Source organism: Thalia democratica, chromosome 2 (genome assembly GCF_965202585.1).
Source record: "Thalia democratica chromosome 2, ktThaDemo2.hap1.1, whole genome shotgun sequence".
Lineage (NCBI taxonomy): Eukaryota > Metazoa > Chordata > Thaliacea > Salpida > Salpidae > Thalia > Thalia democratica.
In genome coordinates this window covers 42,381,065-42,434,674 of record NC_139166.1, presented here as the reverse complement: position 1 = coordinate 42,434,674, position 53,610 = coordinate 42,381,065, and the positions used below count along the sequence as shown (strand labels likewise).

At 25.0% G+C, this 53,610-nt stretch overlaps 2 protein-coding genes across 4 annotated transcripts; one reads left to right on the top strand and one right to left on the bottom strand.

Moving 5' to 3' along the window:
* Window positions 1–14,297: 14,297 nt before the first annotated feature.
* On the bottom strand, window positions 14,298–36,075 carry LOC145829352 (uncharacterized). 3 transcript variants are annotated; one of them, XM_082937118.1, is made up of 18 exons: window positions 36,016–36,075; window positions 34,945–35,041; window positions 31,047–31,228; window positions 29,593–29,781; window positions 28,167–28,260; window positions 25,948–26,136; window positions 24,944–25,069; window positions 24,707–24,808; window positions 22,994–23,115; window positions 22,736–22,814; window positions 21,130–21,228; window positions 20,356–20,524; window positions 19,395–19,530; window positions 18,464–18,644; window positions 18,249–18,404; window positions 15,478–15,546; window positions 15,322–15,419; window positions 14,298–14,720 (listed from the first exon to the last, which is right to left on the bottom strand). In XM_082937118.1, the coding sequence occupies exons 2-18, from the start codon at window positions 35,035–35,037 to the stop codon at window positions 14,516–14,518; spliced, it is 2,289 nt and encodes a 762-aa protein (XP_082793244.1). In that variant the 5' UTR covers window positions 35,038–35,041; window positions 36,016–36,075; the 3' UTR covers window positions 14,298–14,515. The 3 variants fall into 3 exon arrangements, with proteins under 3 accessions (XP_082793244.1, XP_082793246.1, XP_082793245.1); XM_082937120.1 differs by having other exon boundaries at window positions 21,130–21,225; XM_082937119.1 differs by lacking the exon at window positions 36,016–36,075 and having other exon boundaries at window positions 34,945–35,058.
* Window positions 36,076–50,446: 14,371 nt separating this feature from the next.
* On the top strand, window positions 50,447–52,266 carry LOC145829380 (uncharacterized). Its single transcript, XM_082937151.1, has one exon. It carries the CDS (start codon window positions 50,493–50,495, stop codon window positions 51,903–51,905), a length of 1,413 nt encoding a protein of 470 aa, XP_082793277.1. The 5' UTR covers window positions 50,447–50,492; the 3' UTR covers window positions 51,906–52,266.
* Window positions 52,267–53,610: the final 1,344 nt, after the last annotated feature.

Here is a 53,610-nt window from a genome sequence, read left to right as displayed (position 1 = left end):
AAAAACACTGTATTTAATTATAAAATTATGTCTTTTAAACTACATAAGGATTTTTTTATGAAAACTTGAGGTTTCTAACTCAAAATTAGGGAGAAAATAGATTTTAGTAATCTTTTTAATTTCCTAAAAAATTGACAATAAGAAAAATATATGTCTGTTGTTTGTATTACAAAGTTTTAATAATTATAACATCTCAAAGTTTTAATATATATGTTTTAATTAAAAAATAACTGGCTTGTTATTTATACTTTCATAATAAATAGAAGATTCTATTCTATTTGAATAAGATTTTTTAAATAAACACTGAAGAGGTCTTTGACCAAAACTGAGTCAGCTTTAAAATATCTTGAAAGAATTTAATATATATATACTTCTCCTCTAGAAGTTGAGATCTTTTTATTAGTTTTCAAAAAATCAAAACATATAATAGATATTTTGTATGTAATCAAAACTTTGTTATTTTACATGTTAAGAAAGTTTAAAATTCAAGGCTTTTAGTGAATTTTGTTCAGTTTATTTTTCAATTTCAAAATTTCTCAAATTAGGACTTTTCCAGGTTTTTTTCAATGAGTAACTGTCAAATTCGAGCTTTTTTCAGGATTCCAAGTTTTTTTTGACCTTAAATATAAAAACAAAGTTGTTGTAGAAAATAATAAAATTGTGTAAAAAGTGTGAATGAAACTTGCTTAAAAGAAATCAAAATATAACACTTTAAAACTTATTACCATTACAAACTTTTATGCAACAATTTGCATTGAATTTTTGATGTTTAAACATTAGTAGGTCACTATTACCTCAACATCATCAAATTAAATTTCAGAAGTTGATCTTCAACCTGAACTTTAGCTGGGTATTTTGGAAGTATCTGTAATCTAGTAAGAATCTTAAAATAGAGACAGTATGTAGATTGGTGCACTACTGCTTTTTCCATTTCAAAATCAATGTAAATGAACACAATGACCAGTGTTGAAGACTACTTTTGTTTTAAATTAAAACTTAAATTTGATAAAATAAAAAAGTCAGCAAAACTTTTCTGTTTAAATTGCAAATAATAAAAATTTTAATTAATAAACTGTGGTATTTGATTAATTTCAAGCTAATATAAGTAAAGGTATATGCAAAGAATTTTCCTTTAATACAAAAGGTCTTGACAAAAATTATTTTGGAGACAATACTAATCTATTTACACAAAGGTAATGTCTTTGCGTTTGTGTAAGTATATTTTTATAATAACAGTTTTAACATAACAAAACATATTATATTTTGATTACTTATGCAAAGCATCTGTGTAGAATTTATAGATATTCTAGGAAATTAATGCTTAGTTTTCTATCAACTGTTCAGTTAACTGTGACAGTAAACACTTTAATGAAAATTATTTGTACTTTTTAGTAAATGACTTAATAGTGAACTAAATTTGAAAACAAATTTGAAAGTCTAATTGAAAATAAAGTATTGGTTCAGTGATAACCTGTTTTAAATTATAAAAAATTTTTACTTAAATAAACTTGTTAAGGTTTTTCTGAATACACTAGTAAAACTGTTTATAAACAAATCTAAATTGATAACAATTAAAAAAGACTAGTTTTATTTATAACTCCTTAGTTTATGAGTGGGCAACGTTTTTAGTCGGTGGGTCAGTGAGGAAAAACTTAGTCCTTAGCGGGCATGGTGTCAGAGTATTTCAATTTAATTTAGTTTAAGAAAATAACTAAAATATTCGATTCAATTTGACAAAGTAAAAAACTTTTTGTGACTTTTCTTTTTCATATCTAAAGTAAATTCAAGCACAGTACTCTGCCGCTAGGTACGCACTTTGAACACAGAGCAAAAGTGCGTACCTAATAAGTTTTGGTCTTTATTACCTAAATTAAGCCTAATAAGTTTTTTTTTTTCTATAACGTTTAAAATTAATTTTGTTTGACCTTCCTATTCTTTAATATTGCGGTATGTAAATTTTAATTGCACTGTCTTTTATTTTCAATAAAAAATAAATGCAGTTTGTTTATTTTAGATATTTATAGTTATAGTTTATAAAAAAAAGACGCTGAAAAAATTTAGTCTTTGCACCTGGTGCACGAAGAAACCTTTCGTTTATCGAGTCGCGCAACACAGATATTTATAAACATCTTGTCCAGGAAACGACAAATATTTTTTTATAGACAACTCGTAGATTTGTATTTTTTTTTTTTAGTTTCTTTAGTTTTAGATGTTTAGATTAAATATATTAAAAATATTTTAATACATAGTACTTTTGATTTACTCCTTTTAGGTTTGTTTTTTTTTAATTTCTAAATAGATAAAAAAGCAATTTAAACACAGCGTGTTTTGGCTAAAAAATTCATATCCAATCTACATCGCGAATAAATGCGTACTGAAGTTGCAGGTTGCTGTATCTCGTAAACTGTACCTTAGTTTTTCTGTTCCTTCTTATTTCAAAATCGGAATATCTAGTCCTAGTGTAAGTTTCAAAATTTGATCTATAGGGCCAGATTCACATGTTCGCGGGCCACTGTTTTATCTTTTGCTGGCTAATATCCGTTCAAGTCTTGTTATCATTGGCGGGTTAATTATTTTTACTCTGAGAGTAAAATCTAGATTTTCACATAGCCTACCTCTACCTCAGTTTTTTTTTGAAAAAATAATGAAAATGATTTACTTTAAAACCTGTTTTTAAAAACTCAGGTTTAAATAGTTTTTATATTAAAAGTTTTAAATACTAAGAAGTTCGGCATTTATCGAAAGATTAACACATGTACTTTAAGCTTGATGGGTAGGAAAAAGAAGTACTAAAATGCTTGGTTTAAAGACCGGATGTATAGACTTGTTGATTTGATTTAATCCCGTCTACATTGAAGAAATTTAAACTAACATTTTGTTTTGCTTTTGAACATAAATGGATCATTTATATTTTTTCGATAAGATTTTTAATAATGTAAATAAATTTACCAAGTTGTTGATTTAATTGTTATTAAGAAAAAAGTAATTGTTAAATCATTAGGTAAAACTGCTGCACATTATTAAATTAAAATATTTTAGACAATTTAATTCTTTATTGAAAAATCAATATACTATAAATTATTTTTGTAATAAAGTTCAAGAATTTATTGTTGGTTTTAACATTGTTTACTTAGTTATGATTATATCTTAAACTTATTATTAACAAACTGTTTTGTAAACATGATCCTTCGAAAAAAAAACTAAATAATTTTATTTTTTGATTTTCAAAAGAAAATTAGCAAAAATTTTTGTCTAGTTTTATATATCTTTATATTTCTAACATATTTTTTTAAGCACAATGTTGTTCTCTATCTAACTTAATAAAGTTTTTGATGTATTTTATCGTCTTGTTAGTTAAAAATAATATGTTTATTTTTCAAACTTTTGCAATTTTATTAAGATTTTTTCATTTATACCCTTATTCATAACCAACCTTACCCACACATATTAATAATTAAAATTAAAAATGATAAAACAAGAAGCTTTTTATGCTGACTCAGCAAATATGCAATCAGACCTTTAATTTTACTTGCCCTTTTTAATTAATTATAAACGGGAGGTGTCAAATATGCACGAAGGGACGCTTTTGCATAAAGGCTTTTCAGCACCAAGATTTTTTCCAAGGATTAAAACTTTATTTGTTATTTATCTTTATAGTCACTGTTTCCCCTAACTCTTACCCTTGGTCGGTAGCTTTTTTATCTTCTTATAGTTTAATTATTTTTCTCTATTTTTTTTACTTTGACTGTTACCCCTAACCTAGCCATTACCCTTGGTCGGTTGTTTTTTTTTTGAACTAAAAAAAAAATTAATTATCACTATTTTTTTTTTTTACGTGGGAATTTTTTTTTTATAACTTTTTTTATTTTATTTACTCTTTTATAAAATTGACCCTCCGTGCAAAAGTAACACTTCGTGAAAAAGTTTTTTGTGCATTTTTGACCCGTTCCCAATAAAAAAAAACCCTTTAAACTTCAAAATAGTCAAAGTAAAAAAGCAGTGTGTAGCTTTATCACCAAAAGGAGTATTTTTACACCAGGTCTATTGAGTATTGAGCCTATTTTGATACTTTTTTGTATTAATATAAAAGAGTTTAATTATAACACTTGACTAAATAGTTTTAAGTCTTTTAATCAATGTAAACTTAATTGAGCATGAATTAAATTCTAAAACCATTTGCAACTTAAAACCTATACACTTTTATTAGTTTAATTATTAACTAAAGCTTTTTGGCTGTACATACTTAAACTTTTTTCAAAAGTTAAACTATTGTTTAAAAAAGAGTAATAAAAATCTACACTATTACATTAACCAATTAGCTACTTTAATTATAAAGCTTTTTCTTTTAACCTAAAATTTTATTCTTGAGTATTTGCATGGCAGTTTTCTCGATGATTTATGCTTCAAATCAAGATATAATATATTTTATGTATAACACATTTTTGTATATATGTGTATTTTCAAACTATGTCTACAAAAAAAAGCAAGTAGAAACTGAATACATTAACATGTTTTATTTTTGCAATAATAGCCTTTGTTAAGAACTTTTTATAAACTTTTTATTAATACGTGTTTATATTACTAAATAAAAAAAAGTGTGTTATCTAAACTTAGTGGATTAGTTCTTCTAATTTATCAATGTACCAAAAAAACTAAATCTTATACATAACCACTTTATAAATTTTCCACTCTTTTATTTAAAAGTTATTTACTTTTTAAAATACGTATTCCGTGTAATTGCGTAATTAGATTAATGCAGTCAAACACCGTAAGTTTAATAAACTGAGTTATTTAAAATTTCTCTTACGTAACAAATACTCAAAACAAGTTAGTTTATTGTCATTTACAAATATGTAGATCAGAGTTTCCCAAACTCATTTACTAAATCGCCCCCTTTTCGGAAGTTTGGAAAAAAATCGCCCCTCATGATTTTATACAGTAATTTTCCTCTTGAGTGTGTACTTTTGAGCCAAAAAAGTTGTGTTCAAAATGTAATTTAAACTACTACTTCTTGGGCACGCACTTTTGGACTGTGTTCAAAATAATTTACAGGACTTCAGAAAATAATTTTCAATTATTTTATTATAAGCTTGGTAAAGTGTTTTAAAATACTTAATTGTTAAAAAGCCTTATGTATTCTGTAATCAATTCTGTCCAAATATGAATTGTTTTGGAACTAATGAACCCTTTAGGTTAGTGGTGGACAACGTTTTTAGTCAGCAAGTCATATTTACTAAAAAATCTATTATCGTGTCGACTTGTTAAAAAATGTACTTGCAGGCTGCGTTATTTAAAAAACTAACATATAAGAAATTTAAAAAACTCAAGCAAAATTGTAATAAAATTATCTAGTATTATGGTGAACTGTAAATCAAATTATAAGCGTATTTCAAAATACTCAGTATCAAAAAACTAAATTTTATGTGTATTGCACAAGTAGTTTTCAAGTTACTTAACGGGCCGAAATTTGACTGGATATGGACCGTACGTTACCCATCTGAAATTTTAACTGAAATCTGACATTATAATAATCTCTGATATAATTAATTTTGGACATTTTATAGTTAATGCTAAATAAATTATTTACGCCGCACAATATACTTAAATTATTGTGATTATCAAATACTTATAATAATAACAAATTTGCATATACACTACCTGAGAACGGTTCAAAATTATACGAAAACTAATTATCTTCGTGCAATTCTACCCCCTCGTGCAAAAGTATCTTCGTGCAGTTTTGTGCACTCGTGCAATTTGGTACGCTCGTGCAAATTTTATAGCTACCCAGACTACCTATATTTAAAATATTTGATCACCATGTGACTACATGATAATCAAAAGTTACTTTTTAGTTTAGTAGTGCAAGCTAAAAAATAAAATATTGATTTCAAAACATAACTTACAAAAAATCTTTTAAATAATTACAACAGCTTTTTTATTCTTTTAAAAAATTGACTCTAATAAAAATTTATTTTTTTGTCCAACTAAGTGACTTTTCAAAAAACAATTATTGGATGTATCATGAGTAATAGTTTATACTTAAATAAATATATTTTCGTGGTTGAGTTTATTCACAAACTAATTAAAAGAATGATAAAGTCTGTAATACAAAACATAATGAAAACTAGGTAAATACTTATACATCTCCCCCAGATTTTACCTACGAAGGAGATAAAGCGATACATTAAACAAGCGAAATAAAATGTTTTCAAAACAATTTGTAACAATTTAAACACAGACTTTAACTCTAAAAATCAACGAAATTGTACTCAAAATGACAAATACATTTAAAAGTTACGATTAAGTTAGTTCACTGTTAAATAAAAATGTTAAAAAAAGACTACAACTTAAACGAACAAACTGTAACAAAAAATTTGAAACTTAATCTTTACTTTTTTTCACTCAATTGCTGAATACAGGCATTCAAAAACTTAATTTCTTCACCGATTTGAATTTTTCGAACGAAACTACACGCCATTCATCTAATCTTGAAACCTCACTCAATTCGCTGATAAACATTCCTATCATTATTTTAGCTTCAAACTGAGTAGAAGGTGCATTACTGATTTCGGTAAACACTGAAGAAATACTGCTACACACGTTTTCCAAATACTCGATACTAACCAACAGCTTGACATTTTGAAAGTCAATCTCTGCGTCCTCATCCAAGATCACTTTAACAGATGGCTGTTAGACAAGCCTCCTGCAAAGTCAACTACAAACTTTATGACGTCACGATAGAACTGAAATTCATCAACATAAAACATTATTTTATACGGGTTTTTTGAAAAGCATCTTAAAGTTCTACACAGAAAAAATGCGAATAATCCGATAATTTCACACACCAACCCGGACACGTTATTGTTCGCAAGTAAACTTTGGCGGTCTGTTTGTTTTTCTGTAGAAAATATAAATCAAGAAAATATAGATCAAAGCAAATCCGAGCCATTCCAGTTCAACATCAATTTTAAAGTAAGCCATCAGTACACAGGGAAATTACACAATGTTTATTCAAAAAGAATCTTCCTTCTATAAAAACACAGATCATTTAAACTTTTCTTGACATCTTTTTTCTCAACTTTACCAGAAAAAACAAACTTTTACAGTGGTATGTTTGCTTTTCTTAAATAAGAAATAATACTTAGAGATTTGCAAACAGGAGGGGTAAATCTTCTTAGAAACTTGCGATTTTGAACAGTTAAGCGACCTGATTTACCAACCTTGACAACACATTGATGGCAGTCTTTCACTTCTACCACCACTCCTTTTTTCCCCCACTTGCTAGGAAAGTTACCTGTTTGATTTAGTATCACGACATGATCACCCCAATTCAGTGGTGGCAACGATTTTGTGTTCTCACTTATATTTTCCAGAGACTTAACAAAATGAATACTGAGAGATTCTTCCTTTTTATTCCAAACGTCACGCCACATTTTTGAGATCTGCGGGTTATTGTAAGTCATAACACTCTTTCTAACGTAAGGTAATGACTTCTTATCATTTGGAGGTAGGTGAGCATTGCTTTGGGATTTGTGTGGGTTTTGTCGCCATTCAGTGTGTAGAAATACATTTTTCTGTCCCTGTACCTCCTTTTTCTTCTTTACGTTTTTACGCTCGAACATATTTTTCCTACGACCTCGGATGCAAAAGCTATCAGAATTTTGTGTAGACAATACACCAACCAGAAGTGCATTTGACTCATCAGCTTTATTTTTAGGACTTTGATAAACTTTTTTACGGGACTTTATCCAGCATTGTTTACAGGCAGAACACTCAATATACCTCATATTTTTACTGCTCCAAACAAATTTATCAGTTGATTTATTACATATTCTACAAGTTATTTTACCACTTGGTTTTTGTGTGGGTTTCTTTAAGGATTTGTATACATTTGGTGTATATAATCCACTAACTAGAAGTTCATTTGACTCATCAGCATAATTTTGGTGACTTTGATAATCTTTTTTACAGGACTTTATCCAGCATTGTTTACAGGCAGAACACTCAATATACCTTATATTTTCACTGCTCCAAACAAATTTATCAGTTGATTTATAACATATGCCACAAGTTATTTTACCACTTGGTTTTTGTGTGGTTTTCTTTGAGGATTTGTAAAAGAAAACTGAAGCTGTACCAGCGGGTTTTGACATTGCATCACGTGCCATCTCTTTTCCTTCAATAAAACCGATTGTCTCATTGACATTTTTCTCATCTAGATTTTCCCATCCTAGCACCTCTTTACGGATATCCTCATCAGCTAAACCTGTTACCATGACGTCTTTTAGGATTATGTCTGTAAAATCTATCATTTGATTACAGCCATCCTTTGGGCATTTACATGTATACGAGCATGTACTGGCTTTTCCCTTTAAACGTGCGGCAAATGATCTAGTGTTTTCAGTCAAATCCTGTCTTGCACTAAGAAAGTCTGATTGTCGTACAACAACTGAAACAGGAATAACTGCAAGCTGCTTGATCATCCTTAAAAGCTCTTGCTCACTTAAATTTACTACATCTTTATGTCCCTTCAAACGAGCATGCCTAGATCTTCCTCACAACTCTGGTACACTTGACGGCCTTTTTCTACCTTTGTCATCTCCATGCTATCTTTAAAAATAGTTCACTCTTCTACAAATATAATCCACCCCTCTTCATTGCAGTCTGTCCCTATTCGAGGACGGTCCATCTTTGGAGGCTTTGGTTTTGAAGAATTTGCATAAATGTGAACGTTGTTGTGAATGATAAGCATAGAGGCAACTACAGGAGCATCGACGTCTGGTGTTTCATATGTGCAACTCTCAAAAGGACATTTAATCACAGGCATTGTTGATTCAATTTAGCTAGAATTTATCATAAATAAATATATTTTTCCTGGTTGAGTTTATTCACAAACTAATTACAAGAATGATAAAGTCTGTAATACAAAACATAATGAAAGCTAGGTAAATACTTATACAATACTCATGTTTTATACTCACTAAAACTGTACTATATAGTATAGTTTTAGAAGGCATAGATTTCAACAAACAATTTATGTTCCCAAATAGCATATATGTCAAGTTATGAAATGGTGAGATGGACTCTATTCATCTATGACCATGTAGTTATTAAATGAGAAAAAAATATGAATAAAAGTATGTAATTTACTTGAAAATAATAGTCCTAAGCACTTAACTTTTTGTTTTTCGTTAACAAAATGGACATTTTTTGTTTAAGTTTTACCTCAGGTTCAAATATTCAATAGCAAGCTAAAAAGTAAAAAACTTTATGACTGCCAGAAATTTTAAAATGCCCCCCCCATCATCTTTCGCCCTTTACTAGTTATTATCCACCGACTTACTAAAATCTCCCCAAGGGAGACGGTACCGCCCACTTTTGGAAACCCTGATGTAGATAATTTCTTTATTTTTTCAGTTCAGTGTTTTAATGTTGACTCATTTAGAAATCTAAAAAGTCTATCGATTTACGAAAATATTTATGAAGTACTCAATTCACCCAACTAAAAAGTTTAACGAGATCCTTAGTTAGAATAAGTTTCTTTAAATAACAAGTTTGCTAGACATTCTGGCTTAGTTTACAAACTATATTAAAAAAAATAACAAAAAATAATGAAACTATTAATAGTTAAAGACTAATATTAAAAAAGAGTTTAAGTAACTAACAAAAATCTAATGATAAATGGTAAAAAGCTTAAGGCTGCTTTAAAAAAAACTATATAAGAATTTTGTTAACAAAATATACAAAAGGTAATTAAAGCTTGTTTATAATACTAACGCAACATTTTTTTACTGAACATAACTGTGAATGCTAATTTTGTATTTAAAGAAGTCTTATTTTACAAAAATATATGTAAAATTCAGACAAAATATGATAAACACTAGTTAGAATTTATGAAACAATAGTTTGTAATTTTCTCCTTGGCGGCAAGCTGAGAACACCTTGATTGTTACTTATAGAACAAGCTAAAAGTTTACAAAGTTCGTGAAAACATAAATTGTTTACAGTGTTTTATAGTTAAAGATATCGAATTATATGTCTTAATTTTTTTTGTCAACTTAAATTTTTCAACGCTTAGAAAAACACTGAAGTGCTTTTAACATCAGAAGAAACTATGCTTTTGGATTTTATCTTGCTAGCTACAGAAATTTATGTAAATTACTCTTTATGATCCCGTCTTAGATAAGACTAAAAATTTCCCACTATTGTTGATAAACTAATTTTTAGTTCATTGATTAGTTTTCACCAGGGACGTAGCTAGCTCTAAAAAATTACGAATCTGCAAAAAAAAAAACAATAATAATGTGTGATGACGTCATAACGGGAATAGAGTAGTTTTAACTACCTTTAATTTTATATGAAAGTGTGCAGTTTTGTTAAAAGTTTAAAAGTAAAATTATGTTGAAGTATAATGAATAACTGAATACAAGGCAAGTTGTACTGCTCTTAACCCCTATAATTCTTTATGTGTTGAAACTTTTATGAGCCTATAAAACATTTCATTTTAAATAAAAATATTAATTAAGAACTTAACTTTAATAGTATTACTGATAGGCCTAAAATAAATAACTTTGAAAACAGTTTCCCCACTTCAGAAAATATTTGCAAAAATTGTTGCTTTTATTGAAATAAAAATCATAAATTTTAGGAGTTGAATAAAAAAAAAGGTTATAAGTTAAAAAAGTTCACAACATTAGATAAAATTCAGATGTACAATTACTTTATTTTGTCAAAAATAATTCATAAAGAAAGGAAGAGTACACTTCTTTGTAAATACTATTACTAGCTTTGGTAGCACTAAGATTTAAGCTGTAAATAAGAAAAAAACATTTTCTTATTAAAAAAAATGTTAAATAAAAGCTGTAAAACAGAACCAAACTTTTTTTACAAAACAAACTTGTTAAATAAAACAACTTAGTTAAATAACAACAAACCTTGAATGTTAAACATTAATATATTTTAGATACAATGTGAAACATATAAATAAATTCAAACATAAAGATTTTTAAACATAAAATATATTAGTTTTTTTAACTTGTTATTAATTTATAATACAACTATACATTTGTTAAAGTAAATAGTACTAACTTATTCTTTTTAATCTTAGATTGAAAAAGTTATATAAAACTTAATTTAAAACTTTTTATCATTTATCAAGCATAGATTAAAGAATTAAACTGATATATTTTTTAAATTAGTAAACCACTCTAAAATTTATAAACTTATTTTAAAACAACAGATAAAATCAATATTCTTGATACATATAAAGAAAATATAAAATACAAAAATCTTCATATTATAAACAACAATGCTTGTAGAAAAAAAAAATTACAGTAATATTTAAAAACAAGTTGAAACAAACTTTATATTTTACATAGTTGTCTGAAAACATCATTCAAAGAACTTTTTCTTGAAGTACTTATCTGGAACTCATTGTAACAAACTGAACTTCAGATTGATTGACTTTGTTAATAGCTTTGAGTGTCATTGATATCAAGTGGGTGGTTTTACTTTCAAATGATATTTGCATAATTTTAACCTTAGAAAACTTAACTTTTAAACTTAGTTTTAAAAATCTGTGAAACAACTAAATTTGTTAAAATCCACACATAGTGTACCAAGTTTACAGTAGTAATAAAAATAAAATTCAAAAACAATTTTCAAAATGTAAAGCTAACTAGAAAATATAAATGTACTAACTTAATTTTTTGTAATTTTGTAAACTATTTAAAAATTGAAACAGAGATAATGAAAAACCTTTGAAAGTTGGGAAAAAAACTAAAAACTCGAAAAAAATCTTCATATAATAATACAATATGCATAGAAAACAAACTTATTGTAAACAAATAATATAACAATACAAGTAAAATAGGTATTAACAACAGCTCTACCCTATGACCAACACCAATTCCAGGATTTTATTTTTGAATTTTTCTTCTTATTTTTTTAAATGAGACTAACTTTTCAAATTTATCAATGTTTTTTTTTTTAAATTGGTAATAAAATAAAAATTTATAAATACTAGCTAGCAAAATCTCATTTAAATCTAGAAAAACACCTGTTATGACATTATTAACAAACCTAAAATGTCTTTAGTTTTTTATAGATAAAAAAAAACTATACTGAGTCAGCCTGAGTTCAAAAATAAAACTCTAAATATCCTAGAGTATCTAGAATACTTTGAATGTGTGGCTAAAATGTACAATTTAAATCTTTTAACTTTGCTAAAAATTGCAATAAAAACTTTAACTAAGGTAAGCATTTATAAAATCCTTAAAACCAGTTTTAATTAAAAAATAAAGTTCTAAAATACAATAAAAAAAACCATAATTTGTTTATATTAATCTTGAAAAATAAAAACTTTAACTTACTAAGCATTTAAAAAATCTTTAAAACAAGTTTTAATTAGAAAATAATAATTTGTTTATATTTTTCTTAAAAAATGTTTATATTATTGAGTGTTTAAATTTTTCTTTTTGTTGCAAGCTATTTGTCTTATTTTTTCTGATTTAATAGATTCCAATCTTCTTGATAAAACTTCAGGAAATCATGATATTATCATTGTTTCAAAAGTTTTTCATTTTTTTATATTTGTCAACCACAGGGATTTAATCTTAAAACATTCAACTCAGATAGTCAATTTGATTTAAAACAAAAGTTAATTCTTCATGTTACTTTACTTTGAGGTTCATCTATTCTAAAATTTATCTTTTTATATATCTTCTATCTGTATTTGCTCTTTTGTAAGACAAAAATATGTAAATTTCAACACACTTATTTTTTTTTCTCTCACATCATTTAAACCAAATAAATCTACAGCCTCGAAATGGATTTTTTTACAATAGTTTGCTATGTGATAATAGATTTTTAAACTAAGCTATTTGTATACAATTTAGATGTATTCCATTTGTTTAATATTTACGACACTAAAAGCGCTAGAAACCCGTAAAAATAAAGTTATTTCTCAGGAGTGCAACACTAAGTATAAACAATTACTTAAAGCGCTAAAGAAACAAGGTCTTAAAAGCTGAATAATTGAAAGAAAAGCGAGTTTTTTCGCACAAATTTTTACGTTTCTGTAGATTTGCAGAAACGTACCAAGCTACGTGCCTGGTTTTCACTATAATTTTGAAATATTTTCAGTTTGTTTCAGACCCCCGCAGTTAGGTCTATTTTATTCAGCTTATAAATTGAACATAGTCAAAAAAGTATGAACTGAAGTTTACTCAGCAGCTCAAAAAACTGTTTTTATATAATTGGGAATAAAAAATTTAACTTTGATTTAAAATTATTTTAGTTCTTTATGTAAAGAATCAATAAAAGAAACTAACACTACAGTCAAAACTGTTACATTTTACTTATATGATTTGGAAAAATGCTTTATAAAAAAATGTACCCTCTTGGACAAGTGCTATTCAGATAAAATATTATATGAATTTAACACTTAGATAAATTGTATAAATACGAAATTTTAAAAGCTAAAATGATCAATTTCAAAAAGGAATCCTGTAGCATTAATAGACTTCATTTTACTTTAATTATATTAACTACTTTAAATTAGTATTTTTTAAAGACAACGTATCTTTTAAACTTAATAAAATGTTTCTAAGGCTAAAGGAACAAGAAGGAAACTAAAAATTGAAGTTGGGTAAATTTAAAAATTATAAAAACAATTTTTTTATCAACTTGACTTTTGTCAGAAATTAAATTAGCCTATAAGTAGTTATAATTATGTCCAAAATATCTTCCAAAAACAAATTTAATTTGATGTCCCTTGTGACTATATATCTTATACAGAGCACTTGATAATATTATTTTAATCTAGTTGTTCTATAAACAATATATTTTGAACTTTGCATGTCAAGACACATAACGATCAAAGTTCACAAACCATAGAAATTACATAAGCTATATATATTACAAAAAAAAAAGTATGACAACTATAGCCAGTCGGTTTGATTTACTTTAAAAAGTTGCACTGCCAGTAAATGTTATATTATAGAAACAGTGTCATTAAATAAAAAAAGGTTTTTTCAAACATTTAAAAGAATAAAAAAGTAAGTTCTTCTAACAAAAGGTGTAGTATCCAACAGTTGGAACGCGTGTAAAAGCTGCGCACCATATTAATACATAAACGTTTCTGCAATGTGTACACTGTACAACCACTTATATTTGCATATCATAAAATAATTAACTACATTACTAAATTAGTTATTGTTGCGCAGTTACTAGTATCCAATGAAATAATGTATTACATTTTTATATTTTTTAAAAAATATTTATTTGGAAGAAAAACACATATCACAGTGCTAAATTAGTTTCAATAGGCGTATAGTGTGTAACACTACGTAAATATATTTTTCTTTTTGAATATTTCATTACATAAAAAAATAACTAAACATTTGAAAACTGATGATGTTTAAAAGTTTGTTCACAAAATTGAAAAAAAGATAGTGATTAAAAAAACTGATTGCTATAATGTAAGCCCAATTTAAAAAAAAAACAAAATTGATCACTCTAGACTTTTTATGCCTGACGATTTCACAGTGCAATTTGGTGGAAAAATATTCATCTTGTTTGAATTTATCCACTGAAGGGCATGTTCGTGACGCTCCTGTGACGATGTTAAATTGGTTGGTGAACGTAGCTTCAAGCTTCGACGGCCATCAGCAAGATTGTATGATGTCACATTGCCGGGGTTATTGCTCGATTTTGAACTATAATAAAGGGAAATTTTTTGAATAACTTAACGTAGGTATGTAATGATTACGTAGAAAAATTTTATAGACAAGAACCTATTATTACTTAGTTTGTAGCTGTAAATAAATTATTATTTTTTTTTTTAACAAAAAAGTAGTTTGTTAATGTTTTAAAAAATAAAAGTTGTTCCATATATTTATACACAAGTTTTCAGGTTTTTATGCCGTTTATAAGCACAACTTAACTTTTTGGGTAAACTAAATCTCTTAAATACTTGAAACCAGCTACATAAGACATTACAACTTTATTGCAAGAGTATTTAACTTCGAAACTAGAATCAATGTTTGCAAATAAAGGGGTTAAAACTTTAATGTATGTTTTAAGCTGATTTTCAGTAGTAAAATTTTGCAGATTGTCAAGAAGTGTGTTCAGACCTGCATGTTTAATAATATTAAAACTTTTCACTTAAACATACCTATAACAGGATTGTTCTACTTCAATATTTTAAACTTTAACTTATATCAATGTACTTTGTACTTTTTTCATATTGAAATAATTTTGAACTTTTACACAAAAAAAAAAAAAAAAAAACTTAATTTAAACACTCTAAGGACTAACCATTTGAGTTTTTGACAGTTAGTTTTAGTTGATAGGTTTATTTTTTGTTGGTTTACCTTGTCTTGATCACTATTTGACAAACTGTTGTTATCTATTTTCTGAAAATAAACAACAATTTAAATCTATATTTTGTTTGATCAAAATAAAAAAGCGTACCAAGTCAGTTTGATTTTTGTTGCATTGTTTCTGCTTGATCCTGAACGACTGAGCTGGTCTTGTAAGCTTCTGCAGATTAAAATAAAAGTAAAAATCGATGATAAGTAGAGACAAAGACTAAGCAGAATAAAAAATTATCTTAAATATATATATTTTTCATACATTTAAATGAGTTTCTCTACAACGTGAAAATATTTTAAAATAGTAGATTTCCACCATACAAAAGTTATTTTTAGCATACCTTTAAATTAAGTTTTCTCACTAGATTATTAAACTTATTAGTATTTCAATACAGCTTATTGTTTTTATGGATTGATTATATTCATTGACAAAAATATGCTGATACTTCTCAAAAAACTATGAAAAAATTAGAAATCAGACAAACTTTGAATACAGAAAAGTCTGTTTGAGGCTCCCAGAGGAGAATTGATATTTTTTTTTACAAGTTGGTCTTATTTGGTAGATTTTTACCAAAGCCACAAGATACTTTCTACACTTTAACAAAAATCAATGTAATTCTTGAGAAATGCGGGATCAAAATTAGTGAGTTCAGTAAGTTTAGTACGTAAAAAGCGGACTTTATAGGCAAAAAACACTATTTAATATTTTGAAATATATCTTTTCTTTCATTTTTTAAGCAATCTTCCTCAAGTTGCAGTTTATTGATGATGAAATATTAAAAGATGATGTTCAGAAACTTTGTTTGCTTATTTTTGTGAAAAAAGGCGACATTTTGAGAGTTTTGGTCAGTTATTTTTCATAAATCCAACACAAAAAAGTTTTAATGCTAATAAAGGATATTTATAGAGAATTTTAGTATCGAGCTTTAAAAAATTAGATAATATTTTGTTAAATATTCAAAGAAAATATTTGATTATATGCTTGTGTCGGAAACTTTTTACAAAAACACTTGTATCTTAAAAGTTAATTAAAAATTTTATATTATATAAAAAATCACTTACAGTTTATACTCCCACCATTTTACATAAAAGACATTATTAGTTTTTATTATAAACACTTACTAAAAAAATAATGCTTTAAGATCTGTAGTGTGCATAGTAAAACAGTTGCATTGAAACTATTGAAAACAGGTGTAAATATAATAGATACATTTAAAAAAACACTATTTTAAAGTATTAGTAACTTGTCAGTTAGTAGCTGAGAGCCGTCACTTTTACTAGTATTTTTTTTAATGTTTAATAAACTGTTAACTGCTAATATTTCTAAACCTATTCTTAATTTATACTATTAATTATAGTACGTTGAAAGCAAAAAATCAGTATCAAAATTAGTTGCTTCAAACATAAAAATAGTATAAAACGACAATTTTATTTCAAAACTTTTGAAAGCTTAGTTATTGGTTTATTATTAAATTCAATATTTAACTATGACAAAAAAACTATCTTAAAAAAAATCATCTAGTGCAACAAAGAAAAAAAAACTTTATTTTAAATACAAATAAATCATAATCACTACAAAAAAAAAAGTAATAGTGTTTTTCGCATTATAATAGAAATTTTATTCATAGCTATGTTTGAATTGCGTTTGTATTTTTCAACTCAAACTTTTACGTACTAATGTGATTTTTATATTCAGTAAGTTTTTTTTTTATCAAGTTTTACTTCATATAAAGGTGTAACTACTCAAACAAATGTACAAATTTAAAGGTCTGCTGTTTGTTTTTTTTTATTGTAAGTGGCAACTACCAAAGATGAGAGCTTATAATAAACTTCTGTAATAAATAAAAACTGCTTAATAAATATACAATAAAACTCAGTGTTTAATAAAACTCATCTAATATGATGTTCAGAATTTTTTAACCAATACCAACTTGCCAAAAAGATTTAATAAAACTTCATTTAAAGAATATGGATGATTTTATGTTTAGAAAGGAAAAAAAAATATTAAACTTTTAAGATGAAAAAAGTAAGTTAAAGAATTAGATTAATTTTTCAACAAAAAATTAAAAGATAAATTACTAAAATGAAGAATGTTTGTTATTAAACTAGCATTTTTTTGTTATCAAAAATAAAAACGCATATAATTAAGATTTTATTAAAAAGTATACTGAAATCTTGACCAAAAAAATCTTCATGCCTTGTATCGCTTAATTCTTATTTTAATGAATTATATAAAAAGAAATAATTTAATTCTGTTCTACTTAACAAAAATAAACAAAAGCCAAAATTTAAAAACTGGTCTAAACTATCATCATTATCGATACTAAAGTTTTATCACGTAAAATAAACAGTCTTCTCTATACTTTAAAAAGAGTTTACAGGGTTGCAAAATGTTTTAAGAAAATTTTCTCAAGGTTTTTTAAATTACACGTTTTAGGGTCTATTTTTAGTTTTAAATTAAATTTAAATACAAAACTGTATTAAATAGTATAGCTACATTGAAAATAATTTTAAAGATTCTTTAAATGTATTTTTTAATAAAAAGCTTTTGATGACAAAAACACTTATCTTTAAAATAGATGTTTTGTGTCAAATCGAAATTTATTACTTAACATGTAAAGTTTTTTTTTAAATTCCATGTTTTTCCAGGTTTACAAAGTGATTTTTGTTCAAATCTAAGTTTATTAGTGACTTTTATTCAAATTTCCAGGTTTTTTTCAAAATTTCTCAAACTCCAGGTTTTTTCAGGATTTTTGGCAACCCTGAGTTTAGTATTTGAAAAATATGAACAGTTAATAAATAATAATGTATTTTTATTTTATTGGCTTATTTAAAAACTATCGTATACTAATTAAAGTTTTGTTTTCAAACCCTTATTTTATGTGATTTCCAAGCAACAGCTTGTCCATTTGGCTTGCACAAAATGGTAGTGCAGTTAGGTCCAACATTCCATTTTCTCACTTGTTTGCATACAAAGTGGTCTGGTGGACTTAAGACACTGTGGAGCTGGGATGCATTTGCCCATACCTAAGTTTTACATGAGTTTTCACTTAATTGATTTTTTTATTTTAAATTAGTACTCATACCGTGCAAACACCCCCTGCGGGTAATTTTGTTCGTAATGGAAATCGAAAAACAGATGTCAAGGTACCATTTGTATTTTGCTGTATAGTGCAATTTCCTAACTGTTCTGCTCTATTGTTGCTTGTATTTAACACTTTTATAGAGCTAGTGTTTACATCGATAATACTGAGATTTCCAGTTGCACTGAACATTTTTGATTGAATAAGTTTTTGTTTGATACATTATAAGTTATTTTCTTTAATAATTAAATGTATTATAATATTTTTATACAAAAAATATAATATACATATAGACTATACAGTTTATAAAGTAATTTAAAGCCATAAGAGGCAAGACTATTTTTTTACAAATGATCTTTTTTAAAAGAATTTTAATTAAACTACTAAATTTTAATTTTTTTTCAAATTTAAAATAACTTTTGAGATATAAAAGATCAAATTTGATGAGTTTAATGTGTACCTTTAGGTAGAAGCAAACTAAAACGGCAAAAAGAAAAATTTATTGATAAGTTTTGTTCTTAAATAGTATTCAAGCAATCGATTTCAAAACTTTTTTATAATTTAGTAAAAAATATATTGTTGGAAAAAAATTATTTGTATGAAAAACTTGCATGCCTTTAATAATTTTAGTCATAAATCCTTCTGTTTTAATTTATGTTTTTGGCCATCGTTGGCAATACTGATATGTTTAGCCGCCATCACAATTATCACTAATTTAAATCGCACGACCAACAACAACAACAATCTATGAGACACTCTGTGACCTGGTTTCGTCCTCATTAGGCCTCAAAAAGGTCGCTAAATGTTACATGCATTGTTGTTGATGGTCGTCTATGGTCTTAACTTGCATTTATATGACAAAAATTATTACTGTAATATTTCAATATTAAACATTATAAGTACGTGAAAAAAAAAATTATAGCAACAAACGAACTTAGACATAAGATGGCTGAGTTTATTTGATTTATTTTTATCAGTTTTAGTACTTTTTGCTAGGCTGTTTTGTGAAAATGATGTTCTACTTTCTTTCTTTCGATTGAATAGAGTTTGAAAGTGGTCTTGACCTTCACCTATTATTTTTTTTTAATCTACAAACGTTTAAGTTAATTGAAATAGTAAAACTTGTAATTAGTTTTATGCAAACAACTAAAATATATATTTTAAAATTAATACAGAAAAATAAATAATAATTTAAAAAGTAAAATCAAAGAATTATAACTCAGAACTATTATATAATATTCATGACCTACTTGATCTTCAAATGAGGATCTGAGTCTTTTTTTAAATTGAAACCTAGCTAAATCCAGAACCAGATAATTAAAAGTTTTTAAAATCATTTATGCTAAAGTACACTTCGAATATAATACTTTTGTTAGTTTATTAACTAAACAGAGGTGGGCAACTTTTCTAGTCGGCAGATGAGGTTAACCATAACAAAAAAAAAAAAAAAATCTTGATGGGCCTTTTTATTTAGAATATCATACTATAATTACTTTAAATTCTTTAAACTTAAAACTGCATTCATGTATTCATTTAATGAGTACTACTGTGTATGATAATTAAATAACTAAAAATTTGGATACTATAAATACTTGTTATAAAAAGACAAGAAATGTATATTGAATATAACGCTAAAATCTGTCCAGGTCACAGTCAATGTTTGTTTACAATTTTTCTACGGCATCAAGTGAATAAATAAAAATCAAATGATTGTTAAAAAAACCTGATCAGAAAATTTATATTATAAAATTTTTATGAATATTACAGTAAATAAAACTAAAAAACAGTGATCAATTATTATCTGAAGAATTTAAAGATAAGTGCAGCAACTAAACTTTATCATTTCAAAAAAGACATATATAAATGTAGACTCTACTTTGATATCAATAACTAACTGGCATCCTCAGCGTTAATAAATCGACAGTTCTTAGCGCTACTTGGCCTTGTAGGAAGTTTCTCGGGAAGTTCGAACTTGTCTTTTAATGTGGTCTCTTTAAAATACCGAGTTCCACCAGCAGTATTTGGCCGAGCTTTTTGCTTGAGTTTGCTTTTAAGCTTATCATTCTGTAATAACGTTTTAGTATATATGGTAACATAAAGTCTTTATATATTTAGTTGTCATAAAAATTTAGAGTAATACAACTAAATAATTAAACACAACGCTACTTTCTCATTAGTAAGTTTTTAACAGACAAAAACTTCTCTTTACATAAAAACACGCTGTAAGTGGATGAGTAAATTAATTCTTACCCATAAAAAGTCTATAAATACTGTAAATGTTAATAGAACATAGCTTTTCGTCAATTAAAAACTGTTTGTTTTTCAGTATTACTTATTTTAAATATTAAATGATACTTAGCATTTAAAAAGCAAAAAAAACACCGCTAAAAACTTATATCAACTTATAAAAAAATAACAATTGAATTTTATTTTTAAAAGAATTTTTGTCAGGTAAAATTCTAGTTTACTACTTTTCTTAAGGTGCAGAAAATATTAAACAAGGAACAAAATTTATATTTTTCAAAAGTAATGATAAATACTATTAAAAAAAGCTTACTTTTTTCTCTTTAACTTACATAACGTTATAAGTAAAACTATATAAAGAATAATCCTAGTGCTTTAACTGATAAAACCATAAAATGTTTGATTTAATATTAAAAAAAACTTACACTATTATAAGAATTTAGAAGTAAGTGATTATTAAAAGAAGGAGTATCGTCGTTAAAACTCGGCATTGTTAGTCCAGTCGCACAAGGGGGTACAGACTGCTAAAAATATCAATGTTCAACTCGGAAAACCAAAACAAGTTTTTCATAATATGATAGATAACTTAAAAGTGAAAAAGTTTTGAAATTTCACAAATAGTTGTATTTAAAGCTTGTTATTAAATAAGATACTAAAATCATCAGCTTTACAATTTTGTAAAAAAACATTAAAAACTAGTTTTAAGTTATTGTAAACTATTTATATAAACAATGTTAAAACATCGAATTGAGTTGTTATAAGGAAAATATTCGGTAAATAATAAAAAATAAACCCTTCTTAAGTAAATGATGAAAATAAATTTGTGCAAATTTTTAAACAGTCAAAATAAGTGTTAAAGCTTTAATTACAGTAACCTGCCACCTATATACGCTCTTCCTAGGTACGAACTGCCGGTATGGTACGCACTTTTTAGCCGAAAAATGATGTGTTAAAAATGCATTTTTTTTACTTTTAATTTAAAAAAAACCTATAAGTACTAATGCAAAAAAAATGTTTTTCAAAACAAATTGATAATACTGTGTAAAATTTAAATAAATTAAAACTAAAGAAATCAGAAAGTAAGTTGTGAAAGTAAGTATCTAATATTTAATAAAAAATATTACAGTTTGTTTATGAGGAAATACAAGTAAGCCGTAAATCCGGGATCAGAACAAATGCCAGTTATCTATTATTTCAGATAGTTAAACAATTTTATACAATCTAATAGCTATATATTCATTCTATTTGAATAAGCCGTTTACTATATTTATAATTTTAAATAAATGATGAAAGCTTTGTGAGTAAATAGTTTGGTTGATATTTCATAAGACAACTTTTTTCTGAGCTATATAGTTATTCTGACAGTTTATTTATTTGACAAAAAAAAAATAGAATTTAAATTTGCATACCCCAAGGTTAAAACACAGGAATAAAAATTATTTGAAAAGTCATACAAAATTAAAATAAAATGAATGGTGCAATTAACATTTACATACCCATTGAAACATAAATAAAAAATAAAATTTAGATATACAAAAATAATGAACAGTGCAATGAAATTTACTTACCCCATGGTTGCAAAATAAATATCAAAAGTTTTTAAAAAATAAAAAGACCCTATATATTAAGTAAGCAGGAGTACAATCGAATAACCATAAATTAGCTTTTTTTGAATAAACACTATTTAATAAATGCATGATCAAAGTTATCATAAACTTTAGTGGCTTTTAATATGTTTGTGTTAGGCTTAATGAAGGTAATTAAGTACAAAAATTTCCTAGGTATGAATTGCAGGTTGGGTATGCACTTTTGCGCTGTGTTCAAAGTGCGTACCTAGATGGTAGGTTACAGTATTAAATCATTAATGAAAAAAAATATTATTTTAATTATTATGATTTTTCAAATCTTACTCTTTTATGTCTTATAAAACTTCTTAAATATAAGCACAAAATGACTTTTTATTCAAAATACTTCAAAGATAAACTTTTATTAGTAATTTCATTCGCCAAAGTTTAATTAATCATAACAAACATTATAACTTATTCCATTTTGCACAGAAAAACCGTCAGCTTTATGACTGTTGTAAGGAAATTCTTCATCTAATCCTAATCTATATGATTTATTTATTTATCTCAATTAGAGAGGAAGTTTTCACTTCTGAATAGTATAATAAAATCACTTGTTACTTTCAAAAATAAAATATATAACACAAATTTAAAAATAGTCACTTATATTAGATTAACATTGTAAAATAAAACTAAATTCAATTTTCTCAGCAAAAATGTTAACCTTTTTTCCTCTTGATCTATTAATGAATTAATATTGGAAATTTCAGATTGTAGTGGCAGGTTTATAGTGCTTTGCAATTTTTCTAACTCCCATAACTTCACAGTCAACAAATCTTGGGTTTCCTAAGAATTTGTATAAAATTAAACTGTATGTATGAAAAAACTTAATTTAAATTGTTATAGTTAGATAATAGTTATACACTACCTAAGATTAATTTTAACTGTTGAAAATTTTGAAAAATTAAATACAGCTTATGATATTACTTTTAGTGAAATCCAAATTTTCATTTGCGATTGATTAAACTGTACAAAACAGCGACCTTAAAAAATATCATATCTAGAATATTTTTTTGATTTTAGTATTTAGTATAAAACTAGTTTTTAACTAGTTTGAAAAGAAGTGGTAATAAAAGTAAAAAATTTTTAGAAACTAAAGATTGATATCGTTTCTAACTAAACTGACATATTCTTAAAATCTTATTCAAAGACATAAATTAAAAGTTTAAATCTAATATCATAACTTTTTGAGAAACAAATTATTAAGTAAAACACAAATAATATACAGTAAATAAAACGCTAGCAAGGTTGCCACTGGTTTTCGAGAAACTTCTTCCCGGTTTTCTGAATTTCTACCAGGTTTTTAAAGTACACTTTTTTGGGTCTATTTTTAGTTTAAAGTTAAGTTTAAGATTAAAAACTGTGTTAAGAAGTACAATTGTAACAGATTTGCGCTTTGCTCTTGTATTTAATTCTTTAAAAAGTAACTTAGCTCAATATATAAAAGTAGGGTAGCTGTCAAATTTGCACGAGGTAACTAAATTGCACGAATATACTTTTACAGGAGGGGAAATATTGCACGAAAACCCTTTTGCACGGAGACATTTTTGCATGAGATGTATATATATATATTTTTTTTTAAATTTTTATTCTAATTATTTTCTTTAATTTAGTTTTTTCTTACTATCACTGTTACCCTTAACCCTTACCCTCGGTCGGTAGCTTTTTTTTATAATTATTTAGTTAATAATAATTTTTATTAGTTATTTTTACTTTACTGTTACCCCTAACCCTTACCCTCGGTCAGTAACTTTTTATTTTTTAGTTTTTTTATTAATCTATCTTTTAGTTTTTTTTCTGTTTTTTTACTCTCGTGCAAAAATGCTACTCGTGCAAAATTGACCCTTAGTGCAAAATTGTCTTCGTGCAATATTGTTCCCTCGTGCAAATTTGACCCGTTCCCATAAAAGTAATCCCTTAAGACAGGCTACAGGGTTACACAACAACATTGAAAAGATACTGTAAACCTACTTTAAATGTATTTAAATTATAAAAATATTAATGATAAGAATTTTTTTAAATTTTAATGGTAGACTTTTCGTGTCAAATCAAATTTAACTACTTAACATGTAAAAATGATTTTAAATTCCATTTTTTTTTTAGTGATTTTGGTTTAAAATTCCAAGTTTGTTTCAAAGTTTCTTAAATTTCAGGTTTTTTAGCCAAAATTGTCAAGTTCATGACTTTTCAACGATTCCAGATTTAGTGGAAACCCTGCGTTAACTAAAATTTCATATATTTTGCAGTTTAGGACAGTTAACATCTGTCAACTTTGATGCTTTATAGCTTTACAAAACATTTTTCCAAATATATAATTATTTCCGTAAACACTTATAAGTAAATAAAATAAGCCATTATGTATAACTTTAAACTATACCTGAAGCTTATCTTGGAGCTCATTGTATTTTTGCTTGCTAGACTTTTGTTTAGACTCTAATAAGGATTTTAAGTTTCCGTTTTCGCTTCTTACTTCTAATAACTGTATGTATAATAAGATGTCTTTTTTTATTAAGTAAAAGAAAAATAAATTTAAAAGCTTGTTGAGCACATTAATTGAAGAATTATATCCTTAAACTATTTAAAAAATCAAACAAATTATTGCTTTATAACATACAGCATTATTGGAAGTGTATAACTCGTCATTTTGAATGTTTACTTTATTTTGGAGAACATCACACAAATCTTGCAATTCTACGATTCGATGAAAATCTGCCTTCATTTTCAGATTAGCTTTTGATAGCTAATAAATAATACATATTGATTAGTAAAACTAAAATAAATATTTAAATTTATATTTGAGGTTTTAAATTTAAAAAAAGTTGTTCTCAACTTATCAAAAAAAAACAGTTTTAAATTTTTTGTTAGGAATCTTAAACATTCATTTTAATTATGGTTGTATTTAGTCTTTTACATTTGTGTTTAACGAGAATTATTATTTCATAATTTATTGTGAAACCGGGTTTTATCCAAAAGGATTATCTACTATTAGAAAATTCTAAAAATGAATTTAAAATAAAAGGAAGGTATTAAGGGTAAATTGAGTTTAAAATAAGTGATTTTATATTATTTACGCAAAAAATAACAAATTATAAGCAACTATGAGCAAAAACATTATACTTTAGAATTAAACTTTGGTTTTACAAACTAACCTCTTAGTGAAATGTAAAAACTATTACCTTATTTCTAATATAGATACAAGCAAAAAAGTATAGGCAAACATATTTTTTAATGTAAAACTTATCAATATAAAGGAACTTGCATTTAACAATCAAAATTTAGCTAAATAGACAACACTTTTAATAATTACAGTAATAATAATAACAATAGGTTATAAAAAACTTATTATTATTTTGAGAACTGCAAATAGTGTAAACAAATAAGTTTATTCAAATAAACTTACAAGTAAAAATAATACATAAGTTCAAGTTTGGTGTGAATCAAAAACCTAGCCTTTATATAGCTTTAAGTGTTTTAGTATACCGTGAATTAAATTTAAAACACTTAAAATATATTAATTTATAATGTAAAATAGCTAACTACCTATAAAATGCTTTGGCAGTTTAAGATAAAGCAAAAACATTGCTAACTAGTAAAAAAAAACTTCGTAAATATACAAACATTACTATTCATCTTATTTTCGTGCTCACTGATAAATCGCTTCACTTGCATATCGCTCCCTTCTTTAGCTTGTTGTTGTATTGCAGCGATATTAAGTTCTTCTTCCCGATTTCTCTCTTGAAGCTTATCTTCTAACGAAATTACTAAGCAACGTGATTTTTCCAATTTTGACTGAAGCTCAGATATTTCCTAATAATAAATATTTTATTTTAGCAAATTAAAATCAATACTTGAAAAATATTTCATTGTGGTTTGCATGTACTTTTTAGATATTTAATGCTAGCAAAAGTTTAGCTATTTAAAAATTGCGTAAATAAAACTTTTAAAAAATATGAAAAAAGGTATATGCCTTTCTTAGTAATACTAAATTAATAAAATATTGTTATTGTTCATTTTAGATTCTACACTTTTAAAACAATACAAAATAGTTTAAAAATATACAAGTAAGGGTACGCATAATTAGATATATTTTATAAAATAAAATGATAATTTGTTCAGCCTTATAAAAAAACTTTTAAAATATTTTCAGTTGATTTATTTATTTCTCTGAAGCACATAAGTAACTCTAGTTTTATAAAATAAAAATAAAAACCAAATTTATTATTTGAAATATGTAGTAGATAAGCAAATTTTATTTTATACAGTAATAAAAATAATGTGTTTTGTCTTCGTTTCTAATTGCGTCTTTAAAGTTTCGTAAACAGATGTAAGTTATTAGTAAAATTACTCTGTAGTATGCGTTTGTTCTTTGTGTCTTCTAGCTTGTAAATAAAATATAAATTTAAGGTGCTTCTAATATTAATCTAATCTTTTATAACCAATAACCATTTATATCCCCATTTATCTAATCCGTAAGTATTAGTAAACGTTATGTATTTTTAATATTTCTAAATTTACACTGACTGTAAAGAATATTCTTAAAATAATGTTTAAATAAAACTATGTAACATGTTTACTCAGCGACAAATACTTTTTGTTCTAACTGTTTTTTTTTTTGTTTATCACATGCAATATGCTAAAAAACAATACAACTTAAGATCGTTGTAAGATTTAGAACAGGGTTTCATAAATTGTTTTACACGATGACCTTAATAATAATCGCTACTCTTCATTACAAACCCCAAAATACCTAGTACAAGCTAGTTTTTGCTGCTTTCTAGTTATCTAAGTTATTCTAGACTAATTAAAATTCCCTCAAAAGGGTGATATCGCCCCTTTAAATTAGATCAAAACTATATCATATTAAAAAAAAACACGATTTTAGAGGGCATCATTTGAAACCTACAAAATTTAAATATTTTTCAACAAGGTACATATTTTGTTAAGTAAAATAAAATACCGACTAGATAAATTTACTAAAATACTAAACTTTTTTGACCTCTGCGCTAAATGCTTTAATTGCAAAATACTATGTAGCACTTAAATTAGACTAATTAATAATATAACAAAAATTCTGACCAAACTACACTACAATGTTTTATCTTAGTACTAACATAATTTAGCCTTACTATGGAGAAAACAATATTTTATTATATTCTTAAAGAATTCCTAATTGTAGTTTAAAGTAAGCAATGACATGGAAATTTCTAGACAAACTATTTCAAAACTGTATAAAAGTTTTCATTTAATAAAAACAACTAGTGCACACTACTGAATAGTTTGACAATTCATGTTAGGACAATTTTATCAAAAACTAAAAAGTTCTTTATAGAACTTTTTTTAAACTTTCTTTTAACACTTAGAAATTTAAATAAAAAGAATAAACGATATTCCATAATCAAAACACATTTAAAGCTCTTTCAATGTTTAAATCTAGAAAACTAATATACACTAAAATACATCTGATAGCAACATAATTCTCAAAAAAAATATTAACTTTAAAAAAAAATTATAAATTGCCATGAGTTCTGAGAATAAATCTTACTTAAACAATTTACCAAGTAAATTTAATAAAAAAAAAAAACTTCTTAAAAAATTTGAACAAATTTCTTTTAAACTCTTAAAAACTTTTCAACATTTGGTAAATATGTATATTTTTTAAAAATAAAGTTTTTTTTTAAATCTTCAAAAACTTATTTTATTTTTGTGATAAATCAAAATGTTTTTTTTTATTATATTAGTAGGTTTTAAGAATAAACCTGTTAAAAACAAACCTAAGTTTTATCAGCGGTTTTTTTATTTACATAAACTTAAGTTTATACTATAACAAATTTACAAACTCTTAAGTGATTTTGAGTGTCAAAATTTCTTTGAGAATTTGAGCTTAATAATTCATCTTCCATCTGTTGATTTTGGTTTTCTAATTGAGATAACCTGATCAGAATTAAAAAAAAAAATGTTTTTTTGATTTATATTATAAATACAAAAACAATGCACTTTAAGAACATTTTAAAAAAGAAACAAGAACTTTAAAAAGACAGGGTTGCCACAGATCAAACTGAAAAAAATTCCTGACTTTTCTAAATCAAACTCTAAATTAAAACGTTTTCAAAACTACATAACCAAAGACTTAAAATAATGTCAAGATTTTAAAAATAAAATTAGCAAAATACAGTTTTTAGAGATAATAAACTTTCTTATTAAGAGCATGTTTATATTACATTTCCTGACTTTTTTCAACAACTCCCATTTTTTCCTGAATTTTGTCTTTTTTTTTCCTGACTTTGTGGCAACCATGCAAAGAATAATTTATCTGATAAAAACAAGATTTTTATAATTTAGTATGGGATGTAGCTTAACACAAGTGATCAATTGTTTTAATTTAAGAAGATTTTGATGTTAGTTTTAGATAGCTAAAAGTACTGTCATTAAAAAATATACATCTATAATACTATTTTACAGAAATTGAAGTTATGTAGGTTAGTATCAAGCTACATACCTGGTATAAAATATAAGTCATCTTTTAATTTAAAAGTTCAATCTGAGGTTTTTTATAAAGAGATCTCAAACTTCAAAATAAATACTCTAAGAATTTTTTATTAATTATTCTAAGTTATTTTGCAATAATTGAAATGTGGAAAAAAAAGCTACTACATAAATCTTTAAGAGGTATAAAGTTTTATTTTATTTTTTGCACATTTCAAAAGGATACTATATTTTATAGCTTTGATACCTTATATCTTAAAAGTTACTTAAAACTGTCATAAGCTGTAAAATGCAATTTTAATAAATCAAAAGTAAATATGACCTTAAATAAATGGTGTTTTCAAGAGGATTAATCTCTCCAAATTTATAAAACTATTACCTTGTAATTAAATGTAAGACTAACTAATGATAGTAATAATTTTAAGTTGTTTGTTACAAGTAAAAAGTAAGTATAGAAAACATTAATACTTTAAAAGTAATTTTGTTCCAGTGATAACTTTAAGCATTTCAGCTCAAGTACCGAATCTACTTTTTAATGAAACTCTTTAATTAAGAAAAAAATCTAAATTATCCTTCTTTAAAAAAAGTAACTGTAAGTGAATGATATAACCAAAAAAATAGCATTCTAATTTTTAAGTACAATACTTTTAGATTAACAAAAATATTAAGAGAATATTTAATTTCAATAACCCTTTTGCAATTAATTAATCTAAGAAATACGGTAATCATTTAAGCTAGTATGTTTGGTAATCGTATAAGAATTGCTTGATTTAAACAAACCGAGTTTCTGAAAAGTTTAGTTTTTTAATGAGCTCTTCCATTTCCATATTCATAGTTTCCAGTTGACATGTTGGTAGGTGAATCTGAGTTTTTAGTTTTTCAATCTCAACATCTTTATTTGAAATTTCTATTTGTAACTGTGTATTAACTTCATTTTGTTTTCTTAAGTTTTCATTTGACAAAGAAACTCTGCAAATACATTAGTTAATGAAGTAGATAACTATGTATTTTTAAATGTACGTGTTGTATAACCATATAATAGAGAAGAGTAAACGTTTATGTATAAATAGCTAGAATATTAAATGTAATAAAAAAAATGAGTCTTATTATGCTTCTAATTAGAATTATTCCTAAAAATTATAAACAAGATTAGCCTCAAGGAATCAAGTAAGGCTTATGGCACCCTCATGGCTTACATTTTACTTAAATTCATTAATTACAACTTCATGCAAAACAAAATTGTTATATATTTAATAAATTTTCTACAAAAGTTAAAAGTCCTGGAAAAAAAAATTCAAATTACCAAGCTATTTCATGATTTTTATCTAATAACTATCAAATTCAATGGTTCTTTTACTTAAACTTTGAAAATTCCTTAATATTTCAGGATTCTACGACTTTTGTTTACCCTGTGTACATGTACTAAGACCATAACAACTCAGTACTTTGTTGATAATGTTTGATTGCTATCTAAAATAATTTTCATTGGTCTTGATTGTAGGTTTATATTATTTTTATTTGAACTTTGATTTTTTAGGGTGAGTGAAGCTAAAATTTAGACTAAAATTTAATGTAAATAAATATGAGCAAATCTTTCAGTATCCCATCACTTTTCAAAAGGCGTTTTCAGTTATAGATTTACTGACTTGTTTAATAGTTGGTTCACTATTTAGATCAGACATAGTTGGCAGAATTTCCAGGTAGTAAAGTGCAAAAAAGTAACAATATAATGCTTAGAATTGAGAAAACAAAAGTGTTAGACCCAACTACCTTATTGACCTATCTCTGTTATTTAGTGTTTGCCTCAGTAGCTGGAACACCATAAATATTTTTAATTAAAACTCAATAGCTCGCGTCCTTGCAGTTTTTCAAAAAACCTTTCCAGTCTTACGTAATTAATACTTTATTTACTATAAACTATAGGTGACAAACAGTCTAATCTCAGACCTGTGTCACAAAAATTAATATTAATGAAATTATGATGATAGAATAATGTTCTAACCAATAATAACTAATTTACGTATAATTTAGAACTACTGGCAGTGGTTATGCAAGATCAAACAGTTAAACCACACTTTCACGTATTGAATAAGATAATTTAAAGAACAAAAGGAAGCAGATAGAAAAAAAAATTGATAATTTAAAATAAATTTAAACTCGAAGCAATTAGAAATTGTGAAAACTTTAACTCAATTGTAAAAAAAATAAAAAAATTAGCTTATTGAAATAATAACCTTTGGTGAAACTCTGTTTCCAGCACTTCAAACTTCAATTTAAATGGTTGAAGTAGACAATTGTCTGATATTAATCGTTGTACTTCATTTTGAAGGTCACACAGTTGTTTATCATAATTTTTTTTGTAGATATCTAGTCTTCTGTTAAAGTCTTCTTCTGAACAAACATAGTTTTTAGAGTTCTAAAATAAATAAATTCATATTTTTAATGACTTTTAATAATCACTTATTCAATTAACTTTTATGTATAACTAAATTGTAAAACTTTTATTTAAAAACACTTATGTTAAAATGTTTAATAATAATATACTTAAGTAAAAAACTATTAAACATATATATTTAGCTATGATCTTAACTGAAGTAGATTTCAGCTAAATATGCAAAATATTAAAATAAAAAAGTTTTAAACTAAAAAAGTGACTTTTCTACGGGTAAAATAATACTCAAGTCAACAAATTGTTAAGGAAATCCACAAAATAGCTTTAGTTAGCCTGATTTTATGCATAACTCTTTCTATTTATTAGCTTTTTAGGTTGAAGGAATTATTATTTTAAAAGTAATTATTGTATATTTAGTTAATTAAAAGTAGAAGTTATGTACCTGGCACATACCCTATACAAGAAAACAACCAACACACAACAGGTAATTAATGTTTATCAAACTTGACCAAAGCAAAAACTAGAATTTGTTATCTCAGTAAGTATATTTTAGTTTTAAGTGTCTTAAATCTTCCCTTGGTTGTGTGATGAACCTCGTGATTTTTTTGTCTTTATCGATTGTTTTAAATAAAAAAGTTTTTTTCATTTAACAAAAAAATCTACAAATTTATTAGTATTCGTTATATTGCCTAAAGTACTTTCAAATTCTTCTTCAGTAGGCAATTAGAACTGATTAATTCAAAATTTTCTTGCATATAAAAGTTTAAAAAGGATAACATTACGTAACTATAAATCAAGTTTTAAGGTAAACTTTGTTTTAAAAGTCTGTCTTTTAAAAGTTTTTCAAATAGTAAATCTTATTAGTATCTCTAGTTTAAACTCGCAAAAACTAAATGAAATAAAATAAAAAATTAAAAAATATGAAATAAAATCAAATCAAAGACAAAGGACTAAATGAAATTGAATTGTTAAACTTTTTGATGTGTTTGATTTAATGTTTTATAATAAGTTAAAATGTAAAATCAAAATAAAAATAGTAATAAAAATAGTAATCGAGCTTATTGTTGGTTGAAGTTAAAAAACCAAAAAGAATTTGTTATCTGTAATTTACACAGTTTTTGTAAAGAAAAATATTTAATGTTTTTATTACATAACATAGAATAGCATCATAGTTTCTCTCACTAACATTTTAACAAGGCCATAGGAATTCAAATATTTTATTTTACAAAAATTATCATTGGTCATCATGTGAATATTTTCATTATAGACTATAAAATAATTTTAACTGTGTATAAAACTTAAATAAAATCATTTAAGTTTCCAAAAACAGATCAGGAATATAAATAACTACTAAAAATATATTACTAATACATCTTTTAATACACTTACTTGAAAGTTTAAGAAATATTCTTTCAAATTAAAACATACACTTACTTTGAAGTTTCAACATAATTACCAGGAGAAACTTTATTGAGTATAAAAATTTAATTTTAATTTTAACAGATAGCCAGTATACATTTTAATTGTACAGATTTAAAGCTAGACTTTATATTTTTAAGACCTATTATTTTTATTTAAAAATTTATAATCAAAATGCTTGTAACAGAGATTTTTTTCTAATGATTATAAAATTGTGTTTGTATTAATTAAGTAAAAAGTTAACTAGTATTTATTACTCCCATCATTAACAAAACTGGGATACTTTGCTTCATGATTAATAAATAATAAACTTTATCACATAAATATCAACAATAGTATATGAGAAGACCTACAACTGACTTTATCCTTATAAGAACTCATTAGGCAGGCATAGTTGTGAGAAACTGCTGTTGAGATCTAATCAAGCGTGCTTAAGTGGCACTGAAGCAACCGTTTGTGGGTAAAGTCCAAAATATTAACGCAGCCAAACTTTTCACAGTCCAACATCTAAGACATTGTCAGCTTAATGTGAGATTTTAGTCTAGCTCATTTGATCAGCGTAGACTAAAATCTCACATTAAGCTGACAATGTCTTAGATGTTGGGCTGTGAACAATTTGACTGTGCCAAAAAAAAAGATTAAAAATTGTTAGAGAAGACTGAACTTTTTTCAAGCACTTATCATAAGGTATTTTTAAGTTTTTAAAAGTTGGTATTTATTTTTTAAAAGTTCTTATAAACTTTTGAATTGAATCTACAAAAACTGACTTGAAAAATATCTGTAGATTTCCTATGGTCTTAACCATTAAACATCTGGTTTAAAACTTTTATTTTAAATAAAAGTTTAAAAAGTAAGTTATTGAACCTTATCATATTTTTCTTGCTTTCACTTAACATATTCTTATGTTTATTAGTTTTTAAACTGTTCTTAATAGTCTACATTATTCTTAGAATTATGAGAAAATTAAAAAACTTATTTACAATTCAAAATTCTTTTTAATACCATGTTTTTATCAGCTTTCAAAGCATATTTTTTATATAGTTTTTAAATTTCTTTATATCAATTTAAAATTGACAATATAAAATAACAAGCATTAAAATTAAGAATTTAATAAGGGTTGCCACTGATTTTTTTATAAACTTCTTCCAGGTTTTCTGAATTTTTTCCAAGTTTTTAAAAGTAGAAGTTTTGCTGTCATAACTTAGTATAAAGGTAAACACTGGTATAAAAACCTTTTTTGATAGTAAAAAAAATATTGAAATGATGCTATAGAACATATTAAATGTGGTAAATAATATAGCTAAAATTTAAATAGTATAGCTACCTGTAATAACTTCTTATCTAATCAAAATTCCATTACTTTATATATAAAACTTGTAATGGTTGTCATTCTCTGGGTCAAAAAAAAATTGCCCTGAGTAACTTTTAACTGCCCTTAGTCATCCTGAGTTTTTTTTCAAATTATTAAAGATTATTTTTTATCTCTGGCGTAAACTACATATACCTCATGTTCATTTTTTTCTTTTAAAGAATTAAAAGAAAGGTTGTATGTGTATGCCTCTGCATTAGCTGATCACTAAACTTATGAGAAATACTGTTTTTGAAGATTTAACGTTGAAAGATTAAATGACACTAAAAAATCAAATTTGTGAATAATTAGTACAAACAACTTTATTAATGAATTAAGAATGAATAAAACAATACAAATTACTAAACTATATAACTAACTAAAACTACCATGAATTTTAACCTTTTTAATGCATAGTTAAACTTTTATTTCTCTAAAATATTTCTGTTTAATATAAACTCAAACATGATAATTTCACAATTAAAACACCATCTAAAACTACAATTTTATTTCTAAGAGTAGTATAAAGTTAGTCGCAAAGCTAAAAAAATTAAATAAGGATTTTAAAAGTAATAAAAATTATGTTATTAAACAAAATTGGGTATATAAAACAATAAAATACTTAACAGGATCAACTAAATCTCATTATAGATCTAGAAAAACAACCTGTTCTCAGATTGATAAAAATTTTAAAATTACCATGAGATTTTTATGAAAAATCAAAACTGTCTTGAGCCAAACTCAGTTAAAAAAATTCTAAATATCATGAGTTTTCCAGAGTACCTCAAGCTTGTGGCAACCCTGAATTGTTTAAGTTTCAGGTATTTTAATTTTAGTTTCAGGTATATTCTGTTTGCCAAAATTTTTAAGTTCTAGATAAAATGGCTTACTTTAATTAAATATTTATTGGCTACTTAATATATAGTAAATAATACTAATATAAATTTGTTTAAACAAATATTTCATTACTCACATGTACAGCCGTAACATAAGAAGTCAAACGGTCATTTATTTGTTGTAACTGGTTCTTTTCTTCAAGTCTACCAAAGCTGTATTGGTTCTCCATTAATCTGTAAAATTTTAAACTAATCCTAATACATATATTTAAGCAATAATTTTTAGAAACTAACTAAAGACACTGATCATATTTTCACTATAATTTAACCAGCACTGAAGAAAAACTTTTATAACACTAAATAAAAAGATTTCTTATTGGAGGACATTTTTGATTATAAACTTTATTATCAGAATAACTAATCACATAATTTATAAAAACTTGTATATATACTTTTAAAAACCAACTATGTTACATAACTTAAACTTCAAGTCAGTCAATTCAGTAATTATGAGGTCATAATAAAATGTTTTTAATTAAGAATCTTAATATTTCCTGAGTTACTGCACAAACAGTTATGAAAATTTGTAAATATACTACCTTTATGATATCTTATATTATTTAAATCTTATGTTAAACTTAAAAAAATACTCCTTAATTATTACAATTTTTTGTTATAACATCTCAATTACTTAATGAATTGACTTTAATTTCAAATATTTAACATAAAGGTCTCAAATAATACTTATATTAAATTTTCAATACTGCCTAGGTCGTAAATTTGTCTGAAAATAGGTTTTTGTTGCAAATAAGAACTGAACTCTAGATTTGTTCAATAAGGGTGTACAAAAATAAAGCATTAAATAAAATTGTACTTGGTTATATGGAAGGTTATATACAAATAAAAAGCATGAAGTTTAAACAAAAAACTTTATATAACAATTTATTTTTAGATAAAAATATAGTGTGTGCTTAATTCAGACACTGCTATACAATACACTGTACTACTCAAAATTTAAAAAAAAAATACTGTTAAGCTAAAACTAGTAAGTATTTATTAATAAAAAATATTTAGAAAAATTCAAGTTTGAAGTAATTAATTAATTTCAAAAATAAATCATAAAATTATTTTTGACTTTTGTTGTAAAATAAGTATTATTAATATGCATATATAAATTGTTAAACTTAATATTAAAAAACTATTTTTACCAAGAAAGTTCTCAATGATCGATTTGTACAAATACTTCAGAATATTTGCAAATCCTTGAGTATAATGTTTTACATGTTTGCTAACATGCAGTTTCCAAGGCAAAGCTAAACAATTTGTCTTTCACAAAATTTAGGTGTAAAAAAGGTTAGTAATAGTAGTACATGAGAAATAATTAATAACTTATCTTAAACATTTATTCAATGCATTTTTATTTCATTAACTGTTAAAAAAATTATTTAATCGAGTTAACAGCTTATATAACTATACATTTTTTTTGCTATTTTGTCGACTATGTCCTGGACAAGACGTTAAAAGTCCGTGGTGTGCGTCTCGATAACCGAAAGGTTCTTCGTGCAACAGGTATTTGGACTAAATTTTTTGAGAGTCTTTTTCTAAGAGATTAGCGGGCTTCGCTTTACATTGATAAATTTTTATAGTTTTTCGTGCCATAATTAGAGCCCGTACGCCACCGAACCATATATTTTTTAAGTACTCTTTTCACTCACATCATAAATTGGTTTGCTAACTAATTTTTTCATCAAAAATTATATTTTTTTGTAATGTAGTAAGTATTAAGTTCATTAAACTTTTAAAGTAGTAAAGTAACATTTGAATCCTAAAGTTTAGTTAGTATACAAGTTATTTAGTACTATAGTAAATGTTTTTACTAAATTTATTTAAGTGTTTACAGTTGTTTGTTGAGAAGCTACGCTACGCATATTGAAACCAGATCAAACGTAGTTATACGTCGTCTAGTTTTAAAGTTATCTTATCCATCTTGACTAGATAAGGATAACTTTTCTTTTTCAAGCATTTCTTAGCCAAGATTTGTAAAGTTTTAAAATAATTTAAGTTCAATAAATGTTTATCTAATAAATAATCTTAGATTATTAATTTAATTATAGTGCGTTCTTAAACTTTTTGCAACAAACAAAAAACTGCCATCAATAGCATAACTGCCATCAGGATATTGCCCGTTTTGCTATTTGTTTAGTTTCAAGAAGTTGCAACGCAAATATTTTTTGCACTTTTATACTCATGAAAGTAGCATGACGTTTGCTAGGTAATAACAAAAAAAAAAGTTACAACTGCTATAATTGAACTAGATAACATACAGTGCCAATTAACCAGTTTAAAAGTTACGGATACGAACATTCTTTAAAAGTTGTATATCGTAAACATTTGTCCTAAGTTGTTATACAACACAAAAACCTGGTCTCCATTCCTAACAAAATATATTAACCATTTAGAATCTGTTCGAAGAAAATATATTAGAATAACATTTAACCGCTGCACTTTTTTTTATACGTCTTAACTCTTACCATACTATGATAGACTAACAAAACTAAATATTATATCTTTAGACTACTGATGACTTTAATTTCATATCTTTTTTTTAACTAGTTAAACAGTAAAACTACAATTAATTTACAACATTTTTTGAACGTTAGGAAAAAAACTATTTATCGAGTGTAAAAACTGAAAATTTATGCAGATATCATTTCAATATTGATGTTTGGCATAGTTCTTTTGTTATTAATCACTTAAAATGTGGAACAATCTTCCAAACTAATTAGTTTCTTGCAAAAAAATTAAAAAACTAAAATTTAAATCAAAAAAACTTGATTTAAATATAATGTTTATAATTTTTTTTTGGTATTTTCTTCATCTTCAAACTAATAGTTTGTTTATTTTGGAGGATTTGATTAAATCTATAGTTTGATCTAAATTGTTAGCAGCTCTTTTATTCTATGAATAATAAGTCGTTTTTCAATGTGTTCAATAATTTTATTTTTGTCTGATTATTGATAATGTGCTTGAGGATTTGGGTTTTTTATTATGTGGTTAGTCAATGCATTTAAGTTTTGATGATTGATGTTTAGTATAAGTTTTATATGTAATATTTTTTTTTTTGTTTTTTTGTTGATCTATAAATTTTAAACTAAATTAATTCACCTTTTATGGTTTGAAACAATAGAAACTTTTCGTGTTATTTTTTCTTTCTCCTCTCTTCTATGTGTCTTTTAGTTTAAGTGACCCAGGTTTTAATGCCTTGATCTATCGTAGGACAATAATAGTAATAATAATAGTAATATTAATAATAATAAATAATAAGAAAAAAAAGAAAAAATAATAACAATAAAAGTTTTATTTTTTTATAATTTGTATTTATTAGTAAAATAAAGTTAAGTAACACAATATAAACTTAACCATTTATTTTGATTAGTTATTATTTTCTTTGAAAAGTTATCGTACTTACATAGCATTAATAACAATTTCTGTCAAAGGCTTCTAAAGACTGAACAAAAGATCACTTACAAAAATTATTAAAATTAGACAATATGAATAGTAAATTTTTTTTTAACAGTGAAAGTATAAAAAACAATATTTTAATCAGCTTTAACACAACTTGATTTACAAGAGATAATTAAATCAAAAACAACTGAATACTCGGTTGTTTTAATATTATCAAAGGTTAAATAGTATTTTTATACAACTTTAACTCTTGTGAATAAGCATCGTAATTTATTTCCGTACACTAATATGTTTGATATGTAAAAAAAAAATGCAACTAATTTTGTAAACTTTGAAAAAAAAAAGTTATAATAAATGAGGATACTTATTTAACGTAAAAACTATATTTATTAAAATATAATAAGAAACTTATTGAGAAAAAAGTAATCTTTTTTAAATTATAAAAAACAACTACTGTATCAAAACTATCTATTATTGAAAAAAATAATTATGTATTTTTTTTTATTGAAAGAAAACTCTAAAAATTGTAAAAATTATTTCAGTATCACTTGCTAGATTTAAAATCTCTAATAGTTTTTAAAGACAATTTTATTATTAAAATAAAAGTAACATACTTCATTTGTTTTAAAAAAGTCATTTAAGGTCAAGTGCGCTATTGAAAGCATGTCTGTCTTTGTTACGTAAAATACTTCTTTAGACCATTTATCATTTAGTTGTTGATGAATTATATTACCTATTACAATCAGTTTGCTTCCGATGAAAAAATTAATTTTGTAATTATGAAGTTTTAACATCGTTAACTTTGGTTTCGGCTTTTTTAAAAAAGACTTCTCACTCTTTTAATCAAAAACTTCACATGATTCATTTATATTTTCTCCAAAACCACCAATGGTATAAAGTTTATTTTTCAAAGCTGAACTGTGACGATTTCTTCTTTTAATCATATTAGGCATTGATATCCATGTATTATTTATATGATCAAATACCTCAACAGTTTTTGTTCAATTAAGTTCTGCATAATACGTCCACCAGAAACAACAATTCTTCCTTCAGTACTGCACATTCCTTCAAATCCTTCGTCCTGGACAAGACCTTAAAAGGTATCCAAGTGGTGTGCGACTCGACAACCGGATTATTTTTTCGTGCACCAGGTCCTTAAATTTTGTGAGCAATTTTATTTTTGTCGTTTAATAAATGATAAAACTTCTCTTTTTTCGTTCATTCTTAAAAGCTCTTTTCATTCGATATCATTTATGTCAAGTTTTGTACAACATTTATTCCATGCTCCAATAATTAAAATGTATTTCATAAAAGCACAAGCACTAAAGTGTTTTCGATCAAACATGTCAGCTATATTTTTCCAACTGTTATTCAACAACGAACATAATAATAAAACTACTTTTACAAACTGATGATTGCTGTCAAAACCTCCAAATAGATTAATTGCTACTCTACATTAAACTGATTTATGATAAAATCTGTTAAATTTAAATAAAGGAAGTTCGTGTAGATGAATAAGTTTCTCCCAGAAATGTGTTAAAAATTTGAAAGAGTTCTTTTGTGCTTAATATTTTACCACCGGTAACTAATAAACTTCTATTTTTTTTGCTACAATTTCTACTTTTCAAGTAACTACTTAATTTTTTTTTTTGAGTAACTTTTTTTTTCAACTAAAGCTTCATTCAATACACTATCACTTTTCTCGTTGTTGGTAAATGATGAAGTGTTTTCTAACAGATGTTTTATATTATAATCTGATAGGAATGAAAGTCGAACTTTTTGCAACAGTGGTTTTGCATATTTTTACGTTCTTCATAATTGTGTTTCAACCAAATATTTGCTGCATTAAATATTTTAAGATCTGAAGGAATACTCGATTCAGAACTTGCAAGTATTTTTGTAACAAGAATGAATTAGAAATTAAATAAGTCATGATCTTCAACCAAGATTTGAAAAAAGCGTTCTATGTAACTAATGACAAAATTATCAACAACACTTAATTTGTAAAGTTTAGCTTACGTATAAAAAGTAAAAACCTTTTTTACAGATAATTTGTATTGAAAAAAGCCTTGTATATTTTCCCTTTTCTTTTATTAGCACAAGTTTATTCAGGTAAATAAAATAAATTAACTTGCTGTTTCAAAGGTTTGTTCTACATAAAAATCTAACTTTAAGTTATAACATTAGCATTAATTAGTAATTTATTTTGTTTAATAGATATAAAATAGATATGCTCTTTACAAAGAATTGTAGGTGCCATTATGTTAGAATAAAACAGTATTTTCGATTTAAATTTTTTACTAATATATAAATTAGGTTAGTTCACTTAATTTTATCAAAAAATAATACAAGTCAAAACGCACACAAACTAAACAAATTTTTTAAGTAAAACTAAATCATCGATATAAATTGTTTCTATAATATATTTTATTTTTTCTAAGCATGTATGTTATTTATATGAATTTTATTAAAAATTAATATCTAATTGTATATTTTAAGTTGTTGACAAACATGGTTTATTTTTAATTACTATACAGATTTAAAAAAACATTTAGTATATTCAAAGTTTTTTATTAGTTTAAAGCAGTGCTTCCCAAAAGAGATGATAATGCCTGCTTTTGGACGATTCATGTAATTTGGAGTGGAGGAAGTAGCTAGTAAAGACGATAAGACGTAAAGACTTCTTTTGCCATGAAGACTATTATGAAAATATTTTTTGGAAACTGTGATTAAATGTTAGAACAAAAAAAAAATTCTAGGATTTTCTTTAAAAGGAAAACATCATACTTTTAGATTGTTAAACCTTGTTTATTACATAGTCAACTTTTATTTTATGTTGATTTATGTTAAACCTGTTTTATGAAAAACACTGTAAATAAAATACAAAGGTTTTAAATCATTTAGTTTAAATATAATAAAGTATAAAGTTATTTTTTGTGTTTAAATTTATAGTGATAATTTGATTGTTTAAAACATATTAATATATGTGTTATAATAACTTTTTTATTTGATAAAAATATTTTTTTATTTTCTAGGTAAAAAAGAGTACTTTAAACAAAGCAAAGTTTTAGTCAAAAACGATTTAGTTTACTATATTAACTTGAATTAGAATAATCCATAAATAAAGTAAACAAACTAAATATTTAGATATGTTTTACTAAAAGATAACATTGTTAAGGTGATACAAAATAAAGTACTAGTTGTCAAAGTTCAAGTTAATTAAAAGCCTAAATAATAATAATAGACAGTTTAAAATTACTACTTGATTTTTTAAGTCCATTAAAAGTAAGTAGACATTTGTTGTTCAATATTATTGGAATACTTTAACCAAATAGGCTATATTTTAATGCTTCTTATGTTTTTATCTTAACTACGTGGTCTCCAGTAACTTACTAACTGACTGCTATACTTACGAGTAGCTTACAGTAATAAGTTACAAAACTTACTTCTAAGTTATGTATATAACACACTTTGAATAAATGCAATTTACTTTATTTTAAATAATGATTCTTAGTTCTGAAAAAAGAAACTATTAACTCACGACACAAATAAAATCTATAAAAAGTATTAACAATTGTAAAGTTATATAAAATACTAACATCAACTCCGCGATGGAGACGTTTTCTTGATTCTCGAAACTAGTAAATAAAACGTTGAATTTAATCGTAACTCGATGTGCGGAATAACTAATAACTCCGCGTATTTGAAGACAAACGCAAATATATACGCATTGAAATGAATATTAACTCTTTTAAATAAACAATATTGTTTTGAGAACTGGGAAAGTTGTTTTGAGAAAGCTTATCGAATGTTTTAAATGTTACAAAATTTCAATACTTATTCACACGCTTTTAATTTATAAAATGAAATGTTGATTTCATTACAATACAATTCATGCTTGATTTTACAAAACAATAATCTGTTGAGTTTTTATAAGATGCATGAAACGTTATCAACTTTTCAATATTTCTTACCTAATAATAATTTCTGTACTGCATATTTCCTGCTGGCATAATTCAATAATTTGATTTTTAACAAATCTAGAAATAATGTTTTTTATATTTTTAAGCAATAAAACCATTAATTCTACTGAAACTTTGTATTGAATAACTATTGAATAAAACAAACCTTAAGCTTTTATTTTGTGATTTAAACTTCAACTGAAGTAAAAGGAAAAGTTCTACAATGCTAATTTTGAAAGTACATTTAAACTAAGTGTGAATATATTTTTGTGTTTATAGATTTATTTACATATTCTAGGTGAGTAAGAATTGGAAAAAACTAGTTTAATTTTGAAATTTATGATAATGAAAACTTTTAATACTTGTTTTTTCAATTAACAGGACATAAATAAGCTACGAACCTTAAATTAAGGCAAAATTGCGTGCCTTAAAGTTTTCCCATTAAAATAGTGTTAAAATTTACTTGTTTTAACAAAATTCCAGCCAATGTTAAGTTGATTTAAGATTTACTAGATATTTATAAAAACTAAATTATTAGTTTTTGAGTTATTCATTTTGAGGTCACGTTTTTGTTATTGAAACTAAATTCATTCAATTCATCGAATAAGAATGGGTGCCTCGAATAACAAATCGAGAACTAAAAAAAGACAAACACATATCGAATATAGTAAAGCAACATCAAGCATAAAATAATATTAACCTAATTTTCTTTTTAATTATAATTTACCTGCGATTTTTATATTCACAAAAAGTAGCTTTTGAATCAAATAAGAACTTTTAGTCCTAAAATTTTTTTTTAGATAAAAAAATCAGTACTGGTTTTAAGTACATTGCTGTTGACTTTAATAACTTATATAAACATTTATTGTTCATTGTTTAAGTACACACTTTTTAATATATTATATTAAACACTTTTAAAATAAAAATATATGTTTATAGCAATAATAATTCGGTACGCAGTAGTATTAAAACATAACACAAACTGAAAGTAAAATTAAAACATTATAACACTTCTATTTAAAGATATATAGTGTATTTAAAAATTTATTTTTAACATCTATTGTGAAAAAATTACATAAATATTGAAATATAAGTGTCTTTCAGTTTTTTCTTAATTTTAGAAAATTTTAGAAATTAAGTTATATATTTCTAAATTAATTTAAATTTTTTCTACCTAATTTTTTTTTTAATGTATCAAGTTTTTACTTATTTTTCTAAATCTTGTAAAATAGAGGATCTCATTAAACTCATTAACTGACTGAGTGACATACTTTTTATAAAACAAGTCGTAAAGTAATAAGTTTGTCTTATAAAATACTTTCAACTAAAAAATATTTTAAATGTTCGAAACTTAAAAATAAACATAACACTAAAACTAATTCCGGTTATAATATTGAATATTGTCGAAAATTTTTTTTTGGTAATTCTGTCACAAACATTGTTGAAGATAAACGTAAATGATAAATTTAATAAGTAAATTAAAGTTACGGCTAAATTACGTTATTAATTTTTTCATCGTTAAATACCTTTAAGTTAAAAAAAAAATAATTAGAAGTTTAAAAGATAAGTTACATAGAAATTGATAAATGATACTACATTTAAAAATTAAGATTTTGTTAAAGTAAATAGCTGAAATATACTTTTAAATCTTAATTAAAACAGAAAAAAAGCACAATACAGTTATAAAACAGCCAATTTTATTGTTATAGTTTTTAAAGTTGAGCTGATATCAAAGCTTTTAGTCAACAAGTTTAGTTAACTTAATTAATTTTATTAACGTTTTGTTAACGTTTTCAATAATATTTTATCAACTTTTTGTTAACAGTTCTGGTCAGGACAAGACGTTAAAAGGTATCCGTGGTGTGCAAATGGATAACCGAAAGGTTCTTCGTGCAACAGGTCCTAGGATCAAATATTTTGAGCATATTTTTTTGTCGTTCAATAAACTATATTAACATACATGACTGAGAACTCTGTGGTGTTATAAAAAGTGTTAGATAAAAATACAGTTTTAAGATAAAGGCAATGCGGTTTGTGCGGAATTATGTTATACTATAACCTTAAATATATCTAAATAGAAATAGTTATACTTATATAATTTTTAAGTAAAAAAGAAACTATTTAAAAAACTTTATGATAGCAAATGACTCTGGCTAATATTCTAATAAAACATAATTAAAGTAAAGTATTTAAAATAATAAATTATAATTGATATTCTATTATTTTTTAAGCTTTCATAATAGCTTAAATAGAATTATAAAATTATAAAATATTATTACTCAATGGTATTATATAAAAATTCTCTCAGTCTTATATTTTAGAACATAAATAAGTATTATTGAAAATTCTAAGCTGAATAAATGTTTTAGTTTTTAAAATTACTTATAAAGTAATTGAAAACGTTTAATACACAAACTGAATCAAGTTTTAAAATACTTAGCTACAAACAATACTAACACACTAAATTTTTCATATTAAAAACTTACATATTTTTACTTTTGCACTTATTAATTTTATTGTTAGTAAAAAATGAACACCCTTTAAATATGTTCTTACACTAAGAAACATAAAAAATATATAGTATGAAAAAAATACAAAGGAGAACTCAAATTAAAATAAAACAGTTTTTTGAGTACCAGGTAACACCTAAAAATAAAATTTATTAGTACAAAACTAATTTTGTCTTTTTTTTGTATAAATTTTGTACGAAAGTTTAAACGCTCTAACTTTCTGTGGTCTAGTATTTAGATATTTGTTTAAATACTTCGAACGAATTAAAAACTTTATATAAAGCTTAAAGATCCAATTAAATATTTTTTAAATGAAGAATCGGATGTTTTTAAATCAAGAACCGGCGAATTCAGATAACTTAAGCTTTTAAAATAATTAGTAAACTAAACTCCTAACACAATCCTACTACTATAGGTTTGATTGATTGGAAATTTAAAATATAAAAATTAAAAAAATGTTTACGTTCGTTATGTAAAAAAAGATTAGATTTTAAAGTTACATATAGAACAAATAATAAAAATTTACCACTTGACTTTTTTTAAATATTATTACCCAAACAGTGTTTTACTCGCTTAAACAGTTTAAACGAGATCTTCAGCTGATTGATACAATCTGTAAAAACCAGTATAAACATAAAAGAAGGCATAAGGCTAAGCTTAAAATAAATCTGAAAAAATAAGCCTACTAATGTCTTCTTTCACACTAACATTAAGATTTATAGATTTCATTAATAAACTGAAGATCTTGTTCAAAATGTATAAACGAGTGAAACATTGTTTTAGTAACAAAAAAAAAAAGTTGTTTACTTCTCTTTTTATTTATAAGTTAAAAACGTTTTTTGCGATCTTAAAAGTTAAAAGTAAACAAAGTTGACTTTAACTAATCATACCCAAAACTTTTTTGTTTTATCTCAATCAAAAAGTAAACAATTCAACAGTAGTAGCAGTTTTCGGTTGTTGAGTGAAGCTTTTCTTATTTCTTAAAATTATGAAAAAAATACTTCTTTGGCATAAGTTACTTTTTTTTAAACTATCATAAAACTGTTGCAATAGTATTTCTTTCTTTTAATGCAGGAAATTCTTTCTAAAAATTAGAGATGAGTAGCTTCCAGAATATCTAGTAAAATGTTTTGGTCGCCCGCTGCCTAAGACCCACATTTTTCTACTCTTCAATTCAAGCCCCAGAGTATCTTGTGTTTATTCCGAATTCTAATAAAATGTACCTAAGACGTTTTTTGATATTTTGCACAAACCCCAGAAACATTTCTGAAGTTTTCAAGTTCTTTCAAGAAGTTTCGAATTTCTGTTGAATGTACCTAAGCATCCCTTTTAACCATTTACTAGTCATGATCCCTCGTTTCCCCTAACTTTATAAACTGGACCACTATGTAATTTTTAAAATTGCACCAATATGTAAATGAAAACTGCAAGAACGCTGAAAAACTTAATAAATAAAGTTTTGCATTGTGTGAGTTAATACGTTAGTTAATTAGCACGTACATTATTATTTAAATAAGCTCTATACTTAAAAATTGAGTAATTGTTTAACAATCTATATTTTTCAACTTCTATAATAAAACTTATAAAGATATATTCCTTTAAAACTAAGATTACTTGTTTAAGTCTATTAAAGCTTTTAATTGACTAAAGCTTAAATATATTTTTTTAGATTTGTTTGAGTAATAGAGGAAACATACTTTAGATTTCATTCAAATGTATTTATAAACTTTTTATTACCGAATTAATAATTATTTTGTTAATATTTGACAGTATTTAAAAATAAGTTTTATAAAAATACATCGCTTATAACAAAACTTTTTTAAAAACAAGTTTTTAATCAGAGTATTGCAGGGGCGTGTTTTTTCTGGTTTTCTATGCTACCCCTAAAAAATGGAACAAACATAATAAAGTAGCGATTGATTATGGTTTTATTTTGAAATTGTTTACTAAAAATTCACACTTGGCAGTTAAATTTTTGCTATAAAATAATATTTAGTTTATTTTTTATTAAGTAATTTTATAAGTTTTTTTGTAAAAAACAGAAGGAAACTAATGACTTAGTTTAATTTTTTGTTATAGATTAAAATCTATAAACTATGTAAAAATATTATAATTATGAAAGCTGTACATTTTGAAAAGGAAAACTTTGATTTATAATTAGCTAATCAAAGTGTTTCGAGAAACATTTTTTTAATGATTTTACAGCTAAACGGGTTTCATTTTAAAAATATGTAACTTTTTTTTTAATAAAGTTTTGAATATTATTGTTAAACTAAGTAACTTACTTACCTTTCATTGAATATGTTTTTCTATTGTTAAGAAAAATTAATTATTAAGTTTGATGAGTATGTACTTTTTTTTAAAATTTTCATGTATAAAAGTTTTCGTGACACATGCTAGCTTTACATTCATAACTTCACTTTTCACATTGTCAATAATATTAGAACTTAGGTTTATAATTTAAATATTTTATTAAAAATAAAGAACTGGACTTACTTACTAATATTTTGCATTTTGTTTAACTGGCTTTTTCAAGTTGTTTAGAGTTTAAACATTTTTGTCTACCTGAGAAAGTTTTTACAGTTATGTGGTAGACACTGTCTATTACATAACTACCACTAGACACTGACTCTGTCTACTAAGCAGTTATGTAATTTCTAAAGTTATCAAATAAAAGCTATTAAAAAAGTACACTTTATTTATTGAACAAAAAATGCTATCCTACTGTAAAAAGTCTAGACACGCTTCTGGACTACTGGTAACTCAATATTTTAAAAGATAAAACCTTTTTTAAAACAAACTAACTATAGTTTGAACATTTTTTATTAAGTTTAAAAACTTACTAAAGTCCTATTACTTTCCTTAAATTTATTTATTTTTATAACTCAATTTTTAAGTTTTTGAGTTAATTGTAAGTTACTTGTTTGTTTATTGATAATAGAAAAATCCTAAGTTGAAGTTTTTAACATACATCGCGATATACTTTGTATATAACTAATTTTAAACTAAAGTTGATTATTTGAAGCATTTTTCAATTTCTGAACATTATTAGTTAAGTCTATTCTATATTAAAAGCTATAACTTAATAAAATTATATACTTTTAACCAATAAGTTTTTGTTTATAAATTATGTTCAATTATAAAGTTTATGATATTTAAAATGTTTTAATATTTTTTTGTATCATTTTACTCTACAGTAATTTTTTACCTGTTATGTTGTTTTTAAATAAAAGCTGCATATTGAAATGGGGGATGTTTTCTAACAAAATAGTATGTTTTTTCAATAAACCCAATGAAGACCATTATTTTACTTATCAAATTTGAAGTTATCCCATTCATTAAATATGTCTTTATAATGTCTTAAAAACAAAATTGTACAAATCTTCAGGTGATTTTTTAATATGGACTGACTTATAAATTTAAATAAAGTTATAAAAAGGTGTTTGATCATATGTATAAAAATTTTCATAACTTAATGTGAAGTAAATCTAAAAATAAAAAGTATCTTAGGTTAAATTTTTTTTATTGTCTTTAATTTTAAGTATAAAGACTTGGAATTTGATAAGTTAACATTAAATTTGTCAAAAAAATAATTCCTCACCTGTAAGATAAGTTTGTTGAAACTCGATAGGAATTGTCTTCTAAGTGTCCTCATTTGCAGTGCATGATGTTAACAATGAATAAATATGAGCTTAAATAAGTTAGTGTTCACCATTTTTTTTTAATATGAAAAATTCTAGTAAAAGTTTTTTAAATGTTATGTAATTTGAGGTTTTAGCTGTATATTTTATGGTTGCTCTAGTAAAAAAAAGACAACTATAAAATTTGAATGTAAATTATTATAAAATAAAAAAATGATGTGGTGCCTATAACAGACTATGGTTTCCATGGTCAATATTAGTATTAGTGGGTTTAAAAAAGAATTTTTATCATTTAATAATATAAAACATGTTTGTCTGAAAAAAAATCAATTTATTTAATTTTTTTTATTTTTTAAAAGTATAAAAATCTCAAAAAAAAAATCTTACAGCAAATTATCTTTTCCACCATATTTGTTGACCTTAGATAGACTTAGGTTAGCTTACACAATTTCCCAGATAATTTTTTTAGTTTTTTTTATAAAAATATTAAAAAAAAAGTCCATTTGTTGTTGTTGTTGTTGTTGTTGTTGTTGTTGTTACAATTTAATTATTCCTTAATATTTAAGATTTACAGAGATTGTAGGCGTCATAAGAAATGAGTCATTAAAAAAAAAGGCAAAATTTTTGTTTTGGCCAACTCAAATGCTTGGAAATTTTGAATTTTATTAAGTAGATAATTAAACTGTAGTTTTCTTTCTAAACAATCATTTGGCTTTTGAATGCCAAAAGTCAGTAATAGTGCTTGAAAGTTTCTGAATTTCTAAAGTAGGTATGAGAATTTTTTTTATGTTGTATTGAGTATATTTCTAAACTGTGAATTTATTTCTTAAATATCTAAATTGATTTTTGTGGCAATACATTCTGTTAAATATGTCATTAGCAGTTACACAAAAACTGATTTTTTTTGATATATTTTAGGTAGCATATAATTTTTAATAATTTGAAGTTTAGTAATATAAATGTACCAAAAACTTCTGTTATTAATAAGCTACTTACAACTTATCTAGTAGGTTATGTTGTTTCATCTAGTTATAAGACCAACTGGCACCTACAAACAAAGGTTAGTACAGGGTTTTCCATAATCATTCTTGTTGGCAGAAGTTTTTTAAAAATTACTTTATTTCTAGATATTACCCTATTACCAATTTACTTTTTTTCTACCTCACTAATTAACACCAACCTGCTGATAGCTAAAATCACCCGTAAAGGAAAGGACTATACTGTTCACTTTAGGAAAGTGTCAGTCTAATTTGGTCTAAATTGAGAAATGTCATGCTAAATTTGAGAATCTTTGCCTACAAACCTGGCTTAATTATTAGTATCACAAAAAATTTCTCATATTATTTTTAAATTTTCATATAAACTCAGTATGACTTTTTTGCCTCAAAATGAAACAACCCTGTGTAAATTCTTTATGTCTTTTAGAGCTGTCAAAAACTTTTTTCAAATTCAAATTTCAAAACTTTTATGTGGTTGATGTTTTATTTAATTGTTTATTTCCAAACATGAGTTTTCCAACTTTTATCTCTAATATTCAATTGATCTTTTTTATGAACTATGCTAAGTTTATAGCTCAGGGTTACCACACACTCAGGATATTTGGAAACTTATAAAAATCTCAGGATGACTAAAGATATTAAGAATTTTTTTTTTAACTAAAGATGTCTCAGCCAAGTTTTCTGAAGATATTAGGCCAGTTTTCTAGATTTTGAATGAAATTTAGTTGATTTAGTTAAAATGTTTTGTTACTTTTATAAACTAATTTTGTTGAAGAACCTGATTTTTATTGATTTTGTAAAATCAATAAATTTATGAGAACTTTGTAAGGGTTTAAAAAGTTTCAGGATGGCTCAGGAAAGTTTAAGGTTAGTCAGAATAGTTTTTTGACTAAAAGAGTGACAACGCTGTTTTTAACTTAAGTTAATGCTTTGTTTAACTTCCTCAACTTAATTTTATAAAACTTGCATATAAATTAAAATACCAGTAAAACATAAAAAAGTTAGTATGCTATCAGTTACAGTTTCATTTTAAAAATAGTATTTTTTATATATTTCAGTGATGTAAAAACATTTATAACTAACAAAACCTTGTGTTCAGACCCTTTACCATGGAAAAGTTACCAGAAGAAATTTTATTTTTGATTTTAAGTAACCTCTCGCCATATAAAGAGCAAGAGATAGCTAGTAAAGTATGTAAAAGTTGGGCTAATGTAATTAATGTTTTAACTAAAAATAGAGAAAAATACTATGAAAAAAACTTGAAAAAAGGTGAAGTTCAATGGTATGAATTAAAAAATGATAGTAAAATAAAAATTCAACCACGTCAAGAAGTGAGTATGTGTTATAATGATTTAAGCTGTGCAGTTTATATTTTTGGTGGAATATCATCTGGTAATACTATTCAAGGTCATGTTGAAACTGGTTTTAATGATCTACTCACCTTGAATATGAATACCTATGAATGGGATAGACCTCCTATTAAGGGTAAACCACCTAATCCATTAAGAAGAGGTGAATTGTTAAGTTATAAAGATAAACTTTTTCTATACTCTGGAGTTCGTCTAGCTGAACCAACCCCCTTTAATACAACTGAGTCAAGAATTAATAATCAACTTTTTACTTATCAAGTTACTACAGGCTTTTGGAGTCAGGTAGATTATTTAGAAGAAGACTGTCCACCTCCAATGATAGTAGTTTGTACTTGTATAAAAGAGTTAGACACTGACTTAGGCATGGATGCATTTTATGTTCTTGGTAATAGAAGTGCTGATCAACCTAAAGAGTTATGGGAATTAGATCTTCAGTCATACACATGGGAGAAGCAATTCATTGATTTTGGATCTGATAGATTACCCATGCTTATAGGTTGTGGATGGTGTAAAATATTTGAAATAAAAAGTAAAATGTATTCATCTGCATTGTTAGTTATTTCTGTATTTGATAGAGATAGTTTTGATATTCAAGCTTGTTTGCTCCTTAAGATAGATTATAAACGATGGAAGTGTGAAAAAATAAATATACCATCTTTACCAAAACAACAAACTTTGTTTTTTAAAAAGAAATCAAGTTTGCTGTCTTTAGTAAAAGTAAAAGACACACTTGTTTTTGTTACTACAAGACCTTCTACTGCTGATCTCTTAAACTGTCACTGTACTGTTAAGTCTCCAAAAAAACTGTTTAAAAATAACTCAAAACAACCTTCATCAATACATTCAGTAAAGACACCTATAGTACCAATTAATTTAGGTCCAGAATTTTTACCTGAGTTTGTTACTGCTTTTTTACTTGATACTTCTGAAGTTTCAAAAAAAGATTCAAAACAGAGTAAAATATCCTTTAATTGGCTGAAGTTTGAAGACAAAGAAAATAACATTATAAAACCTTCATTAACTTGTAAATGTTGTATCAAACATGGTACACTTATACATGGTAGAGGAGAACTTATACTTCTTGGTGAACCTAGAACTCGAAACACAAAGTGTTTCCCTGTTTGTATTCTACGTAATAAATATCTATACTAAACAAATGCCTTAAGTCTATTTTAGTTATATAGGTAAATTTTTGCTTAAGTTGCACTAGTGAAATATGCATTGCTCTTTGTACCAAAAACCTTAGTTTGTTGCTAAAATTATATTTTATATATATTTATTTAAGTAGCGATCATACTTTTATAATTGTATTCTATTCAATATTTATGTGAGGTCTATTTCTAAAAAGTTATTATAGTCTATAGCAACAGTTGATTTTTGTAAAGTATTTTAATTTTATTGTAAGCAAGTTTCAAAACTTTTTTTTTTTAATTTTGATATTAAAGCATAATAACTGTTTTTATATTTAAAAATTATTTATTATTAAAAAATATTTTTTAGATTACTACTTAAAGTTAATCTACATTGTTAGGGTTTTATAAAAATTTAAATACTATTATCAATACTTATTAATGAGTGGTTTAACAATTGAATATGTCAAAATATGTCTAAATCATTCGATTATTTACAGCTTAATATATCCGAAAAAACATTTATTGTATACAGAACGTTTAAAATATTATATTCTGTTTTAATTTATTCTGTGTTATTAAAACCTTTAAATAACAAGCTTTTTTTTTGGTAAAATGTCATGTTGTTGTACTGTATATTAGTTTTGCATGAGAATTGCTACTTATTCAATGTGTCTTTCGATTTTAATTCAAGACTCTTTTTGTCCTAATTAATAAATAAGTAGAAAACCCATGTAGTTTTAGTTGGAGGAAAATACTTGAACCGAATTTAAATTATAAAAGATAACTAATTTATTGTTTTATGCAAAAAATAAATAAATTTATAGGTTTTTAATCGTATTACCTGCATAAAATAATAATTTATCAGATCTTTTTTTGCAAAACAATAACCATTCAACAATTTTAGCAAAAAAGCTGTATATGGTAGATCAAGAGTTTTAACTATAAATGTTTACCAATTCCACGAAATTAGGATCTGGTCGGAAATGTTTTACAAATTTTATAATTTTTATCATTTTCAAATCATTATGTGGCCGGATCCGATCCATTTAATTTATAATTTTCAAAACTTTCAATGTCTTAAACAAAATTTTGAATCTTTTTTTATTCTTTTATTATAGTGGGTAGAATTTTTTTCTAGTTGATGGGCAAGATTTACTAATAAAGCTAGATATAAATACTAAGTTTTTGCGGGCTGTGTTATTTTTGGAAAATTGTAAAATAGTTTTTTTTTAAATCTAATCAAAAAATTGTATTGAAATAATAATTTCATACTATTACTGTTTACTAAAAATAAAACTAACACGCATTTAAAATCACATTTATTCAGGGTGGCCACTAAACCTGAAATTTAATAATTTAGGATAAAAAAAAACTGGAATTTCAAACAAGTCACTAAAAACATGGAATTTTAATGAATTTTTACATCTTAAATTAGTAGTAAAATTTTGATCATATAGATAAACATTTTTTGTCATCATCAAAATGTTTTTGTTAAAAAACACATTTATAACACTATCTTTTTAATTTTATAATATTTAACACAGTTTTTACCTTAAACTTTATTTTAAATGAAAAATCGACCCAAAAATGTGTACTTTCAAAAACCTGGAAGAAATTTCTCAAAAACCACCCTCTTTATTATAAAAAGCTCAATCTTAGTTGTTTTGCACATGTTGTTTTCGAGCTAAAAAGTACATCACACGCTAGAGAATTCTAATTGGCCA

Coding starts and splice junctions, on each gene's coding strand:
- LOC145829352 (XM_082937118.1), bottom strand. CDS start 35,037: ATGGAGAACCAATACAGCTTTGGTAGACTTGAAGAAAAGAACCAGTTA. Junction 21,229..22,735: donor AAAATGGAATAAGTTATAAT/GTTTGTTATGAT, acceptor TGATATTTTTAG/CAGTCTGTACCCCCTTGTGC. Junction 15,547..18,248: donor GGAAATCACATAAAATAAGG/GTTTGAAAACAA, acceptor TTTAATCTGCAG/AAGCTTACAAGACCAGCTCA.
- LOC145829380 (XM_082937151.1), top strand. CDS start 50,493: ATGGAAAAGTTACCAGAAGAAATTTTATTTTTGATTTTAAGTAACCTC.